Here is a 63,822-nt window from a genome sequence, read left to right as displayed (position 1 = left end):
CTCAGCCTTCCAAGTAGCCGGAACTACAGGCGCGTGCTACCACGCCCGGCTGATTTTTTTATTTATTGTAGAGATGAGGTCTCGCCTGCCCAGGCAGGTCTCCAACCCACAGGCTCAGGCAATCCATTCACCTCAGCCTCCCAAAGGCACGGGATTACAGGCTGAGCCACCGAGTCCAGCAATTTTTTTTCTTAGATTAGGAAATATAGTTTATTTAGAAAGCAAGTTTGAGACAGAGAGAGAGAGACACACACACACACACACACACACAGAGAGAGAGAGAGAGAGAGAGAGAGAGAGAGAGGAAATTGACCTCCCCAAGGTAGGGGAGAGGCCCCAAACAAGGAAACATGGCCTGGCCATAGCTCAAAGAGCACATGGTCACACCATAGCTTAGCAAGTCAATGGTCCTCTCAGTAATTTTTAGGAAATAAAATTAACATGCACTGTAGGAATGCTATCCAAAATGTAAAAATGTTAATCAATCACATTTTATTTACAATTTAGAAAAATTAAGAGCAATTTTCAGAACAGTAACAATTTAGAACAAGGTTAATGTTTAAAATGTTACTATAATTATAAACTCAGCTGCTATTAAATGTAAATTATCGGTCATCGCCTTGCTAGACCCTGGTGTGGCCATGTGCTCTTTGAGCTATGGTTGTCGCCATGTTTCCTGGCTTTGGCCCCCTCTCTCATCTCAGCGAGGTGAATCTTCTCTTTCTCTCTCTCTCTAATTTACTTTAAAATAAACTATATTTTCTAATCTAAAAACAAAATGTAAATTAACGGTTTCCTGTTATTTCATGACATAGTTAGTGATTCTAAATATATTAAAATAATGATGTTTATAATAAACTGATAGAAAAGGAATCTGTTGTAATAATAAAATTATATACTTTTTAATAATTTTATGCAATTTTCAACTTTATTACAACAAACATATTGCATTTTTTTAACAAGAAAGGGAAATACCACAAAATAGCACATTTTAATTTTCTAGAAACAGGCTTTAAAATGAGAACAACTTCTGGTTTACTTATACTATGGATGATTTGCAGAAAAATCAACTGACAAAAGGCAGATTAATAAGAAAAAAGACATAAACATTTTAATGTGCATGGGGGAAAATCATAGAGCAATTACCCCAAAACCCAGTGCTTTACAGAAGCTTATATACCCTTTTCTATAGGGGATATGGGAAGATGGGGAACTTAGGCAATTCTTTTGAGAGATAATAAATCATTAGGAAGAATGAATGGATCAAGAAGACAGAAATTGACTTGCAAATGACGCCCTTTGAAATTTAAATGAGTTCAAGAGACCCCCATTGTCTTCTGAAAAGGTCTGTGCAGGTGTGGAATGCTTTAGTCTTCTATTCTATCACAGCTGATAAGATTTCAGGGAAGGCATAGCAAGCAATTTTTCTCCTTGTTGGGTCCAGTTATTATGTAAATAAAGGAAAAGCCTCTTTAATTCAAAATATTTTAATTCAAGAGATTTTATTTTGGCTCTTTAATTCAAAATACTCAATATACCACAGTGCCATGTACTGGAAAGGAATTCCTTGAACACTTTCAGTGTTTTTGTGTACTACATAGGTTTTTTTTTTTTTTTTTTTTTGATAAACATTTTTAATCCTGTAAAATTCACTTTTATTTTCCAGATTTGTTTTTTATTTTTTTTGAGTCAGAGTCTCACTCTTTTGCCCAGACTGGAGTATAGCGGCATGCTCATGGCCACTGCAGCCTTGATATGCAGGGCTCAGGTGATCCTTCTGCCTCAGCCTTCCAAGTAGCTGGAATCACAGGTGTGCGCCACCATGTGCAGCAAAGTTTTTGATTTATTATAAAGATGAGGTCTCACCAAGTTGCCTAGGCTGGTCTCACACCTGTGGGCTCAGGCAATCCTCTCACTTCAGTTTCCCAAAGTGCTGAGATTATAGGCATGAGCCACTACACCCAGCCTTCAAATTTGTTTTTAAATACCAACCAACCTTGCAGGAATTAAGTAAGAATTAGGTGTCTAGCAATTAATACACATGACATAACATATTCTTAACTAACATTAATTATTTTCTAGCTTATTTGTTCTGTTCCACTCAATGTGTGAAAGGTATCATAAGTTGCATCAATAATCTATACCTTCTAAACAAATCACTCTAAATTTAATATATTTGCTCAAAATTTGTTGGTTAAGTCAATTAAGGTAGTTCTCAGCTAAGTTGTCTTTTTTCTGCTCCACATGGGGTCAGTAGGGCTCACTCAAGCAGATACAGGTCTACAGGGTGATATCTGATCTCACATCACCCCCTTCATTACCCTGACAGTTGTGTTGTGCTGTGTATGGGAACACCTAGTGAGAGGACAGTAATAAAGTGTACCATAGACTTAGGTTAAGAGCATGCTATAACCCAATAAATATGCAATTGGCTTGTGGACAACAGCACAGCCATTTTTAGTTTTTAGTTTTCTGTCTTAAAACATAACCTGTAACTGTATAAAGTTCCAGTTATGGGAAAAACTGCAAAGCTCCAGTTATTCTTCCCTTATCTCACTTTCCCCTTAGCAACAACCAATCAGGTGCCAGGGGTAATCACCTAAGTTTCCAGATGTCTCTGCAACTTCCCTAGCTAGTGGGCCAAGGTCAGCCCGAGTCAGGCTAGCCAATCCTCCATGATTAAGCTGACCACCAGAGGAACTACCCAATTAAATGGTAACAAACCTGGAAAGCTCCCTAAACCTCCCTTTGTGTAAAAGCATAAAAGGCATCTGCTTAAGGAAATCAGAACCTCTGAATGTACTCCGCTGTTTTGGTTGTCGACAGAGGTCCAGGCTCGAGCTTGTAAATAAAGACCCTCTTGAACTTTCATCGGAATTGGCTCTTGGTGGTCTCTCGGATTGAACATTCGGCCACCACACTAGGTGTCCTTCTCCAACCTATTCACATGCATGAATCTGACTATCTCATATGGCAGCTGGGTTTCAAGAGACAGCAAAATCTACAAAGTCACTTGAAGGCTTGACTTGGAGATATCACTTCTACCATATTGCAATATTCACAACAAATCACAAAAATAACCTAGACACAAGGAGTAGGGAAATTAACTCTCCCTTTTAATGAAAGAAACAGCAGATCATATTGTAAAACAATGTGTATATGCAAGGTTTTAGTCATTGCTGGCCATATTCCTAACAAGCTACTCTAGTAGACTGAGTATTTTGGCAGCTTTCAGGGTAATTACAGATTGGGAAAAATTGTGAAAATCCGATTTGTGGGCAGAAAAGGGAGACAGGTTAATACATGGAAGAAAGGAAATATTCCCAGAGTGGGGACTGCTGTGTTGTATGGAAAGTTGACTTTTAGGTCTTTAAGGTATCACCACACTGATTTCCACAGAGATTGTACTAGTTTACAATCCCTCCAACCGTGTAGAAGTGTTCCCTTTTCCCCACATCCTCTCCAGCATCTGTTGTTTTAGTGATCTGTTTTAGTGATCTATTGAGTTAGTGATTATGGCCATCCTGACTGGAGTTAGGTAGTATTTCAGTGTGGTTTTAGTTTGCATTTCTTTGATGATTACTGAGACTGAGCATTTTTTCATGTGTCTGTTTTCTTTTGAGAAGTGCCTCTTCATATCTTTTGCCCTCTTTTTAACAGGGTGTTTGGCCAAGATGCATATATAATGAATGCCATACTATAAATAGGAGATTTAATTTCACCATTGGGAAGAGCAGATTTCTTTTCTCTTGTCGCCAGTAAACTGTGTGCTTTCCCTACTTTGTAGGGGTCAGGAAGAAGGAGCCTTCAATTTGGAAAGGCAATCAGTTTTTTTATCTGCTGGCCAGAAAATGGAGAAGGAGCACTCTTGCCCTGAAAAGCCCTTGTACCTGAGCAGTGGGAGATACAGAAGTCTTGAGAGTTGGATGCAGAGTGGGGAAAGTATGTCAGCATGAACACGGTGGAGTTCCAGAAACTCAGTCATAGTTCACAAACATCTTTCTCAATACAGAGCATGCACACAAAATGACAGAGATTTTCCTGTAGGGGAGAGATTTTAGCATTATAATGACATGTTAATAAGCTAAAGTTAACTGGGGTCACAGGCACTGACCCTGTGCTGGCCTGTTCCTGTCTAAACCGGGTTTCAGAGGGTCTGGAATTCCTTTGCTCTCTGATGGAGTAGGGGACACTGGACCATTCAAGCAGCAGCATCTATAGAGAAGGATGATTTGATACGTTTGCTTAAGAGAGAAGAAAGAAGGAGGAAGGGGATGGAGAGAAAAGGAAGAATGAAAAGAAGAAAGAAGAAAATTGTAAAGTTTCTACACTATCTGAGCAGGGCTGTCTGGTAATACTCTAATTTCACTGCCTTCAAGTCAGAACCCCAAAGAGGCTTGACAAGTCTCTTAAAGGACCACTGACCACTTCATTTAGAAAGACAGAATCTTCAGTATTAGGATGAGGCAATAATCAATCAAAGCCTAGAATGGAATCAGCAAGGCTACCAGGTCTCCAAGGCACCCAGCAAGAATGGGCTAAAAACCAGGGATAGGGACTGTTAAAATGGCGGCCATCTCTGAGGGTGCTGTTCAACGTGATGGGGAGCGCAGAAGCAAAGAAAGTTTTTTAACAGGAAAATATACAGTGACTTTAAGTAAAATTAGAGTAGTTCCTTTTCAGCCCAGAAGAGATGTATAAAAGGCAAGTAGATACATGGAGCAAAATACCCAATAAGACTTTGGAGATATTATTTAAAGAGTCATTTACATTATGCTCAAATCTCCACACAAATTGCATCTAGAAAAAAATGTTTATCAAAATGCTATTATGCTAATTATAAAATGATATAATGCAACATTCTGAGCAGGCAAACGTTTTCTCAATATTACATTTTCTGAGAAATATGGATTGCATTCTTTCAATTTCTATACTGATTATCAGCTGTGTTTTTAAAACTGTTTCTGTGTTAGTTACTAAATAACTCCCCTAAATAATCTCATTTCAATAAAGAAATTCAACATTTTCATTAACTACTATTTCACCACAGAGGAAAACCCCCGCACACACGTACACCTCTACATTTGAAACTGCCCCAGTTTTCCCATAGAACTGATATGTGTGGGGTTTTGTTAATAAACAGAAATTAACCCTCCCCATCTTTTTTTTTAATTGGAGTCTCATTCCATTGCCCAGGTTGGAGTGCCAGTGGCATGCACATGGCCACCACAGCCTCGACCTGCTGGGCTCCAGTGATCCTTCCGCCTCAGCCTCCCAAGTAGCTGGAACCACGCACCATTAATTTTTTGATTTATTGTAGAGACAAGGTCTCGTCAAGTTGCCCGGGCAGCTCTCAAACCTGTGGGCTCAGGCCATCCAATAGCCTCAGCCTCCCAAAGTGCTGGGATTACGGGCTGAGCCACTGAGCCCTGCCAACCCTCCCTATATTAAAAGGTAAAACATATTTGCCTTATCTGAGTTCCTTTCTCAGGAAACTAATTCTCAGACAAGGGCTAAAATTTACCCTAGGGCTGAATCCAGACCATGAGACACCAAGACTCCTCTCTCATGATTTCTTTCTTACCCTTCCTTAATTCCCGTCTTCCCCCACAAGTTACATTCCTTCCCCACTGCCTAAGCCTCCGATTTCAATTGGTCAGAGAGACAGATTTGAGGCAATCTCCCATTCTCATTGCCTGATAGCACCTAATTAAAAAGTATTCTTACATAGTCATTATCTCAGCAACTGCCTTTCTGTGCAATGTGCAACAGGACCTGGACCGAATCCCTGGCATTTCAGTAATATGTTCACACATGCACACATACACATACATGGGAAAGAACATAATGGAAGTTATCTAAGTCACTGACTAGATAATGGTTTGCTTTTTTTGATATCATCAACATCTTTAACGAAGCCAAGATATAAATATACTTGTAGCTATCAGAGACAGTTCAAAAAGTTTGAAGGAATTTGGAGCTATGCCATGTAAAAAGTCCTGTAAATATTCCAAGAATACCTTATTCAATCCAGATGTACAGATTTTGACCTGGCCTCTTCAACCAAGATGTCAGAAGTTCAGGCTTGCTATGTTAGATACTGCTGTATCTAGAAAGTAGCACACATGTAGTGATTGCACAATGGCGACAGTGCAGTGACTTTTATCTGTAAAACGTCAGTCTGTATAAAAACAACATTCAGTTGCCAATACTTTAGCATTTATCTTTCTTAATGTAAAATCAATATTTCAATGTAAACTAATTACTCTGGGCATGAACAAACAACAACATCTTGTCTTTTCAAGTGACTTGGAAATAAAAGGTTGTTCAAGAACAACTCTGCTATGAGTAAATGCTAATTGGCCGGATGGCAATTTATTAAATTGTTACAAGAAATGGGTGATTTAATTGATAAAATAATTTTATATTCTGCTGCTCCATTTCAAGAAGCATCCTTACATTTAGTTACTGTAATTAGTGAATAGAGAATATTAGAGGTGCATCTAACTCTGAAAAATGAAGGTGAGGGAATAAGAATACGCATACTTCCTTAAGACAGGAGAAGGTAGTATATCCATCATCGATGATGGAATTATTTTGATTCAAGTGGAATGGATCAAAATAAAAGAAAGACACTGATTGTTTTCTGCTGGACTTTTCTTTTATGAGAATTTGCCCCAACCCCCTATCCACCCCACCCATCCACATACTTGGGCACATTGACAAAAATGGGAAGATTACCAAACATGAAAACCATCCAAATTGAAGAACATCCACTAAAATCTGAATGCAGGCTAGCGCTTATGCACAGCTAAATATTCAAACAACCATATGCAATTTTCTAACTCCATATATACATATATATTCCATGTATGCATTTCTACCTAGGATATGGGAAATGACCTCTATTATCACCTTATTGTTACTTGGAACAAATTACCACCAATGTGGTGGTATATAAATGCAAATTTGTTGTTTTATACTCCCTGTGATTCAAGACAAGTGACAGAAGTTCAAGACAAGTGTCTCCAGGCTAAGATGTCAGCAGGGCTACATTCCTTTCTGGAGGCTCTAAAAGAGAGTCCATGTTCTTGTATTTTCCAGTCGCTGGAGCCTTCCTACACATCTTGGCTGGTGATCCCCGTCTGATGCCTTCGAATCTAGCAATGTTGCAGAACCTGGAAAGGCTCTCCACTTTTAAGGGCATGCGATTAGAAAATGCAGGGTTATCTCCCATCTCAATGTCCTTAATCTTAAAAGCATCAGCAGAGTTCCTTTTGCCATGTCAGATAAAATATTTACAGGTTCCCGAAATTAGGGTGTGAACATTTTTTCTTATGAGTGGGGGAGTCATGTTTCTGCCTACAAAAAATATTTCCTTCCCACCTCCAATCTAAATTTCTTGAATCGATTTTTTGTTGCTTATAAATCAGGACCGTTCAGGAGACTTTCTACATACTCACAAACTGTCTTTCACTCTAAGGTGAGTACATGGCAAAGGAAAAAGGACACTTTAAAACATGACCCTGAGAAACCTACTTATCTGATGGAGAAGAAAATGCTTCTGGTAGTCTTCTAAATCTTAAACTAATGTTGCTTAAGAACATAACACAGATTACATATAGAAATAGAGGTGAATGTGACACTCTGGGAAATGTCCTGAAACGTCTAACCGTTGCTAAAAAAAAAAAAAAAACGAGAGAAAGAAAAGAAGAATATAGAGATAACTTCTTACACTGGCTGTTATGAGAAAGCAGATACTTAACTGTTGACTTAAATTAAATTACTAATGTGGGGTATAAGTCAAGTCTCAAAATATAAAAGTTTTATAAAAGATATTTATTTTAGTTACATTTGCAATGAAAATTGTTTTAGGTGTTCAGTAGTTAATATGCCCAAATTTTTAAAATATTAATTTACATCTGTATGTGCTTGTCAGTTTCTTTCAAGTAACCCTTGCTTGTGAAACTATTTTTGAGAACTATACTTCTCAGAGAGACTGTTTGGCACAATTTACCAAACCATTTCATTTTCTTGGGCATAGAGCTAAGCTGTATTTTTGAGCCATCTTATATCTTGGTGGACTCATGTCTTTAATTCTGAATATGAGAAGGCAAACAAAATACATTACTTCTTGTCTGAATTATATTTAGTATGTGAAAGTGACTTTTCCATTTTTTCCCCAGCTTTCATGACAAGTTGGGGATTTATTTGTTCAAAATAGGACAGCTTCAAAAGGGAGAAAGGCTTAAACTGCTGCTTAAAAACTTGAATTTGACTTTAAGTGAAGGAATATTAAAAACTTGTATTGTTAAACTATTTGATTTTTCAGCAATAAAGAGTACAGGAATATGCTGATTAATAATAGCAAATATATCTAGCACTTGTCATTTCATATGCTTTCTACTTGTTTACCTTTATTTCCTGTTTTGTGCATGGCAGTGTGTTAAACAGAATGTCCCATATTAGAAACTGACCTTCAGCAGAAATTATGCATTTTGGTAAGTACCTAATAAAACTCTGCCCTAGCACTTTGGCACATATGTCATTAAGTAAGATATTTATTGTGGGAGCCTCAAATAATTTCAAAAAAAGTGATTTACTAATTCCTCTGGTATAAGTATTGGAGTGATACAATTATCATATCCATTTCATAGAACGTTATACAGAAGCACAGAGAAGTTAAAAGTTTAGTCTAAAAATGAAGATCGAAGAGAACCCACGTCCCTGTTTTTGATCCTTACACACTTTCTATTTGTCAGCTTGTATTTGTTCTTTCTCTGGGTTATATTTGACATCTGGGAAATGAGAGAAAATCATCTCTCCTGGGAGTAAAATGACATTGATAAACTTGGCAGAGGTTTGACTGCCATTTCTTTAATTTGAAAGACTTTTCTGGCACAGACTATGAAGTAGCTATCAATGAAAAAAAAACTTAAAAGAATATTTCTTCAAGGTAAAAAATTGTTTTATATTAAAAAATAAGAATCACAGGAAAAATGAGACCATCAAAATTACTCAGAGAAAAGGAAGGTTTTCTTTTTTTATATATAAACAAATATGAATCGTCTCTGAAGGTACAATTAACTGAGATGGAAAAGGGAACACTGAACAGAACTAAAGGTAGGTCAGCTCATTTGGGGTTCTTGGCTGTACCAGCTCTGACAGCTGGCTGCATATTTCTGTATATATAGAGAAGATATACAGGTTCTAGTGATTTATTGGTCTTCTTTCCCTTATGCTTGTTATATAAAAACATAGAAAAGAAAACTCATGGTTTTTCATTCTTGCTTAGGAAAAACCTACATTGGGGACTTGAGTGTAATTATGAAATGGAGTTAGCTGTGCCCAAGTGCACAAAACACACTGCTAATTACTTTCAAACGCAGAAGAACTATGATTGATGCAAAAAATTTGTAGTACTTTCTGGCCCTACAAGTACGTTATGTAAATTTTACTTTATAGTTATCTATCAATTAATTTTTAATATTTTAATAATTAAATACATACTTTCTCCTCACCACATACCCATAAACAAACAGATTTACACCCTTTCTTTTTAATATAATACAAAATCCTTTTTAAATTTTTCAAGTAACTGGGCACGTGACTCTCGCCTGTAATCCCAACACTTTGGGAGGCGGAGGAGAGAGGATTGCCTGAGCCCACGGGTTTGAGAACAGCCTGGGCAACTTGGCAAGACCTCGTCTCTACAATAAATCAAAAATTGGGCTTGGTGGTGCACGCCTATAGATCCTGCTACTTGGAAAGCTGAAGATGAAACATCGCCTGGGCCCAGCAGATCAAGGCTGCGGTGGCCATGAGTGTGCCACTGCACTCCAGGCTGGGTGACAGAATGAGACTCCGAATCAAAAAATAAACATACATAAATTTTAAAAGTAATACAATTCTAGAAGAGTCAAAAGAACCCTCTTTCAGGCATAAGCAAAGTCCTCCGTGCTTGATTCAGGAGACACATTTGTCCCATCTCAAGGATGACCCATTATGTGCAATTCTGTCTGTTCGAGAAAGCATGCTGGATTTTATCCTCCACTCTGGCAAACTGAATCCTGTATCCTAAATATATTGGGAATCTTTTTTTTTCTCTGAACCTTGGCTTATAAATTTTGAGTATTCCGCACTGGCCTGCTAGCCTATTCTCAAGTCCTTCTTCTTCGAAGAATCTTTTCCATCCACTTCTGCTCAGCAGCGCCCCTTCGTTTTCTCCAGTCAAATCAGTCTTCACAAAGCCTGTTCATGTGACACTGCTACTTCTTCAATCCTCTCTCTACCTCAAATTCTGCAAATGGGTTTCTAGTCCTACCACCATATCATAAATTTATAATATCAATGAATTTATTTGCTAATTCCAAAACAAAAATTGGCCCATATATAACTTAAACTTAGCCAGAAGCGAGACTGCTCTCCTCATTCTCACTCATTGTTCTTTCTCCTTACATGGTTTCCAATAAATTGCATTTTTGTCTGTTCTTATTTGCCTTATTTACATAGCTCTTATTCCCCAACCAGTATATCCAAAGAAGCTGCAAAATAGTCATCTCTTCACATTTACTTATTTTTCCTGAAAGTAATGTAAAAACTATAGATTGATGACTATTCAATTTATACATTCAAGTATACACTCACACACACACACTTTTATTAGTTCTTAAACCATCGTTGTTGCCTACACAAATCAAACTCAGCATGTTTACATTGAATTCGTATTTAAAAGGCATCTATAAGAGACAAATACCTGTTAAGTAAAACAAAAAGTTTGCATACTGACGTATTTAAAAGTGTGAATTTCATAGTCAAACTAGATTAAATTCTAACTTTGCCACTAACGAGTATAATCCCATAATACCTGCTTCATGCTGTTGTGATTTTTATGAAGATTAAACAAAATAATGAACTTACACTGGGCAGCATACAGAAAATGCAGAAGTATGTTGTCAATAGAGTTTTAGACAAATTATGTCCTGTTTCATTTTCCCCTGGATATCTTTGAAATCTATCCCATTTTATCACTCCAACATTGCTTTTGTCCAAGCCCTTATAATTTCTCACTGTTATTGCTGAAATCGCCTTCTCATAGGTTCCTAACCTTTCTAATTCAAATTAGAAAATATCAAAATATTCATTAAAATGTTCTTCTAAAAAACTCAAACTCGTCGTAATATTTCTGCATTTAAAATCATTCGTGATTCTGCATATCTTCACTGAATCCTTTTGAACTGCTGAGTAAATGCGCCAAGAACTTTATCAGTGACTTGAGGCTTGCCACATTCATTTCAGAATCGCTGATGCTCACTGTCATGTTTCAGTCTTTTGACATGAAGTTCTTTCCATCCTGCCTCAAGTTTATCTTGGTTTACATAACACTTTTTTTTCTTTCCCAATTTAGACAAGGCAAGGGATCAGGCTTTCCCCAATCCTCAGACTAATTTTTTTGTCCCATTTTCTGTATTTCCAAAGTATTCTGAGCATTTCTCTATTGTAATCTATAATAGTCTGGAACATCACAGGGTAATAAGAGTTATGACAGTGTAAGTAAAGTGATATAGAACCCAAGAGTCATCAACTGTAATCTAAAATTTTTAAGGGTAAGAATGATACTTTAGACTTTCTTATATTCGTTGTGGCATGTAACTAGCAATAATTTATTAATCTTTGTGGCTGGCTGCTTTAATATCATTCATTATCTTCTTTATGAAAAAAATGAAGTCTAGCAGGTAGCAACGGTGATATGGACTTGTGATGATATCATCCTTAGAAGGTACATTCAAGGCAGGATTCGAGGTGGAAAGGGAAGTCCTTCCATTTCTCTCAAGAATTGTCCTACAGCGTTTGACATTGATTCTCCCCAACCACAAACACTACCACATTGAAGATACTTTTTTTAGAGTTGCAGAATAGAATGCTGCCTTGATGAACTAAAGAAATAGGTCAACGAGAATATTCATAAACTCAAATACCATATACATTTTATTAGACTCTTCATAAAACTTGTTCTGATATCCTACCAAATTGACATGTCAGTTTTTAATTCAGGACTTAGAAAGACTTAAGTGGTATTGAAGAAAAAAATCCAAGATATTATTCAAAAGTTGTCATAAATTTTAAAAGTAGGTTCACCCTTAACAAATTACTTGTCAGAGATATCCCAAACCTTATCTATATATGCCAGAAAAATATAGTTGAAGGAGAACAAATAAGAGAAAACTATATAGGGCTGTTTTAGCAGTAGTATCACACAGGATATGCTTGGAGAAACAAGAGATTTCCCCAAAACTAATTTAAAATTGTCAAGTGGCCTTTGTTCTGTAAAGAAACCAATTCCCTTATCATTGTCCAAAGGTCCCGGATATTGCATTAGTATGGCCCCAAATTTGACACTTTTCCTGCCCTCACTCTAGAAAATAAAATTATTTTGAAGGACATTTTAAGAAAACATTCCCTATGTGTTACATTCATTTAAACTTCCAAAATATTCAAGATCCAAAAAGACTATAAAAGTTGTTTTGTCCGGTGTAAATATTCAAAATATGCTTAAACTCAGTTGTCAGCAAACTACAACCTACAGGCCAAACATGGTCCATCACTTGATTTTATAAATAAATTCTACTGGATAAAAGTCATGGCCATTTCTTTGTATTGTCTATGGCTGCTTTTGTACTATGAATGAAGAGTTGAGTGGTTGCTCCCAGAGATGATCATGACCCCTTATGACTTGAAAGATATTTCAGTCCTAATCATATCTTGGCACTTACCAGGAACAAATGTGCTGGCCCCTCCTAAAATTCTTATAATAATTTATACCTAATCAAATTATGAAAAAAGTCTTTCCAAATCACAACATTCAACTAATATTGATGTACAATTTAAAGTGGATACCCAAATTATGTATATATGTACACATACGTATATATAGTATTTTAAAAACCTGACCACATCCAACAATTTTTCTTACAAAATAAGAAACCTTTAGGATCCTTTGTACAACACACACACAAAAAGAAGCCACATGAAATATTCATGGACTGATCTCCTTTGGAATAGGTGATATATCAGGTTGCCTTAGCTTGTGAAATTAAGATGTTCATATTTATTTGGCGCATGAAAGAAAAGTATTAGATCATTTCACCCAAGAGTATTTTTTTTCTTCAAAAATGGATAGGGAATAGGTTAACATAGGAGACTAGGAAAAAAGAAAATGAAGTTGGAGAGAGTATCAGACTCATATGGAGTAACAGAGACTAAAACTGAATGGTAACTGTACTCTTAAGCCTGTAAAACTTTAAATAATGGATATTGTGTGTCATAATAGGTTTCAATAATATCAGAGAAGAAAGAACCATGATCCTCAAGAGATAAAACCCAGAGAGATAAGGCCAGCAATTTTTCTGTAGCTTACTGCCTGTCTAGAGTTTTTCGATTATTCCATGGAAGAACAAACTCAGGCGGGGCTCAGCAGTTTCCGTGAGTTGTGAAATGGGACTGAGGATTTGTGGAGACTAAGGCAACTAGAGTCATGATAGAGGAACGGAGGAGAGAGCTATGCAGGAGAGAACTCTTGAGAAATTCAGAAATTCTCTGAGTATTTAGCTGAATAGTGATTCATTCGTATTTCTGAGGCAACTAGCCAAGACAGATGGAAAGAAACTCCCAAGAAAATGACAGAAAAAAACTCCTTGGACTCATAAAAGGCAGCAATGATTCCTGTTCTCACTAGCCAGAGCAGAATACTCATAATTTCTTAATATGGAGTAAAATATTCAGAAGGGTTCAGTCTGGTAGTAGAGAAAAATTAGACCTAGACTGAAAGTTACTCTGGTACCATCTAAAAGTGCTTAATAGCAAAAATATAAAGAATCAGAATATTTTCAAATAATTCGAATGTATCCCAGAACAAAGCTTAAAAAATATTTGCACAAGTACAGTAATACCTGAATTTCAGCAAAGTAAAATATAAAAAATAAAAAGGCATTAGAAAAAACAAGAATATCAAGCCATAAGAAGAAAACTAATCATTTGAAAATGCCCAGAAAATAACCGTAAGAAAATTAGTCAGCACAGACACTAAGCAGTAATTAAAACACTTTTCCATGTAAAACATTAAGAAGAATGGTGGTATCTGTTAAATAGAGGCATAGAACATATGCATAAAGGCTCAAATCAAACCTTCAGTAATGAAATTTATAATTTCCGAGATGAAAAGTACTGTCAGTGAAACTAATGCTGATTAGATATTGCAGAAGAAAATGCTAATGAACCTGAAGACACTGAAATAGAAACTCTCCAAAATAAAACACCGGGAGAAAAAGACTGATAAATAAGAGTAGCAGAAAGAGAAAAAGACTGATAAATAACAGCATCAGAAGCCAGGATGGTGTAGAAAATATTTAAATACATAGTGCTAAGACATTTCTCAAATTTCATAGAATGTTTAAACTTACAGACCCCAAAAGATAAATAAAATGCAAGCCCAATAAAAATGAAGAAAAGTAAATAAAGTAACGTATTAATTCAATATCTTAAAATGAGTGATTTAGAGATAATCATAAAAGAAGCCCAAGTAACAAAGACAGATTACATATAGAGAAGTTGTATTAAGAAATACTATAGGCCAGGTGTGATGGCTCAAGCCTGTCATCCCAGCACTTTGGGAGGCCGAGGAAACAGGATTGCCTGAGTTCAGGGGTTTGGGACCAGGCTGGCCAACTTGGTGAGACCTCGACTCTACAATAAATCGAAAAATACGCTGGGTATGGGGGCACACGCCTGTAGTTCCAGCTACTTGGAAGGCTGAGGTGGAAGGATGACCTGAGCCCAGAAGTTCAAGGCTGCAGTAGCCATGAGTGTGCCACTGCACTCCAGTCTGGGCAACAGACTGAGACCCCCAACTCCAAAAAAAAAAAAAAAAAGGAAGAAATACAATAGGTTTCTGATTAGAAGAAAGCACTGAAAAATATGTTTACCTGAGGGTATTTATCAAGCAAGAACACAGAAGGAAAATATAAAAGGCAAAGAAAAAGAATGCCTAGACACAAAAAAGCAGAAAGTATTCATCTTTGGACATACTGCATTAAAAAATGATAAAGCATGTAAGAAGAAAGAAAATGACATCAAATCGAAATCTGGAGCTACATAAAGAAATGAAGACTATCACAAATTGTAAACGTGTGTGTAATGTAAAGACCTCCTCCATATTATTTAAATTTATTTAAATGATAATGATTTAAAGAAAAAAGACAATGTACTAAATGACTTATTACAGATATAGAGGTACAAAAACTGAAGCCAGGCGCAGTGGTTCATGCACATAATCCCAGCACTTTGGGAGGCAGAGGCAAGAGGATAGCCTACAACCATGGATTCGAAATCAGCCTGGGAAACATAGCAAGACCCCGTCTCTCCAATATATCAAAAACTTAGCCAGGCATGGTGGCCCATGCCTGTAGTTCCAGCTACTTGGAAGGCTGAGGCAGAAGGATCACCTGAGCCCAGCAGGCCAAGGGTGCGGTGACTGTGAGTGTGCCACTGCCCTCCAACCTGGGCAACATAGTGAGGCTCCAACTCAAAAAAAAAAAAAAAAAGTATAAGTGACTATAATTTATTGTAAGATTCTTATACTATGTACATATTGGTATAATATATGAAGTCAGTCTGTAATAAATTTAAAATACATGACACAGAGCAATCAACAAATTATCACAAAGAAAATTTAGAGATATAAGCTAAGATTTCAAAATAGGAAACCAAACAGAAACACAAATTAGGCAATTTATGCAAAAGAGGTCGGAAAAAGAGGGAAAAGGAAACAAAGAACAGATGGGACAAATGAAAAACAAATAAATAAATCTAAATCCAATAGTTTCAATAATGACATTAAGTGTAAAAAATTGGAATACCCCATTTTAAAAGCAAAGGTTTTGACAACGAATATAAATGCAAGACAAAAATCAAGTCTTTAACCGAAATCAACATTAAATATAAACTCATAGGCAGCTTTCAAATTCTAAAAATGGAAGAGTGTTTGCTATGGTGTTACTGAGTTAAACCCTAGGATGGCTTTATTAATATCAGACAAAGTAAATTTTAGAGCAAATAGTATTACCAACGAATAAGAGTAGAGATATTTACATATCAATATAGGTGACATTTTATCAAGAGGGTATATAAATTCAAATAATAATGCAACTTCAAAATAAATGAAGCAGAATTGATATATTTGCAAAAAGAAGAAGACAATTCCACAAGTATATTCAAAGATTTTAAGAACTTTTCTCAATAATTAGTAGAACAAATAGAACAAAATCAGTGGGGCATAAAAGACTTGAACGACAGTCTTAACCAAATTCATGCAACTAATTTTTATTGAACACGCCACCCAAACCCAACAATAGCCAAAAATGAGTCTCAATAAATACAAAAAAGATTAAAATTATACAAATTCTGTTTTGCCACAACAAAATTAAATTTTAAAAATAAATATAGAAAAACATCCGGAAAATCTTCAAATATAGGAAAACATAGTAACACATTAGTAAGTAACATATATTTGAAGAAAAATTTAAAGAAAAACTAATAAAAGATTTTAAAGAATGACCTTAATTTCCACCTTGACAAATTAAATGAAGAAACAAATAAAAAGAACATAAGCAGAAAAAAAAGGTCAATGTAGAAATTAAAGAATGAGAAAACACACAAAAATGGAAAAGTTAATAATACCAATAGTTAATTTCTTCGCAAGATAAACTAAATTGATAATCTAGAAAAAGAGATGACATAAATTAGAATATTAGGAATGAGACAGGTAACATCACTACGGAATCTTTAAATTTAATTTTTAATTAAAATAAATTATTAATTTTAAAACATGGTAATAGTTATGCAAATAGATTTTACAACCAAGATAGATTTCTTGAAAAACGCAAAACACCAAAGTTCATTCTAGAAGACATAGATATTGTTGAATAACACTGAATAAGCTGAATTCTTTTTTAAAAAACAGATGAGCAAACTTCCAGGCCTAGATGGTTTCACTGAAGAATTCTACCAAACATTCAAGGGAGAAACACTAATAAATTTGCTTAACAACACCTTGAATCTTAAAGATAAGTTAATCATGTCCAACTCATTCTTTGACACTAGCATTACTCTTATACCAAGAACAGAAAGACATTACAAGAGTGGAAAACTATAGACAAACATACCACATTACCATGAGCATACAGGTACATCCATAGCAAAATAATACCAAATTGAATCCAACAACGCATCCGAAGTTCTATTTCTCTTAGAAATAGAAGGTTGAATCTACCTTCCAACACTGCTCAATGCATTTCACCATATTGGCTAACTTTTTTTTTTTAAAGCATGAGATCAACTCAATGGATGCAAGAAAGACATTTGGTAGAATTTAACATCCCTTTTTTTTTCTTCCGGGTGTACTGGAGTTTATTGGAGGCCAGGAGGCCCCAGAAGAAGGTGTTGGGCCTCCTGTTGTGAAGCCTGGCTTTTGCTGGCCACGCAGGACGTGATGCGGTAGCGGGAACTTGATCTTGGAGTCGTGGCCCCATTTGACCACCGACAGGCGACACTGGCTGCAATCTCCTCCACCTTCATGACTTGGATGGAGTGGGCACAGGCACTGTCGGGTGCCCATGTCTCGGTGGCACCGGCAGACCGTGCCCAAGGAGGCCAGGTTGCGGTGGGTGCGGTACAGGTTGTGGGTGCTACTGCACGAGTCCTAGCGCAACCAGATGCGGGAGGATTCTTCACGCGCAGGGGACTTCTTGAACACCTTCCCACAGTAGACGATCTCCCCCCAGGACGTCTTCATCTTCTTCAGCTGGGACACAAAACACCAGAAGCAGGACTTGGCAACCACACGGTTGAGGGCATGTGGCACATGGGGGTGGGCAGGCAGCGCTTCACCCCCTTGTGCTCCCGCAGTGTGCCGGGGGCCTTCTTGGCACCATCTCTGCGCTCACCGCCACGTGGAAAAGGAAGCTTTTAACACCCAGTTTCTAGCATTTCAGAAACTGGGCCTGGAAAGGGAATCCCATTAACTTCCTAAAAGTTCGTTTGCCAAAAAAACTGCAACAAGCATCCTATTTGACAGTGAAATATTGAAGGCATTTTCCCTGAAATCAGATGCAAGATAATTATGTCTGTATTCCTTCAACACTGCCTTGGAGGTGTGATTTATTTCAAGGGGGCAAGTAAAATAAAGAAAAAGAAACTCAGAAAGTAAGAAGTAAAAATGTTATTCACAGGTAACACGATCATCTGTGTAGAAAGTGCAATCGATTTTACAAAAATTCTACAGAAATAACCAAAGTTTATTAAGTTCCAGGATACAAAACCAATATATAACCATCGACTATTTTTCTATATCCTAAAAGCGAGCAATTAAAAATTGAAATCAAACATAACATCAGATAAAATGGCATCAAAGCCCAGATTAATATATAGATTCAATGAAATCCCAACTTCAATCTCGGCAGGTTTATTTTTTGTATAAATTGACCAGATGATTATTAAATTCATATATTTTGTGTGTGTGTGTGTGTGTGTGTGTGTGTGTGTGTGTGTGTGTGTAAGGACCTAGAATACTCAAATCAACTTGGTAAAAGAACAAAGTTGAAAGACTTATGCCAGTTGACTTCATGCTATATTATACAGATCCACAATCAAGATAATTTGGCATTGGTATCGAAATAGGTAAATGTATCAATAGAAAAAAATATAAAGTTTAGAGGTATAGCACCCCCTCCCCATTTTTGTTAATTTTTACATGGTATAAAGAAATTTGCTGGAAAAAAGAATATTTTTTATTCAAAAAAAAAGGCCAAAACAATTGTATGTCCATATAAAATAGATGAATATAATGTGCAACCCACAACATATGCTAAATACAAAACATAAATCAAAATGGATTGCAGGATTAATATAAAAACTAAATATAAATGTTGTAGAAAAAATCGTAGAAAGTCTTTGTGATGTTGAGTGGGACAGAGATTTCTTAGACAAAATAATAAAATATTATCTATAAAGAAAGTAATATCAGTAAGTTTTAATTTATCAAATGCAACGTTTTTAGTTTTAGAAAGGCACTATTAAGAGAATGACAATACTAGTACAGACTTAGATAAAAATAGTTGCAAATTGCATATGCCATAAAAGACTTAATAAAAAACTCAAAATTCAAGAAGAAAGCAAATACATCAAATAAATGAGCAAGTATGAGTGAGCAAAAGACATAAACACACACTTCATCAAAGAGGATATACAGATATCTAATAAGCACATGAAAAGATGTTCAGCATCATTAACCATTAAAGAAACGCAAATCAGAGGCACAATTGGATACCACTAAATATCTATTAAAATGGCAAAACTTTGCAAAAAATGGCAATAACTGGGTCCTGATGAGAATATAAAGCAACTGAGCTTCTCACATATTTCTGATGTAAATATCACATTGTACAACCACACTGAAAATCAGTTTGATATTTTCTTATACACTTACCATGCAACCTAAAAATCATTTGCTTGGGTATTTCTCCTAGAAAAATAAAATATTGCGGGGCACGGTGGCTCACGTCTGTAGTCCCAGTACTTTGGGAGGCTGAGGCAGGAGTATTACTTGAGTCCAGGAGTTTGAAACCAGCCTGATCTCATTTCGACAAAAAAAATCAAAACATAGCCAGACACCTGTAGTCTCAGCTACTTGGGAAGCTGAAGCAGAAGGATCACCTGAGCCCAGGAGGTTGAGGCTACGCTCAATAGTGAGCCATAATGGTGCCATTGCACTCCAGCTTGGGTGGCCGAGTGAGATCCTAACTCATAGGAAAAAAATAACTGTATAAGAATGTTCCATAGCAGCTTTATTTTAATAGGCAAAAACTGAAAAAAAATTAAATAAATAGATAGTGGCACATACAATAAAATATTATTCAGTAATAAAATTTAAAAAAACAATTGATAACATGCAACAATTTTGGATGAATTTTGACAGTATTGTGCTATGTGAAAAAAGCTAATCTCAGAAGGTTACACACTATATTATTTCATTTTTAAAACATTCTTTTTTTTTAAAGATGTAGGGTACAATTCAGGGTTAGGTATATAAATGTTCATTTTGCAGGTACCCTTGGAAACATTCTTAAAATGACAAAATTTTAGTGATGGAGAAAGATCACTCTTTGCCAAGATTTAAGGTTGAGAGGAAAGTGTGTTTACGAAAGGAACTTAAACAAGTTTCTCTGTAGTGACAGAAAAATGCTGCATCCTGACTTTAGTGGTGGCTACCTGTGATATAATTTCACAGTACTATAAACTGAATTTTTATAAAATGAGTGTATTAAAAATGTGACAACTGAATAATGTATGCAGTTTTTAAAATAGTAATGTATCAATATCGATGTCCTGGTTTTAATAAATGTGTGTATTATAGTGATATAAGTTATCCTTAGGGAAAGTTAGCTGAAGTATACGGGGAACTGAATTATTTTTCAGGGCACGTAACACACTCAGCTAAAGCCTTGTTTTAGCATATTACACAATTTATTTTTCTTCCAAACAAGGAGTTTAAGATTTCCCTGAGTTGTTACTACATTTTTGTCATTCATGGTTAAATTTGAACATTCCTGACATTTCTACTCTTTTAAAGTCATATTGATTTAATCTCGGAGGGACATAACCATAGGATTACATAACACCTTTAGACTTTAAAATTCACCATTCTTTATTTACATTGACTCACTACAGCTTAGTAGATTCCCTTGCTGGAAGTCTGGATCTAAGATGTCTTTTGCAGTAATTGATTCCAGACTCAAGTGCCGGATTTATACTTATTATTACCATGAAGCCATTCATGATCATTGTGACTCCTGTAACATGGTGTTTAATTTTGTATGGCATATCATGCTAACCCAAAATAATGAGAAGTGACAGCCTGTTAGCTGAAAGTGATTGCTTTATCTCCCAATAAAGTGAAAAATAACAGTTGTCACTACTGTAACAAATTCGGTGCAGAACCAAGGAGTTCGGGTTAAGCCATGGCTATAGGTCAAAGGTAGAAATTGCTGGGAGAATTGTACTTTGTATATCATGTCTGATTAAATTAATTTGTAGCTGAAATGCCATTTAACCAATAACTGTTTATAATTAATATCAGAAAAATTACAGACATTGCTATTTTTTAATGTTGTTTCTGGACTGTATTAAACAATTTCCTGGTGGTTGAAATGGTGATTATCAAACTAGATATTTGCATTTATATGCAACAGGAATGATGTGCACCTTTAGATGTAGGATAATATCTTTTTAGTAAAGATTAATAACATTAGGCATAAAAAAAAAACCAATGGCTTACACCCAAAGAAATGTGACTTTGCAGTTTAGATGTTAATTATGGCATAAATTAAAATTTATTTAAAGTCGAATACTCTAACACTGGAGAGATACTAGCATCGCTGATCTTGAACATAAATGCTTCGGTGTGGAGTTCCCTTGGGTCCTCAAGCAAAAATAGGACTCTTGACTCTGCTTCCATGCTACTCTTTGAGAACAAGTTAAATTGTTTTGGATCTGTTTAATTTTCTATCTACCATACTTATCTGAGATTTCTTTGAGAAAAAAGACTGTGAACTTGTTTGTTAAATGTACACAACATTTAACACAATCTCTGGGACAAAATGAGCACTGAAAATAAATGAATTCTCTGTAATAAATAAATGAATATCCAGAGCCTGACAAGGGGGAGGAAAAGTGAAAGAATCTGAAAGGTGCAAGTAGAAAGATGACACTAAAATAATCATTCTATAATTAATTGAGGACAGTCAGAAGGGTGCAGGAAGGGTACTTTCTAACTGATAAATGTACTCAGAGTGGTCAAACTGATTATGTCAGTTCACACAATACTTTTGGGTATGGTTATGTTTAGAAACAAGAAAACTAAACACAAATAAGAAGTGAAAATATGGACACATGCACATATTCAATATGAAGTAAGGAATGCTTATTTGTCTCAGGTATAAAAAAGCTGTACAGTGTTTTCCACTTTAGTAATGAGAGCAAGCCATATAATCCACAAAATCTTAAGTTTTCGGTCCAGCAGACATCTGAAACCCCTGCCTAACCATACGTACTGAATTACACAGTTTGATAAAGTTCTCCATTGAAGAAACTGGACACGATTTTCATGTTTGTTAAAATATGGTTGGAAGAAGAATCCACCATAAAAGATGATAAGAAAAAAATGTTGATTTCTTTTTCTGAATCTTAAAGTGAAATAGCTTGTCATTTATGAATCACTGGAAACCCTAATACAAATCAAGCCTGCGTTCTTTCATTTTTTTTTTCTCAAGCCTTCCAAGAAGTGCTCATGAAAGACACTTGGTACAGGACTGGAGACTTGGTAGAGAACCTGCCTTCTACCCTCGGCACAAGCATTCAGGCCTGTCTAGATTGGAGAACAAAAAAAAAACAGAAGACACCTAGAAACATCCTAGACCCTCCATGAGTTCAAGGCTCTTGTCTGGTACCAGGCAGGAAATTGATCAGTTGCCTGGCCCTTCTCTGATGTAAAGCAAAGGACGCATTCTGGGATAACAAGGATGGGGAGAAACACGGACTTTCTGAACATTCACGGACAGGCAGATGTAAATTGCTACTGTGGAAGGGACAGGAAATCTACCAGCACTTGTCCTGGCAACATACGGGAGGAACATAGATGATGTGACATCGTGGGAAAGACAATGCTGAGAAAGTCCTGTTCCTGAGGTAGAAGCGTACAGAGCCCAGCTAAGAATAAATAGGGAGAAAGTTTTGATTCCCCTGTTTCCACTAGAAAACTTAAGGGAGGGGACAAGCAATTGTTATTGTTAGAGCAGTACAAGAAGGCAGACTGAGTCATCTCTGGGATTCAAGTAGGCTGAAATCTGTGGAGCAGGAATATTGAAATAAACCGTCTGGTCCTCCCGGCTTTGCAGTGAGCCCAAAGCAGTGGTTGTCCATCATTATGAATATTTGATGCTTGTTGTGCCCTAAAAGTAACCATAGCAAGAAAAATACCCAAACACAAATCAAATCTCGTTTGAGTCTAGTTTGATTCAAACCTCGCAGTAATAGCCTTAAAAACATGGGGTATGCCGATTTATGGGCATAAATATTATTTCTGTCGGAGTCCACTGCTATTTAATAGTAATTTAAAAAATACAACAGACCTCTGCTTTCAGCTCCAACAAGTGGGATTTGGATGTTGTCACTCCTGTTTTTGCAAGAAACTAGAGCTAAACTGACTAAAAATAAAGAACTCTCCTTTTACCCACTGGAAAACTTTGTTCATGGGACAAACCATTGCCCCCAAGCTGGAAAAAACAGGTAAATTCAGTGTCACAAGCAGTATCTTAGAGCAGAAGATGCTGGAACCAGTAACTGGCTGTAGGTTGAGAATGAAACAGCATGAGAGAAAAGTTCCTGGTAGTTTCAGTCATGAGGAAGGGTCTGCACATTTTCATGGGTTTTACCTCCAGGAGCCACAGTGAGTTCATATGGTGAAAAGCCCGGAAAGGTACCTTCATGGCTCTGCTACAGGATAGGGAAGATTAACATTTGTGAAATACCCTCAGAGCCTTCTTCAAACAAAAGACTTCTCTCAGGGGGAAAAGATTGTGCCTAAGCCTTACCCCACCTGGGGGAAAAGCATTTCTCCAGTTCTAGCTCACACTCACCTTCCTATCTTAACTATGTGCTGGGGAAACTAAGAAACAGTTGTGAAGCAGGCTTGGGACATAGGTTCATTAAAGACTGAGATTTAATCAAACACTTATAGAATGCTTCTCTGTCCCCACTTATCACCAAACCAACACGACTCATTATAATACAGTGCACTAAAAATAAAAGAGCTGCAAAACAGACCCATTTGGAGGAAAACTACTTAGGAAAACCCAGAGTCAACACAGAAGACAAAAATGGTGAAACTAGAAGAATCTGAAGCCTCTGGCACCTACAGCTATAGAAAGCATTTTTTACAACCATCCAAATCTTAGCCATATGTAGATAAAACCTCACGCTAGGCTGGGCTCGGTGGCTCAACCTATAATCCCAGCACTTTGGGAGGCTGAGGAGAGAGGATCGCCTGAGCCCAGCCCGAGCAACTTGGTGAGACCTCATCTCTACAATAAATCAGAAGTAGCCAGGCATGGTGGCGCATGTCTGTAGTTCCACCTACTTGGAAGGCTGAGGTGGGAGTGCCTAAACCCAGCAGGTCGAGGATGTGGTGGCCGTGAGCATGCCACTGCACTCCAGCCCGGACAACAAGAGTGAAACTCCAACTCAAAACAACAACAACAGCAACAAAAAACTTCACACTAAAGAGCTTATCAGTTTCTATCACTCGATAGGTACATCATGTCCAGATTAACAAAACAAAAAAAATTTCAAGCCATTCTAAAAGTTGAGTAAAACACAGTCTGAAAAAAACAAAACATTACAAACAGACTATGATATGAAAGAGATGTCAGAATTATCATAAATATCATTAAAACCCCAATTCTCTGTTAAAGGTTTTAATAAAAACTTACAACATGTAAGAATAAATTGGTAATAAGAAAGATGAGAGCTCACAAAAATCAAAAGAGAATACTAAAATTTTGTTAAAACCTGTAACAGAAATGAAGACTGTCATTGATAGAGTCATAAATAAGATTGATATGGCCAAGGAAACAATTTATACGTTTGAATATAGGTCGAGAAAAAAACATTTCAAATTGAAATACAAAGAGTAAAAATAATTTTTTAAAAAGCTTAACAGAAAATTCCAAATCTGAGAAACAATTTCAAAAGCTGGATTGTGAACCTGATTCAAATAATAGAAGGAGAGGAGAGACAATGTGGCATAAGAAATGCTGAAAATGATGATGGTCAAAGATTTTCCAAAATTAATGACAGACATCAACCACAGACCTACATAGCTCAAAGAACATCAAGAAGGATAAGAAAAAAAAGAAAATCTCCAACTAAGCATACAACAATCAAACTGAGAAAACCAAAGGCAAAAAGGGTAAGAACCACAGCGAGCTTCTTGTCAAGAATGATACAAGCAAGAAGAGAGTAAAGTAAAATTTTAAATGTGTTAAAAGATAAGGCCCTATCAACTTAGAATTCCATATCTAGAAAAAATATTATGATTATTTAAATATTCAAATATGAAAGATAAGTAAAGACTTTTCTGGGCAAACAAAACCATGTTATTGAAGGACAAAAGACCTTTCATGAGATAAGTACTAAAAACTATTTATTCATAAAGAAGGAAAATTATATAAATCAGATAATTGCATCAGAACAAAGAAAAATATCAGAGAAAAAAATAAATGAAGTTAAATAAAATATTTTATTTCCTGGGAGTGGTGGCTCACACCTGTAATCCCAGAATTTTTGGAAGTGGAGGCAAGAGGATTACCTGAATCCAGGGGTTCGAGACTAGCCTGGGCAAATTGGCAATACCTAGTCTCTACAATAAATAAATAAAAAATTAGCAAGGTGTGGTGGCACGCACCTGTAGTTCCAGTTACTTGGAAGGCTAAGGTGAAAGAATGGCCTGAGCCCAGCAGGTCGAGGCTGCGGTGGCCAGGAGCCGCCACTGCACTCCAGTCTGGGCAACAGAGTGAGACTCCAACTCAAAATAAATAAATAAATAAATAAATAAATAAATAAATAAATGATAATGTCACAAGGAACATAGGAATAACATTGAGAATACTGTGCTCGAGAGTACTTAAACTACATGTGAATTAGTATCACGTTATTTGAATGTGAATTTAAAGCATATATTGCAAAATCTATAGCAATAACTAAAGATTAAATAGGTACAATTAATATGCTAAAAGAGATCAAATAGAATCATACAAAAAGTTCAATTAAAATCAGAGAAAGCAGGAAAAAAGGAGGAGACAAAATAAATCTGGAAGAAACACAGCAAAGATAAAGTAGTTATGAACATGGTAGATATAAATTGAACTGCAGTAATTACCACTTTAAATATGAATGATCATGATACACCAATAGGATACAGACTTTGTAAGAGAGGATAAAAATCGAGACCCAATTGTATATATTGTTTCAAGGAAACTCAATTTAATGATAAAGACTCAGATATACTAAAGGTAATGGGATGGAGAAAGACATATTATGCTAATGTTAATCCAAGAAAAGCTGAAGTAGTTATATTAATTTCAGACAATGCTGATTTTAGAACAAGAAAATTATAGCAATAAATGGGAAAAAAAAGTCACATAATGATAGAGGATTAACTTTCCAAGAAGTCATATCTACTCTAAATGAGTATGTATCCAAATAGAGCTTCAAAATTCTTGAAGCAAAACTGATACAACTGCAGGGAGAACCAGACAAATCTGCTATCATAGCTGAAGATATTGATGCCTTTTTTCAGTAACTTATAAGTCAAATAGTCAGAAAATTATTAAAAGTAGAGTTGACCTGAACACTACTATTAATCAAATTGATCTAATTGATATTTATGGACTATTTTATCAAATGACAGTAGAATGCACATTCTTCTAAAGCTCATATTTAAGCAACAGTCTTCAAGATCCACATGACACAACTTAATACATATAAAAGAATAAAAATTATACAGAAATTTTCCTAGGTTATAATCAAATCTGGCCATAAACAATAATATAAAGAGAGTTAGGAAATCATCAAATACTAAGAAATTAGACAAATAATCCCTGGAACACATGGATTAAAGGAGAAATCTTAAGAGAAAACAAAATGAATAAAAATGTGTAGAATGCAGCAAAGGAATGCATAGAAAAGAATTATAGCATTGAATGCATATATTAGAAAATACAAAGATCTAAAATCAAAAATTAAGCCTTTACATTCAGAAACTAATGAAAGACAAACAATTGAAGTAGAAGAAAATAAGTAATAAAAATTGGACCAGAAATTTGTAAAATTACAAGTAGGAAACAAAAAGAAAAATCAACAAAACCAAAAAACTTTATTCTTTGAAAAAATTGATAAAATTTTCCAGCCTAACTAGTAAAAAAAAAAGTAGAAACAAATTGACAATATTGAAAATAAAAAAGCAGTCATCAGTAGTGTTCCAATGAACAGTAAAAGAATAATTGAAAAATACCATGGAAAACTCTATGCTCACATATTTGATAACAGATGATTAGATTTGCTTAAAAGACACAAACTACCAATACTCACAAAAAGATAACTAGATGATTTGAATAAAGATTTATCTGCTAAGTTAATTAGGTCAATTATTAATAAACTTCAAAAGATAAAACCATTAAACTTTCAGAAAATAGAAGAGAGAACAATTCTCACTTTCTTATTCATTTTATGAAGACAACATCACTCCAGTATCAGAGCCAGAGAAAGACATTGCAAGAAAGAAAGACTGAAATATCTTATAAATATATATGCAAAAGTCTCAACAAAATATTAGCAAATTGAAACTAACAATGTGTAAAAATAATTATTGAATGAAATAAGATGTATTCCAGGCATATAAGACTCGTCCAATATTTGAAAGTTAATATAATTCACTACATTGCCTGAATGAGAAAGAAATATCATGTGATTATATTAAATCGGGCATTTGACAAAATTTATCATTTATTTATGATAAAAACCCTCCTTAAGATAGGACTAAAGAGAAATTTTCTCAATTTGCCAAAGAATATCAGCAAAAACCTACAGCTAACATTATACTTACTAGTGAGAAACTGAACAGTTTTCTTCTCAAATCAGAAAAAGTTCAGGGATATTATTTCCTATAATCCTATTCAATATACTTATACTAGTAGTCATAGCTATTGCAACAAATCAAGAAAATAAAATATAACATATAAAGAAATGAAAAGAAGAAATAAAACATGATTTGCACATGATATACATAATTGTAGAAAATCACAAATATGTTGTGATGTTGGTAGAAAAAAAGATATAAATTAAATGAAATAGAATAGGGTGGACAGAAGAAGACCCACATAAACTAAGTCAACTGATGTTTGACAAAGAAACAAGCAACTCAATGAAGAAAACATGTATTTTGATAAATGATGATGGAACAGTTAGATGTTCAAATGCAAAGAAAAGAAAGAAAAGAAAAAGACTAAAAAAAATTTACCTAGACATTGATGTTGCATATTTCATAAAAATGAACTCAAAATGGATCATACCTGGATTTAAAACACAAACAAAACAAGCAGAAAAATATCTGGAAGAAATAGAAGAAACTGAGCATAGTGGCATGTGTCTGTAGTCTCAGTTACTTGAGAGGTGAGAGCATTGCTTGAACCCGGGAGTTTAAGGCTGCAGGGAGCTATGATTGCACCACTGCACTCTAGTTTAGGTAAGACATCATGTCTAAAAAAAAAAAAAAAAAAGGAAAAGAAAAGAAACAAAATCAAAATTTCTGTGACCTTGAGCTTAATAATGAGTTTTTAGGCACAACATAAAAGCACAATATTTGAAAGAAAATAAAAGTAATTTGTTCTTGATTAAAATGAAAAACATCTGCTCTACAAAAGATACTATTGAAAGCCTCAAACGACAAGCCACACACTGGGAAAAAATATTTACAAAACATAAAATAACCAGATATTTCACCAACAGATGCAAATTAACATAACAATGCTCAACATAACATTATATAGAAATTGAAAATTAAAAAAACAAGATATCATTTGCAATCGTATTAGAGTAGCAAAAATCTAAAACACTGACAAAGCCAGCTGCTAGTTGGAATGAGGCATTTTAAATATAAAATTGGTTGCTGCTAGGCATGTAAAATAGTACAGACCCACTGTGGAAAACAGGGTGGCAGTTTCTTACTAAAAATAGCCTTACCATATAATAAAACAATTGTACTCCTAGGTATTTACCTAATTTGTATGAAAAATTAAGTTAGCACAAAAAGCAGAAACAAATGTTTCAGCAACTTTGCAATCACACACACACACACACACACACACACACACACACACACACACACACCTGACAGCAGCTAAAATGCTCTTCAGTTGGTGAGTGGATAAAAATCTGTAGAATATTTGTTCAGTAGAATACTATTAATCTGTAAAAAGGAATGTGCTATAAAGCCATGAAGATACATGGATAAATCTTAAATCTATATCAATAAATAAAAGAAGCCATTCTGATAAAACCATCTACTGAATGAGTCCAACTATATGAATATTCTGGATAAGGCACACCTACGGAGACAGTGGTTTTCGGGCATTTCAGGGGTAAAAGTGGAATGTAGGATAGATGATATAAATGGGAACTTTTTAGGTGGTGAACTATGTGTGTGTTAGTGCAGTGGTGCATATACTACTCTATTAAGTTGCTGAAACTCATAGAATTTACAAAACACAGAGTAAAATTTCGTACAAATAAAAAAAAAATTAGGATATTGGGAAATCCCATAATTGTATATTACAAAGCACCTTAACTAAAATTGCAATTTAACTAGAATTCAACCAGAATTGTATTCTCGTCGATAAATTTTCTTCTCCACAGAGCCATGGATTACGGGTATGCCACTTTTGGAATGGCAGTTTACAGACAAGCAATGTGAAGAGTCTAGAATCATCTACATAGTAATGGATTCAGATTAAATATATCAGTGTGAATTTTTTGTGTAGCTCAGTATATTATAAATGGTTCTATCTATATCTATCTATCTAGCAATCACCTATTATACATGCATATATTTCCTTTTACTAACAGTTGAGACAGTGTAAAAACAATACCTCAGAAACAGCAAGCACACTTAGCACTCAGATGTTGGTTTATAATACCATTTTCCAATAAAAGGAAGCAGAACTCTTTGGAAAAATGGCCAATTATAACACAAGACAAGAAATCTGGAAGATGAGCCCGGAGCATCTTATAGTGCCAGAAAGAGAGTATTCAAAAAACAAAGAGGCCGTAATCCCAGTACTTTGGAAAGCCTAGGTGAGTGAATGGCCTGAACCCGTGGGTTCGAGACCAGCCCGGGCAACTTGGTGAGATCTCATCTCTACAATAAATCAAAAATTAGCCGGCCGTGGTAGTGCATGCCTGTAGTTCTGGCTCCTTGGAAGGCTGAGGCAGAAGGATTGCCAGAGCCCAAGAGGTCGAGGCTGGGGTGGCCAGGAGCATGCTACAGCCCTACAGCCTGGGTTACGGAGTGAGACTCCGACTCAAAAAAACCCAAAAAACAAAAACCAGAAAACAAATAAAAGACAAAAAACCTACAAGGATGGAATTAATGATGGGAGTAACCAAAAGGGATTTACCATCCAACTGAAAGTGTACCACATGCGATTTTTTTTTTAATTGTAAAGATTTATTATGGAAGTGTTTTAAATTGAAAGAAAAAGGGACACATTTTAATTAGAATGATACTATTCTAAGATTCTTACATAATAAATAAAATGAAGATTGTTGATTCAAGTTAGATAGTAATAAATTAAAATTAAATATTTCATTTCCTTAAGCTTCTAAAATTGACCAAAATATATATACTTGAAATGTCAACAAAAGAGGAATAATTGCATGACAACAACAGCAACAACATTTCTTGATTTTTAAACAGACAGAAAAGAAGAAATATTAGAAAAAAGAATAGAGGTAAAAATGGAAAGCATGTAGCATGATGGCAAGCACGAAAGCAACCATATTAAAAATTATGTAAAATGTAAGTTGAATAAAACCTTCAATTAAAAACAGAGATTGTCTAACAGAATAGAAACAGCAAGATGAAGTTATCAGTTGTTTAGAAGAGTTGTATTTTGAATATAATAACACTAGCAGATTAGAGGGAGCATATAATTAAATATTGATTCTGTCTGTTTTTAAATTTATTCACCTAGTCTATGTCTTATGACTGGGGAGTCTAATTTATTTACACTTAAAGTTAACTATTGATAAAGAAAGATTTACAATGTTAAATATTTTCTCTTATATCTCTTTTGTATTTCTTTACTTCTCTTACTATCTTCCTTTATGTTTCATTATTTTTTTTTCTGTTGACATACATTAGTTACTTTATCATTTTATTTTGTGTTTTCTCTATGAGTAAGTTTCTTTGTAGTTATTACGGGGCTTGCATAAAACATAATATATTTTAAGCTGATATCAAATTAACTTTAATCATATATATCCTTTTACTTCCCCAACTTACTTTATGTTATTAGTATCACAAGATGTAACTTTTAAAGGTTTATTAATTAACACATTTTTATAGTTCAGTTATTTTTATAATTTTGTTTGTAAATTCTATCATTGAATTAAAACTTATTTAAACACTATCATTACAATATTATATTCTTATTCATCTATATATTTACATTTACCAGCGTGTCTATATTTAAATATTATTTTGTGTTGCTGTCCAGCATCTTTGCATTTCAACTTAAAGAACTTCTTTTAACATTTTTATAAAACAGTTCTAGTAGTGAGGAACACTTGTTCCTCACTACTTGTTTATATGCTGAAAATGTTTTTTTTCCTCTCTCTCTCATTTACTTTTGACATTTTAAATATACATCTCACTTCTCTCCTACCTTTCAAGATTTCTGCTGAGAAATTCTCTGTTAGTCTCAGGATATTTCTCTTGTGTGTGACAAGTACCATTTTTTTCTTCTTTCGAGATTCTCTCTTTGTCTTTGACTTTTGACAATTTAATGACAAAGTCTTCTAGTGTTTTACAACACACATAAGCTGACGGTGAAGTATGCATAAAGAAATGCCGCACAAACAGTACAAATAGAACAGGGTAGTCATATTTGTATCAGGCAAAATAGACTTTATGTCAAAAATTGTTACCAGAGTCAAAAAATTGATATTATAATAATAATATGGTCACTTCACAAGAAAGATAAATATATATGCACCCAACATTGAAGCAACTGAATATATAAAGCAAATATTGATGGAACTCAAGTGATAAATAGACAGCAACACAATAATAGTATGGAATTTCTTTTACTTATTTAATTTTTTTTTGCAATTGGAGTCTTCCTCTGTTGCCCAAGCTGAAAGGCAGTGGCACGCTCCTAGTCACTGCACCTTCGATCTGCTGGGCTCAGGCAATCCTTTTACTTCAGCCTCGCAAGTAGCTGAACTATAGGTGCATGCCACCACCCCTGGCTAATTTTTTGGTTTATTGTAGAGACAAGGTCTTGTCAAGTTGCCCAGACTGGTTTCGGACACTTGGGCTCAAACAATCCTCTCGCCTCAGCCTCTCAAAGTGCTGGGATTACAGACGTGAGCCCCTGTGCCTGGTTTAATATGGAATTTCAGTACTTCTCTTTCAATAATAGATACAGCATCTAGATAGAAGATAAATAAGGTAACAGAGGACTTAAACAAAACTATAGACCAAATGAGTCTAATAGATGCAAATATTCATAAATAAAATATGTCACTAATCAGCAGCAGAATACTCATTTTTTGCAAGCACATGTAGAATAGTACCTTCTCCAACGAAAGTGAACAAAAAACCAGGTATGGTGGCATGAGCTTATAGTCCCAGCTACTTGAGAGGCTGAGACAAGAAGATTGCTTCAGCCCTGTTTGTGTCTAAGCGCACTGTGATTGCCCCTGTGAATAGCCACTACACCCCGACTTGGGCAACATAGTATAACATGGTTCCTGTTTCTAAAAAGATAAAATAAAATAAAAAGCCAAAAGTCAGATGTGAACAAAACCTGGAAAATTCACAAACATGGAAATTAGACAGCATACCCTTAAACAAGCAAGGAGTACAAGAAGAAAACAAAAGGGGAAATTAGAAACTATATTGTGTCAAACCAAAGAAAAAGCACAACATACTAAGACTTATGGAATGCAGGGAAAAAATGACTAAGAGGGAAATTCATAGCAATAAATGCCTACATCAAAAAAACAGGAAAGACTTCAAATAAACAACCTAACACAACTCAAATAACTATAAAAAGAAAAACAAACTGCATTCTTAGTTAGCAGAGGAGGAAGATAGTAAAAATTAGAGCAAAAATATAGAAAAGAAAAAATATATTAAAAATTAAAACTAATTGATTTTCTGAAAAGATCAACACAATTGACAAACTTAAAGGTAAACTAAGAAAAATAGAGGCAATCTCCAAATAAATAAAATCAGAAGTTAAACAGATATTAAACAGACACCACAAAATTAAAAAGAATTATAAGAGACTACTGTGAAAATTACATATAAATTAAAACTGAATAACCTAGAAGAAATGGATACATTTCTAGAAACATACAATCTACACAACTGAATCAAATGAAATGGAAAATTTGAACAGACCTATAACTAGAATGTATATTAAAATCAGTAATCAGGGCGGGCTCGGTGGTTCAGCTTGTAATCCCAGCACTTTGGGAGGCTGAGGCGAGTGAATTGCCTGAGCCTGCGGGTTCGAGACATGCCCGGGCAACTTGACGAGACCTCGTCTCTACAATAAATCAAAAATTAGCTGGGCATGGTGGCGGGTGCTTCTAGTTCCCGCTACTTGGAAAGCTGAGGCAGAAAGATTGCTGGAGCCCAGCAGGCTGAGGCTGCGATGGTGGGGAGCATGCCATTGCCCTCTAGTACGGGTAACGGAGTGGGACTCCAACTCAAAAAACAAAAAAAGTAATCAATAATATTTTGCATCTGACAAAATTCAGCATCCTTTCTTAATAAAAACATTCACCAACTATGAATAGAAAAAATTAACTCAAACTAATAAAGGTTATATTGTGCAAGTTATAAAGCTAACATCATGTTCAATTGTAAAGAATGAAACATTTTTCTTTAAAATCAGGAACAAGGCTAAGGTTTCCACTCCCATTACTTTTATTCCACATAGTACTGAGAGTCCTAACCTGGGCAATTAAGCAAGAGAAACAAATAATTATCGCCTAAAATGGAAATGAAGAACATAAATTATATCTGTTTGTGACAGATATATACAGAAACACACATATACAAGTAAGGAGTGCAGGAAGAAAAAAAGGGAAATTAGAAACTATATTGTGTCAAACAAAAGAAAAAGCACAACATACTAAGACTTATGAATGGAGGAAAAAAATAAAACTCTAAGGATTACACACATATATACATGCATACACTGTTAGAACTAATAAGCAAATTCAGTAAACTTTCAGGCCACAAAAGCAATATAAAAATTAGTTGTGTGTATATATGCTAACAATGAAATATATGAAAAGGAAATAAGAAAAACCTTCCATTTAGCATCAAAATGATAAAATACATAGAAACACACTTAAGTAAGGAGATTAAAGACTTATAAACTGCAAAATACAAACATTGGTGGCAGTAATTATAGAAGAATCAAATAAATGGGAAGACATCATAGATTGAAATAGTTTGTATTGTTCAAATGTCCATACCAGAAAAAGCAATCTACAGATTCAGGGCTATCTTTATTAAAATGTTATTGCCATTTTACAAAAAAATTTTTTAAAAATTCTAAAATGTTTATAAAACCCAAAGGACTCAAAGAGCCAAAATCATCTTTAGAAGGGAGTACAGAGCTGGAGGCCTCACATTTCTCTATTTTAAAACTTATTGCAAAGCTACGGTAATCAAAACAGTTTGTTACAGGTGTAAAGGCGGATATAGACCAATGAAAGAGAGTAAAGAGGACAGAAATAAACTCATGCATACACAATTAACTGATCTTCAACAAAGATTCTAAGAGCATGCAATAGAGAAAGGATCATATCTTCAACAGATCGGGTGAAGATAGCTATATATTCACATGCAAAATAATGCAATTGAACTCTTTTATTACTCCTTATACACAAATCAACTCAAAATAAATTAAAGCTCTACGTGTAAGACTAGAAACTGTAAAACTCATAAAAGAAAAGTTAGAAAAAAGATATTCTTGATTTTGATCTTGGTTCTGATTTCTTGAGCATGACACCAGAAGCACAGGCAATAAAAGGAAAAATAAACTAAGGGGTTACATCAAGCTTTACCTCTCTCACAGCAAATACAATAGTCAAAAAATGGAAGAGACAGTTTATGGAATGGAATAGAGTATTTGCAAACTTTACATATGATAAAGGGTTAGCATTCCAAAATACATAAGAAACCTCTATAACTCAGCAAAAATTAAAAATATATCAAATAACTTGATTAAAAAATGGGCAAAGGACTTCAATAGATATTTCTCCAAATAAAACATATAATGACCCCAAGTATATGAAAAGATAATCAATATTACTAATCATCAGAGAAATACAGATCAAATCTCAATAAGGTATGATCTTATACCTATTAGGATGGCCATTATAAAACAAAAATAGAAGACAAGTGTTAGTGAGAATTGGAGACACTGGAACCTTTGTGAACTGTTGCTACAGTCATTATGGATAACAGTATGGATATTCCTCAAAAAGTTAACAATGAAATCACTCTGTGATTCAGCAATCTCACTTCTGGGTATTTATGCAAAATAATTAAAATAAAGCTCTAAAATAAATATTTAAACTCCCTTGCTCATTGCATCATTTTTTATAATAGCCAAGATAGGAAAACAACCTAGTGTCTATTGAGGGGTGAATAAATAGAGAAAATGTAGTAATATACATACTGTAATATTCTTCAAACTTCAAAAAGAAGGAAATCCTGTCATATGGTAGCATATATGAACCCTGATGATGTTATGCTAAGTAAAATTAACCGATCACTGAATACAAAAATACTACATGATCTTTCCTATAAAGTATAAAGTAGTCAAACTCATGGAAGCAGAAAGTAAAATGGTGGTTACCAAAGACAGGTTTGGGAGGCATACAAGAAATGAATGAGGATTTGCTGTTTGATGTATATAAAGTTTCGGTCATGCAAGATGAGAATTTCTAGAGATTTACCATATAGCATTGCACTTATAGCTAACAATACCGTATTGCTCTCTTCAAATTTTGTTAAGAGCGTAGATCTCAGGTCATATGGTTATTTTTCCTACAATTAACAAACGGTAAAAGAGTGGAGAAAAAAAGGTATAACCTCGCTACCTGTATTAAGTACAAAATAGCTGGTAAAACCATATTAATTACAAACAAACTAGAATTTCAAAGAAGAAACAATAGCAGACATAAAAAGGGTAATTTCATAATGATAAAAGAATCAATCCATGGAGAATATTCAATAATTCTAAATGTAAATGTATCCGATTAATATTACTTCAAAATACATCTAGTCAATTCCCTCACCCAGAAGAAATCACTTTGTATCCTCTATGTCCTTAATTATACCTGATATTAAGAGTCATATAAATGATATCATGAAGTTATTTTATAATTAAAGTTTGTTTTCATATTAAACAAAATCAAGTATAATTTATTATATTAATCTAATTAAATTATTCTCATTGAGCCATAATTTACATAGCCATTCACTAATTTTACATTTAAATTTAATTTACTGTTGTTTAAGAGTATATTGTTTAATTTCCATGTTTGTGAATTTTCCAGGGTTTTTTCACATCTGATTTTTAGCTTTTTATTTTATCTTTTTAGAAACAGGACCTTGTTTTGTTGCCCAAGTCGGAATACAGTGGCCATTCACAGGGGCAATCACAGGGCGCGTCGCCTCAAACAAGCCTCGAGCAATCTTCCTGCTTCAGTCTCTTGAGTAACTGGAACTATAAGCCCATGCCACCATACCTGGTGCTTCGTTCCTTTCATTGGAAAAGGTACTTGGTATTTTAGTCTTCTTAAATTTGTTAGCACTTGTTTTGTCATCTAGCATGGTCTATTCTTGAAAATGTTCTATGTGTGCTTGCAAAAAATGAGTACTCTGCTGCTGTTTAGTGAAACATTTTATTTATTAATATTTATGTCTATTAGTATTTACTTTGTGTCTGTTACTTTGTTTAAGTCCTCTGTTACCTTATAATAGTGGATGAATTTTGACAAACTTATAATTTACATAATCAGCATAAATGCACAACTCAGTGATAACTGTTCTAAAATTGTTTTTCATATCCTCTCGATCTTTTGGAATTATATATGCATATTAACTATTCTACTAATAATTCATATTTCTTCATTAATTCATTAGACATTTAATATTATAAGAGTATGTGAGATAGAATATAAGTATTCCTATATTCTATTCTCTTTTAACTCACCAGTTATCACTTAAAAACTATTGAAATGTTTCAAGATCAGTGGTATTTAATGTGCATATTCTGATTAAACATTTGATATCATCCATTATACATACAAATAAGTATAGATGCCTATATAGAGAGATGGACAGATCGATGGATTGATGGATGGATGAATGGATAGATATGTAGGTGATAGATTTAGTTTGCTCTAGGTACACAGACTGTATGGAGTTTTCTGAAGAGCTACACTGGATCTCTCATGTCTTTTTTATGTTCCTATAGCCTAGCAGCCTATTTTCTCCTAGTTTTTGGTCTAAAACAAAACCTAATTTATTTTAGTTTATTTCTATATTTTAAGGGAGTGCACTGCGTTTTAAGTATATAATAGTATTTAATAACATTTTGTCTTTTTACTTTTTATTACTTCCCTATAATCTTTTTTATCCATTGAATATTTTATTATTCTTTATATTCCCCAAGTTTAGAACTGTTTTCAAAATAAACTCTTGCTAAATGAATGTTAACTAACATGTCAGTATGCTCCGGTCATTTTTTTCCCTATAAAAATAGATATAGCCTCATATTGAAGAATACCTAAAATCATGACAGATTTATCATTCTTTGATTTCTAAAAAAAAAAAAAATCTGAACAAATTGATTCATACGTTATTTCCACAAATGCATTTTTTAGAATACATCCAAGGATTTCAAACATGAAAAGTACAATAGAAGACATACAGTCTCACAAAAAGGGGCTAATTTTAGTGGTGAAAAAATATTAGTATATTGTAAAATAAGACAATGTATTCCAGAGAAGTTACATTTAAGTGAAAAATATTATTATTAAAAGTGTCAAGAAGGCCTTTAGAGATGAGAAAGAATGAGTTGGACGGGGTATAAACAGAAAGACAGCAGTCAAAAAATATTCCAAAATCTGCACAGAGAAGGGAGAAAGTGCTTGTTCTCAAAGAGTAATGGGTAACTGTTATGTGACACCAAGAAGAATAGTCCTTAAAAAAACATTTTGGATACTTACTTGGCAAGGGAGAGTCCGTGATCATGGAGATGGTCTTCCTGGGGCGAGGCTTACTCATTGCACTCCAAATGTGCTGACCCCTGCGATTTCTCCAAATGTGGAAAACTCGACTGCATAATTTGTGGTAGTTGGAGACTGTGTTCGAGCTCTTTCCTGGTGAACAAACAAACAAACAAAATAAATAAATAGAAAAACATTTTGGAAATAGTGCAAATAATAAGAAGCCTATAGAATGGGGAGAGTGTGAAAGTTGATTCTTGGGACTACAATAATTCTTGACTTGATATTAGAGGAATTTTTTGATATTTTTGAAGATAAGTGATTTCACCAAAATGAAACATTAAAAGTGCTAAGACACTGGAGAAATGATTCACTTTTGGCCATGACTTTTAGATATTGTACATTCCCTTATATTAAAATTATTCTTTGTTTCTATGAATGGCCTATTGCAGATATATACAAATTTTGACCCTGGGTACTAAAACTCAGGTAAAGGCTAAACTCTATTAAATAGACCGAGCGGGCTCATTATTATTCTATGTAGTTGCAACTGGGTGGAAAAGATGACCTACTTGGAGTGAAAGAAGCAAGAATTAAACCTGTAAACAATCTAAACAGAGTCGAGCACCAAATGGACAGGAACAATAATAAATCTTTTTTAACATCATTTCTCTTCTTTAGCTGTAGGCATGTAGAATGAGTTTACAGTGCACGCTCTAGTTATATCAGTGAAAACAAGGTATGAGACAAGAAGAAAAATTTGATTTACACAATTTTGTTGAAAGTACAGCTTTCCTTCCACCTTGCATTTGGATAGTCCATTAAGTTTGAATGTTGAGCATATTCCAGATTTAAATGTAAGCATTACTTCATCGTCTTTTAAAATTATATCATATATCACATTTAAAATGTTTTCAATTTGACTGTAATTGGCTTACTTAAACATATCTGAGCATATAAGGCTGTAAGTTCTTTTTCAATTACTTGATGAAGCTTCTGTCCCCATTCCCTCATTTGCTACAGTTGGATTGCAGTTGGACTTGAATTCTTAAACTTTACATGTACAAAAGATAATTAAACATGAACAAGAGAAATTCTGCTCTGATTATACCAATTTAATCAGATGCTTAGGCTTTCTTGCAATTTGGTATTAGAGTACCTAGAAGTAAGAATGCTTCCTTTGGTGGCAAAATATAATTAGTTTGTAAAATATAAAGTAAAAACTTTTCCCTTGGACTCCATGTATAAGTAAATGTCAAATAAGGGATTCTTATTTGGGGAATATGAGTAGGTTCTCAGGGATATTACATGCACATTTTAGAAAACAGAGAATTTGGACTTTTGTTTGAATTTTCCGTTTTCCTAAAGTAATAACTTTCTCTCCTTTTAAGCTAAGTATCAGTTAAAATTTGAAAATGAGAGCCGTTGCTGCCTTTGCAACCTGTAACCTCTCACAGGTACAGTTAAATAACATTCATTTAGAACTTCACTGTTTCTAAAATGTATATTCCATTATATTATGGATTAATAATTATAATAACAATTAATAAGGATAAGCAATTATAGTGACGGCTGAAAAAATTTTGTAAACAAAAGTAATGTATTTAAAAATACAATAATAATAAATAATAAATACTTCAAATTAGTCATTTCAAGTAAACATAAAAATAAAAACTTTTAAAAATTTTTTGTTCTTAATTACCAACTCTAAACTTAAAAAAACATTATTTATAATATATCTTAGTTGCTGTTATCATTTTTCACAATTGTTTTGTCCATTAATATTTTGAAATAAAAGTCTGTCAATTACATTTACAAAAAATAAATGTCACCATATGAGGGGACCCAAAAAACCCTGAAATAATCTTTCGGAGAGCAGGCCCCTTTTAGTACCCTCAGAATTTACTCCTTAGGCTCAAATGATCAACCAACATTTGTATTTGATAGCTTTGAGAGGATTGTGTCATGGTTTACAGAAGTAACATCCTAAGTTGTGGCAAACAGGTGACTGATTCTTCTACCATGACAATGCACCTGCCCGCACAGCAATGAACGTTCAGTAGTTTTTGATGAAGAAACGGCATGACCCCAATGTCCACCCTCTGTATGCACCCAATCTCACTCCAAGAAACTTTTTTCATTTCTCTGGATGAAAAGAGTTCTCAAAGGGAAATGTTTGTCAATAGACAAGAGGTGAAACAAAAAATGGCAGAAGCATGAAAATATCAAAACAGACGAGTTCAAAAACTGTTTGGGGCAGTGGAAAAAGGGTTTCGATAGGTGTATTACATCATATGGAGAGTACTTTGAAGGTGACTGAAGTTTAAACATGTCAGAATAAATACACAACTTTTAATAACTAAATTCCATTTTGGGGGGGTCCCCCCTGTCTTGCCAGTTAAGAAAATGAACAGAAATTATTTATACTATTACAGATGTGTGGGGGGAAAAAAAATTCCAGGATGCCTGTGCTTAACTCTGATTTATAAGTTTACTTCTTCCATATGCTACATTTAATCCCAAATATGTTTATAAAAATTGTAACACTCCTATCCTAGTGCATCTAGTTTAACACACAATGACTGTGTTACATTTCCCCCATCATAGGAAACTCTGCATTAGTGGATCAAACCATTTTTTTGATGAGGCTCTAATTTTTTTTTTCTGTTTAGGATTTTATCGTTGCAAAATTTTTAAATGTTGCTGTAGAATCATGAGCTGAAGCAATTGTGAATGTATTTTTTCAAAATTGACCTCATCGAACTGAAAATCTTCCGCAAAACAAAAGAAACCCTCATGAGAGTGGGGAGACAGCCCACCATATGGGAAAAAATATTTGCCAGCTATATATCTGACAAAGGTCTAACATCTCGGATCTACAAGGAACCAAATGTGCTGAAAATTAAAAAAAACAGCCTTATTAAAAAGCGGGCAAAATATATGAATAGACACTTCTCAAAAGAAGAAATACGAGCCGCCAATAGATACCTGAAAAAAATGCTCAGTCTCACTAATCGTCAAAACAAATTAATATCACACTGAGATACCACCTAATTCCAGTCACTCAAAAACAGCAGATGCTGGAGAGGATGCTGGGAAAAGGGAACACTTCTACACTGTTGGTGGGATTGTAAACTAGTTCAACCTCTGTGGACAACAGTTTGGCAATCCCTTAAAGTTCTAAAAATCAGCCTTCCATGTGACCCAGCAATCCTCTTTCTGGGAATATACCTGAAAGAATTCAAAATCACTCTATAAAAAAGACCTGCACATGCATGTTTATTGCAGCATTAGTCACAATAGCAAAAACAGGGAACCATCTGCACTGCCCATCAAAAGTGGACTGGATAAAAAAAAAAGGTAGAACATATGCACGATGGAATATTTTACAGCTATAAAGAAGAACAAAATTATGAACTTTGCAGTGACTTGGATAGATTTGAGTCCATAACTCTCAGTGATTTATCACAGAAACCAAGAACTGAGTACTGCATGTTCTCATGCATAAGCGGACCCTGAGCAATTATCATAATACTACAAGAAAGGAATTGACAGTAGTGGGAAACTGCCAGGGGAAGGACTGGAGGCACGCTTCATCAATAAGCATACCTGATCTCATACTAGGTGAAGTGGGGACCAAGGGGAGGCCCAAACTTTACCTGTACAATGACCATTTGTTTGCATAACCCTGAATTGTACCCCTCATTTTTAAAATAAAATTGAAAGATCAATTTTAGAGGTGGAAAAAAATTATAATTCTGAAAATCAGTATGCTGATATTCCATTTTTATCTTTTGAATCCATCAATGTCTCAAATTCTTCACTAAATAAATAATTCTACCACTTATATTAATACCCATAATTTTGCTCTCCAGAATATCGATTTATTACATTTCTCCAATTCTCATCTGCCTTGTATACGCATTTAAATTTGAATGTGGAACACGTGTTTACCAGCTCATGACAAATGTCCAGCATCGTGTGGACACTGCCTTATCACAACTGGTAGCTTAATGTTAAAGTTTGTATTCAAGGTGAACTCCTGTCTTAACCTCTTTACCCTTGCTTTCGTGAGTGGAAGAAGATCAAACCTTAGCAGGGAAAGTGGAAAGATGGTCAAAAATGATTCCCATAGTGTTTGACATTTATAGTGAGATGTGTTATTGAAACATGGAGGGAGACATTTTCATACACCTGTGCTCATAATCCATCGGATTTCTTAATTATAAATTTCAGGGTAAAGCTTGCTAAATAAAATATTGTTTTATACTTTTTCATAACATGTGATTAGCTAAATTCTTTCCTAAATTATAATATAACAATATTTATCTTGTTATAAAATGGCATAAGGATGAAAGAGCAAAATGAAATATGCTTTTCACCATGGGTAGTTTTCTTTTTTGGAAAGTATACGATCAAAATTTTAAGTATAAATTTTATTGGAAATAACCTGATGCTGGAGTCCAGCTCCAGGAGAGAGTCAAGGCTTGAGACGGGAGAATCGGGAAGTGGCGAAAAAGAAAAGATGAAAACAACAGGAATCCTCTTCCTGGGGAGAGCTCAAGACTCTGCCAATTTTTATTTATTTTTCACAAACTTATATAGGTTTTCCACTCAGCCCTGTACCCACAAATGTATCTTATGTTGCTAACCAAACAACCACGTACATCCTTTTTGCACTCACAATAAGGTTGACCTTTAACAATTTTAACCACAGATGGTGTTTTCCTTAAGTCAAACATCTATGAACGTCCTGGTTTTCCTCCAAACTTTCTCATATACTATTTACTATTTACAGGCCTATAATATCCTTACCCTATAAAGCTAAACCTTAACCCTAAATCTTATTTAATTTACTTACTACTATATATTTATTTCTATTAATCTTATTTCTATCCTTATATCCCTATATTTTCTTAACTATCACTTATACTATTATATATCTCTTATCTTACTAGTTTATCTTATCTTACTTTCTTATTATTAATATTCTAAATTCTATCTTCATTAAACTACTTATTTAATCCTAAAATATCTTAACCTATTCTGTATCTCAAACGTTTGTTTTCCACCAGCTCTCAGCTGGGGTCTGTTGTTTATGAGGAAGTGGCCGACTCATTCTTCTTGGCCTCCTGCTGTTAACTGAAAAACAACCTTCCACACCCTAAGGGGCACCCTTTTTGCTGCAATCTCACCTCCATTATGCCTGTGTATAATTGTTGCTGTCAAACGCCATCATCCATTTGCGCATCTATTATCTCAATTAAAGAGGGAACATTCTCAAGCCTATGCATGCAATCCTTCAAAGTTAGGGAAGGTCTGTCAACAGGATCCATGGGGCTTTGCCTCTGTCATGGCCGCATTTTACTGGGGCCTTGCTCCCAGCCGGCGTTTTTCCTGTTTTCAGGTCCCTTTTACCTTACTTTCACTAGTGATTGCGGCTCCCGACAACCTGATTTCATCAAAAACCGATTAAATAATTTCTGTGCTTACATACAATAAAATACAATAAAGTTATTTTAAAAGCATGAGTTAAATATAATTATTTTCAAATGGAAAATAATATTATTAGGTGATGGTGTTAATAGAAGCATGAGAACGTGTTTAAAGGATGAATACAAGAAACTTAGACTTAACTTTGAGGAGAGAGTTTTGAGACTGGAGAAAAAATAATTTTGTTTTTCTTCATTTTATGCATGATTATTCTGCATAACCATGAATTAAAAACATGCTGTAATCCCAGCACTTTGGGAGGCCGAGGAGAGTGGATTGCCTGAACCCCTGGGTTCAAGACCAACCTAAGAAACTTAGTGGATCTCGACTCTACAATAAAAAAGAAAAAAAAAATGCATATATTACTTTGTATACTGAGAAACACAGTAGATTTTGTCTAATCTTTGTATTCATAGGCATACTTATTTTTACATTTAAGATTTTCTAATTTAAAAATCAGTACATCCTAAATATTATATAGTGTATAAAAATTCAAAAATGTAATCTCATTCCTGTATCTATTTTATCAAACCAAACTTAAATTTTATACTATAACACTGTCACCAGCAAAAATGACCAACAGAAAAGATGAGATATTTACCTTTAAAATGACATATTATTGTTGGATTTGTTAGTTTAACTTAGTTTACTGAAAATGGCTTTGGTATAAGGCAGTCTGCTTCTAGGGAAAAAAATTATAATGTTGAGTTATTTACTGTAAAAGATGTTATAGATATAAAAATAACATAAAGTCTTAATAGAACTGTAGATTTTTTCTTTATAGTTTTCTCTATAAATGAAAGGAGACTCTTTTATTATTAACATTATTATAAAAAAGGAGTTTTTAAATACAAAGGTTATCAAAATAATGTATTGATTTTGTTGCGAACATTAATTTTAAAGAAACAATATTGAAAACAAAACTTAAAATTTAATTTTTTCTATTGCATTAGTTTTTTAATGATTTTTAGTGGACACATAATTGCTCCTATTTGGGGAGAGCAGTGTGAAAGGACTACTATTCAGCCAGAAGAAAAAAATGAAATCTTGTTATTTGGAGCTCATGGATAAGCCTGGAAGACATTATAGTAAATGAAGTAAGCCAGGCACAGAAAGGTAAACACTGCATGTTCTCACTCATATGTGGAAGTGGAAAAAGTGGATCTTATAGAAGGAGAGTAGAATAGTGGTTCTGAGAGACTGAGAAGGGAAACGAAGAGGAAGAGAGAGAGAGAAATTGGTTAGTGGGTACAAAATGGCAGTTAGATGGGAGGAATGAGTTCCAATGCACCATAGCACTGCAGGGTGACTATAATTAGCAACTTATGGTATCTTTTCAAATATCTAAAAAAAAAAGGATTTTGAATGTTCCCATAAAAAATAAATAATACATGTTTCAGGTGATACATTTTCTCATCATCCTGATTTGATCATTGTACCTTGTATACAGGCATTCAAATATCATACATAAAATAGTAATTATTAAATAATAAAGTTTTGGTGACTGTGACAGAGAATATGCTCAAAGTCCTTCCTATCAAAACAAGTAAACCTAGGCTACAGTGAGACCGCTCTTAACCCCTCATTGCAACTTTCCAGTGAAATGTCCTTCATGTCATGCTTTAACTTCAATCTAAAGTATTTTTTCTAATCACTTCTATAAATATACAGACTTTGTTTAAAGGACATTTCATTATCTATCCAGATCAAAGTAAATGGTTAGACTACATCCAAGCATATCTTTCAGTCACTAAGCATTGTTTTGGGATGGTCATGGTTATTCTGTGGTTGATTTGATTTATTTTATGAGTGACTAGACACACTTATTGTAATGAGCACTATTCTGTAAAAAGTTCAGATCATGATATACATAGATGGGTACTTGCTCTCAGCATGTGTTCCATAAATGGTTCTTTTGCAGATAAATGAATATGGGGAAACCTCCAATTGCAATTTGCTTTTGCATCTATTCTGACAGTGCCACAGGATATACTTGGAGACCAAGTTACAATACTAAATGTCTTTGGAAATTTAGCTCCAGAGTTTAAGAATTTTTTATAAACATTCTGCCTTTGATAAGACTGGGAGGTAATAAGCAATGTTTATTTACTACTTCTATAAATTTTTAAATAAAACAATAGTAGTAATTATAGACTGGTGAGAAAACAGAGAAGCAGAAATATTTTATTTCTTTCTTGTAACTGATTTCATTTCCTAAGAATAATAGACAATTCAGTCATATTAGTATGCTGTGGCTTCTACTGAGGGGGATTTAGGAATAAATAATTCCATTGAATTTTGTTCACGCTTATAAAACCCTTTAGGAAAATGAAGAACAAGTCTATGTCTGATTATAAAATCTATGAAAAGAAAATTGAGCCCAGAATATTATGGCATGCAATCTGCTTACTAAAACATTATACTTAGCTTTTAGACTTGGTAGCCATCAAATAGCTATCAGAGAAGAAACACATCATCTCCAATTTCATCCAACCCAAGACAGAACTCCTGTATATTGAATCTTATGCATGTAATGTGGTAAAGAAGCTTAGGAATAAGAGTGCGTAGTAACACTGCTCACTTTTTATAAAATGCACCAACACTGATGTCTTATTTTTTATAAGATCTTGATGTCAACTGCTCAAATCGGTGGACTACATTGGTGTGTTATGTAAGATGTATATAAATGTATTTTCTCTAACATTTTCTTTACCAATTCAGATAAACTGAGAGAATAAAAAGAAAATATTATCTACTTCATTCAATAACAATAACAGGGATCATAATAATATTTACTTCCGGGGCAAATATTTACTTAATCATCACAAACTCAAGGTGACTCTAGGGGTTGGCATTTTTGATCACTCTCCCCCCCTTAACTATAGTTCCCTATGTTGAAAAATTAGCATGTAAAGAAACTAAGCCCTAGGTGTTAAAATGTTTTCCAAAGTAACAACTATAAATTGCAATCATCATTTGAATAAAGGTTGTATGGTTTGAAAATCCATATACTTAATCAAATTTTGTTCTAGAAATATGAACAACATAAGGCATGGTGTTTTCTGGCATTGTTCTCCAGAACTTTAAATATATTATTCTATTCTCACTCGACTTTGTAAGGGTTCTGCTAAGAAACATGCTGTCAGTCTAATGAAGATTTTCTTATATGGGACTTCCTTGCTTTTTCATGTTTCTATGTCTTTGTGCATCTGGTGGGGGAAAAATTGCTTCTTCCTGACTTTCTGGACTGACTTTCTTAGAGATAGACTTTCACCGACATTTGGGGTTTATGTGTTGGTTGGGAAGGGTGTGATGACTCTGCTTCTGAACAGTGGTATTGTCTTTGTACAGCTTCATCTGTGTTCAATGTCAACAATAAGTATGGCGGCAATGGTGGCCCTAGGCTCTAGAAGGATGTGAGTCCAATGGAGATGATGGTGTAGGCTGTTAATATCCTCAGTGTGAAGACAGTTTAGGGTTCCTGTGATGAAGAGACTTAGCCAAGGGATCCCTCTTGATGTTATTTCAGACACAGCCTACAAGCTTCTACTGGCTTCCAGGTGCAGGTGCCTGAGACGGCTTTGGGGCCAGAGTCCTAGTCTCAGTGTCTCACAAACCTATCTGGATCTTGGGGTGCAAGTTCAGTCTGCATGCCAGGGGTGGATGTAGGTTGCCACGAAAGTCAGGATTTGTGACTCTTAAGCAGTTTGGGTCAGGGATCAAGGCTGTAGCTTTTTTTTTACAACCTCTGGAGGTATAGAGCCTTGCACTGGCCCAGCTCTGGGGATAAAGGGGAACTCGGGTGGTTTAAGCACAGTGAACAGAATATGACGACCATTTAGGAAGCCAATAAAGCTGAGTGAAAACTCACATCCCAGGTGATGGGGCACTCTAGTAGTGATCCTAGAGCCTGGACTTATAGGGTTTACACAGGATCCCAGACTCTGTGAGGCCAGACGCAATGTCAGCAAGTACCTCAGTGTGGCAGAGTCCAGCTGTTATTTGGGTCCTTGGGACCAGGGAACAACATTAAGATGACTCTACTCTTCAAAGAGAGAGTGTCTCAGCAACTTGGGCTCTAGGGGTCTTGTCCAGCTCCAGAGAAGCTCAGTGCTAGGGATGCTTGTCTTGTCATATGTGGTGTCTCAGCTGTTACGGATCCATTTCCCTGGGATATGGATAATAGGCCAACTCAGTTCTGGGAGATGTAGTTCTCAGCTCAGCCTGCGTACGAAGTCCCTAGAGGATGACATGCCACTTTAACTTAGGACTTGGAATCCGATTGCTCTGAGCACCATCTCCCTGGGATGCAGGGTGTTGTTTCAACTTAGGCACCAGAGAGGCATGACAGCTCTGAGGGGCCAAGGGACTGCCCAAGAGGCAGGTTACCACTGGAAAGGACAACAAATGATTCATTTCCAGAAGATGGAGAAAGGTTTGCTGACGTAACCAAAAGACAAAATAGAGGGAGGCCGGTAACAGAAACGTCATTGAAGGACAATGAATGATTCATTGCTGATGTGACTAAAAGACAAAACAAAGGTGTTAGGATTAGGGTCTGGAGGGGGCACAGCTCTGCTGGAGCCAGCGTGCCAGAGGTGCACACTGGTAACCGGAGATCCAAGTAACACAAAGATTTGCAACACACCAAGAGACGAAGAAAGAAACGTTTTGTGTAAGGAAAGATGACTTCCCACAGATGGGAAGAGGGCCGGATGTCTAGATGAGTGTGACATTGGTGGCTGGGGAACTGAGTATATTTAAAGCTCTCGGGGAAGAGTTTGGGTCAAGGAGAATGTTTAAAGTTGCACTTTTTGATGTAGGTAACAGAAATCACAAGTCTTGTGTCTTGAGATCACCAGACCCAGGAATCTCATGACTCCAGGTGGTGGACTGGTCACAGTAAACTATTAACAATACATCAAGGCCAGAAGCACAGACACCTCAACACCTCGCAGGGTAGATGATTTGTAGACCTTAAGGAAGAGAGGAGTCTGCTTGATGATTACAATGGGCAGATACTGATCATGTTTGAGGCATCTGGGTTTCTGAAAAGACAAAAGTCAGCAAAGTTTATCTTGATCTAAATTACACATTCCTCCAGGACACAGCGTTTATTTTCTCATTAGTGTGTTAAGATCTAGGAACATTCCTTTTTCTCCACATCCTCGCCAGCATCTGTTGTTATTTGTTTTATTAATGATGGCCATTCTTACAGGAGTTAGGAGAAAAAAGAACGCTTCTACACTGCTGATGGGAATGCAAACTTGTACAACCTCTTTGGAAGACGGTGTGGCAATCTCTGAAAGAACTAGAAATTGACCTTCCACATGACCCAGCAATTCCCTTATTGGAAATATGCCCGATGAAACTCAAATCATTTTACAAAAAAGATACCTGCACACATTTGTTTATTGCAGCTCTATTCACAATAGTAAAAACAGGGAACCAACCATGTTGCCCATCGAAGCTGGACTGGATTAAAAAAAATGTGGTACAGATACACAATGGAATATCATGCAGCCATAAAGAAGGATAAATATATGGACTTTGCAGCAACCTGGGTGGATTTGGAGTCGATCATACTCAGTGATTTATCACAGAATCAAAGAACAGAGTTCCATGTGTTCTCACTCATAAGAGGGCCTTGAACAATTATAATGCTATAAGAAAGCGATTGGAAGTAATGGGAAACTGTCGGGGGTGAGGGTGGGATTGGCAGTTGCAGGAAACTGCCAGGGGAGGGAGGGGCACACCTCATCAATAAGGGTACCTGCATGATCAATGTTGATATGCCTAACCCTGAATTGTACCCCACATCTTTATAATAAAAAAAATGTAAAGATCTAGGAACTTTTAAAGATCTAGGGACAAATCAAAGTGGTTTCTCACTTTCAGTCCATCCTTTCAAAAGGAAAATGTAGCAATCGTCACATCTTGGGGAAATAAAACTTACTTAGAAATAAGAAAGCTGAAACCCTCCAACCAAATGCAACAAATGCTTATTTTAACCTTATTAGGACCAAAAACTGCTTAGGTGACGTCTGGGGAAAACGGTGACCTTTGTATTACTCAGTCAATTAGGAAGCAGGGGAGAGAATCGCCCACTGGGAAATAAAAAGCTTGTGGCAACCACCTCGGGTGTGACTGCCCACCAGACACCTGATCTTGCAAGACTGTCATTAAAGTCTTGTTTCTGTTGCATTCTGGGTCTCTGGGTCCATCCTTGGATTTTTGAACGAGTGAGTTCGTGTCTCAGGCCACGGCAACTCCAGCCCAAGGGTGCACAGGAAGAAGGAGGCAAAGCAGCGGGTTGAACCTCCACTTGACCCCACAGGGAAGGGAGACACCGCTGCTCACTGCTCAGCTTGGGAACTTGGGGCCACCAGGAGTGTACCGTGCTCTGGTGGAAGGGGGCAGTTGTCACAACTGCTGACGGTTTCTGAGGTCAGACCACCCCAGCCTAATGGACCAACATCCTCAAGCTGAACACTAGGTAGCTACTACACCTTTTCCTTTCTTTTCTTTTCTTTTTTTCTTTTTGAGTCAGAGTCTCACTCTGTCACCCAGGCTGGAGTGCAGTGGCACACTCACGGCCACCACAACCTCGACCTGCTGGGCTCAGGCTATCCTTCCACCTCAGTCTTCCAAGGAGCTGGAACTACAGACGTGCACTTCCACCCCCGGCTAATTTTTAAAAATTTATTGTAGAGACGAGGTCTCACCAAGTTGCCCAGGCTGGTCTCGGGCCCCTGGGCTCAGGCAATTCTCTTGTCTCTGACTCCCAAAGTGTTGGAATGACAGGTGTGAACCACCGTGCCCGGCCTAATTTTATCTTATATAGTCAACTAATTTGTATCCTTTGGGGGGGGTCAGAGTCTCACTCTGTGACTCAGACTGCAGGGCAGTGGCATGCTCATGGCCACCGCAGCCTCGACCTGCTTGCTCAGGCCATCCTTCCCTTTCCAAGTAGCTGGAGCCACAGGTGTGCACCACCATGCCCAGCTAATCTTTTGATTGACTGTCTAGATGAGGTCTCACCAAGTTTCCCAGGCTGGTCTCGAACCCCCGGACTCAGGCAATCCTCTTGCCTCTGCCTCCCAAAGTGCTGGGATGACAGGCGTGATCCACCACTCCTGGCAACACCCTTTCCTGTGGGGCCAAGTGCAGGTGCAGCCGATTTATCAACCCTTTGCTGTGCCCCCTTAGGTTGCAGCTATAGTGGTAACCTGCCTTCTGGGAAAACGGTACCTTGACCCCTTAGAGCAGTCATGCCTCCCTAGTGCCTACATTAAATCAATACCCTGCATCTCAGGGAAACAGTGCTTGGTTTGCCCAGAACAGTCACACACCCCTAGGCCTCTGCTGAAGGGGCACGTCACCCTCTGGAGAATCAGTACCCAGGCCGGGCTGAGCAGCTGCACATTCAGGGATGAGGGGACACAGTTCCCTGCATGCCAGGGAAATGGAGCCATAGCTGAGCCAAGCCAATCCGTGCAGCAGTTCTGATTTCCAGACAGCAGGGTGCAGGGTTCACTTAGTCCACAGAAAGCAGACATGGTGCTGGCTCCTTCTCTGGGGGAAGCACAGCTTTGTGGAGTCCGTAGGAAGCTTTCTCAGACTGGCTTTGTGCAGGCTGGCAGAGTCTTCAGGGAAACCGAGTGGCGAGGTCTGTAGGTACCCAAGGCGTTGATGGAGGGTGCTGGAATCCTCTTGGTTACCTTTTCGCAGTGGAGAGGAATTCCTCCTATTTCCCGGCTGAGCCCAGTTGGGAGACGAGCAGTTGGAGGCCCAGTGTTTGCCTCCCTTCTTTATGTGGCTGTTCTGAGTTTCTGGACTCACCAGGGATTTTGTTATTGCTTTGATATACTCAGTACTTTTCCTTTAGTTCTTCTGATTATGATGCAGTTGGTTACTCATTGTTTCGCTGTCTTGGTGAGGGGGGGAGAATGCTAGAGCCTTCCAGCAGCCATCTTCCTGACATCACTCAATATTATGTATATCAAACAATGAACATCTAATTGATTTTGCCAGCCATGTTATACCCTGTGTTAGCATTATAGACACAACAGAGTTGCTATTTTCTGTTGTCTATTCATATGTCATGAAAGAGAAACTGGAAGGATTCTCACTAAATTAAAACACATATTTTGAATAGACTCATGTTTTTCTTTTTTTGAGTTGGAGTCTCACTCTTGTCGCCCAGACTGGCGTGCCACCGCAGTCTCCACCTGCTGGGCTCAGTCGATTTTTTCTGCCTTAGTCTCCAAGTAACTGGAGCCACAGATGCATGTCACCACACCTGGCTAGCTCTGGGGTGTGTGTGTGTGATTTATTGTAGAGATGAGGTCTCACCAAGTTGCCCAGGCTGGTCTCAAACCCCCAGGCTCAGGCAAAGTACTGGGATTACAGGCTGAGTCACCATGCCCAGACTAATGGACTTATCTTTAAAAAGAGGTAGGAGAATGTAGTTATAGAAGGAAAAGTGACCTGGGGGAAGTTTCAAATAGCTAGGAAGTCATATGTCAAAGTAGCCAATGTTAAAATATTAGAGACAACTGACCTCAACCAACAAAAGTAAATAGATTGGGGTTTTAAGTAAAACACAAATAAAAGACACAACATTGCATATTGAGCTAATTTTTTTAATAGGCAACTCTATGAAGTATGTTCTAAGGCAAGTAGTATTAAAATATGCATAGGCGATGGCTAAAAATTGTCATATAGTTTATATGACCATGTGAGCTATATAAGTAAATTCTGACTTTTTAACAATATTTAGAGAGAACCGTGATGTAATGGCTTAACATTGTGCTCGTCATATATTTATTTTTTTGCGCAGTTATGTCTTAAGTCTATAACTCATTTTTAAGACATATTTTGCTACAGAAACATATAAAATGATACAAGTATCTGATGACATTTCTACAGTTGGAAAAAATACTGGCGGTGATTTTACCAAATCACCAAATAAATCCAGTAGATGAATTATTTGAATTTCTAAGTGTTCCCTTATTTGCATGGCCAAGATGAAGCAGAGAGATAGGTATATAGATAAATAGACTGTTCAATCGTTTTCTTAAGTTGCAATGTACAACTATAATGTATGAACTCAAATTTGAAACAACGTGTTAAAATGTTTATTGGGCGGGGAAGTGGGATTGGCAGTAGTGGGAATCTGCCTGGGGAAGGGAGGCATACCTCTTCCACAAAGGTACCTGCATAATGGACATTTCTATGCCTAACCCTGAATTGTACCCCACATCTTTAAAACAAAAAAATTAAAAGTTAAAAATGTTTATTGATGAGTTCAACATTAGAATCTCAAGTATAGCATTCATAAATATAATTTTTCTGGTGAGGGTTTACTTCAGTGTAAATCTGTTGCAAGAAATGTAAATCAGCATAATGTTTTAGTAATCAGTTATCTATATTTGAGACTAAACAATCTGCAAAATGCCAAAATCTACCCTGTAGAATTAGTCACGATGTTTATTTAGAGATGCTATATACAGCTATGTATATTAGAATGGGCAAATGGAATAAAGTAATTTTTCTTTACAAGTTAAAATGTTTAAATTATTTAAACTTTGTGTATTAAATACAAGGTTTGTGTTGTAAACATTATGAATGAAAAATGAAGTTTAATATATGTGGATAAGCTGTTTAAAATAAGTAAAGGTTAAGAGAAAAGAAATTAAAAACAAAATGGGAAGCAAGCATTTTAAAAATCTTTGATTTTAACTTTCTTAAAATAACTTTTTTCAACTTCAAATTCTCAGACCAATTAGTTATATAGAAACAAAGGAAAACAATCTTTACATATCCTATCTATCCACTATTGCATATCCTATCCACTATTCTCAACTCTAGAAAACTTTCAACTTCAATTTTGAATTTATCTAAATTCTCAAAAGTGAACCCTGTCATATCCAATTTTTTCAGAACCCAATTACTCTAGACTCTGATAGTATAGTAAATACTTATTTAACATATTCAAAATGCAAGAAAATCTATTTATAACCTTACCTTCAATATCTTGATCTTTGCTCTCCTAAGAACAGGAAAAAAGTTTCCAGAGCTTTCCAAGTTGTCTGTAATGCTTATATTCCTTTTTTTCCAAAATCTACAAACCCACATAAGGTTGCTGTAGCCGTGCTATTTTCTGGTATTCATACATCCATGTGGCTGTGAAGGTATTTGAAATACTGTCCTTGCTAAATTTTTGTCAACCATCTTTCTCTAAGAGAAGGGATATGGCAGCCTAAGTTTCATAGGTGGGGATATATAAGTATTAGAAGACTTTGTAAGTGATCTTCTGTATCCCCTTTTATTTTTGTAGGGTCAAATTTCAAATGACAGCGTCTGCACATTTTTTGTTCTGATGTCTCTCTGGCTTCCAACGTCCATTGTGCTTGCCTGCAAATTTGGCTGAATAGTGGTCCTTATCCCCCATTGAATGATGGGAGCTGACAAACAAATAAACCAGCTCCTGCACCACTCAGGTGAGGTAACTGTGAGTCACATCTTAACTCATTACTCTAAATTCTCCAGAGAGATGAAGCTCTAGTTTCCCATGAGGTGACTTGCTTTATCGGCTTTTCTTTTCCTTTCTCGTCTTCCCTCTCTCTTACCATTGTTTCTTGGACTAACCTTTCTGATAAATGGGAGAACTTCCATCTCTGAGTCTGTTTCTGAAGAAACTTAATGAGAAAAACATATCTCTAGGCCAGACTGACATTTTTCTCAAGGATAGGATGAGAGGGATCAAAGAAGAAAATATAATTCAGGACAAAAATGAAGATGTTATTTAAATAAATTGAAAAAGTAAAACAAAAGCCCAGCAAAGGATCGTCTCTGAAAAGATTTTGAATTCCAAGATCGAATAATGAGAAGGTTATTATAAATATGAAGGAGTGACTGACACTAGAAATACACTGCCTTGGATCTTCTGCTCCCTGATCCCAGTGCAGTTTGGGCAACTTTATGCACCTTGCTAGCTTCCCACATTAAACACCTTCCTTTTGTCTCTCTGTAATGAGAACTCAGGGTTTTCTTCAAAGCTTCAGGAGATCATTCCCTCAATCAATGGAGTCAATGACCCAGTAGGATTTCCTCAGTTAAAGAGTGTCAGATTTCCATGGGCAAATTATTCCCCTAACTGCCGCTGGGATGATGCTAGACGGTTCCTTGCTTGGTTCTCAGCAGGACTGGGCTCCAGTTGTCCAGTGTTGGTTAGCCAATAATCCATTCTCTCTTCCCATCTGATCTTCCTGTTTCCTTACTCAGGTATCAGTTCCCTGATAAACTACCAGAGGTCAAGTTCTTTTTCTGACTCTAATTTGGAAAAAAACAAAATTAAGGCAATGGGCAAAAGCAGTAAAACAAAAATGAACAAAAAATCCATTTCCAATAAAAATCGATACAAAAACATCTCAATAGTGTAGAAATGAGCAAGTAAAATATTAGAAATCAGCCGGGCTCAGTGACTCTGCCTGTCATCCCGCGCCTTTGGGAGGCTGAGGTGAGTGGATTGCCTGAGCCCGAGGGTTCGAGACCCGCCTGGGCATGCGAGACCTCATCTCTACAATAAATCAAAAAATCAGCCGGGCGTGGTAGCGTTTGCCTGTAATTCCGGCTACTTGGAAGGCTGAGGCGGAAGGATCGCCAGAGCCCAGCAGGTCGAGGCTGCGGTGGCCGGGAGCGGCCACTGCACTCCAGTCTGGGCGACAGAGTGAGACTCCAACTCAAAAAGAAAAAAAAAAAAAAAAAATTAGAAATCAGTGGGATATGAGTTGAAAGTGGATTAATTCAACTTTACACTTTTTAGGTTCCATGTATTAATTAGAAGTAGGAGAAATATATAAATTAATTGTAATAACTCTGATATTTGGTTTAGACTGATAAAAAGTGAATTAATATAGTATATAATTTCCATGTAAGTAGAGTGGCAATATGAAATGAGAGAACAATACATTTTAAAAACTCAATTAAAAAGACACACACAAAAGAAATAGATAAAATGATTTCTGAAGGAAAAATATAGAAAATAAACACAAAATGAAAATAAGTCAAAATACTTTAAGAATCATAATAAATATGAAATGACAATTCATGGGTTTAAAAACTAGTTATTATATTAGATCATTGTTTCATTGTTTTCATGGCATTTATACGAGATATACCTAAAACATAGAAATCCCAGAAAGATAGACTAGAAAATTATGATATATACCAGGCAAAAACTAATCAATATAAATCTGAGGGTTATACTACTATCAGTCAAATAGATTTTAGGGCAAAGAAACTTCCAAAGAGATTATGAAGATTATCACTACATTATGATAAAAGTTCATGAAATGGAGAGATACAGCAATTTCAAACTAGTATGCCATTAATATCATAGTCTTAACTGTAATAAAAAATTCATAGAACTATGGAGAAAAATTGACATACCACTACATTAATAGATTAAGCAAAAACATGACAAGAACATAGAAGAAATTAGCAGCAAATTAGGAATACATGTTATATAAGTAATTTATGGAGAAATTATAAAATAAAATTAAAATTTTTTTTAAATCTAAAAAGACTATCATATTCTTGAATTAAGAGACTCAACATCATAGACATATAAACTCTGCAAACTATGCATTCGTTTTCAATAAAAATCTTGACTTATTTTTAGTTTTTATACGTTTGTCGAAAATAAGCTGACTTAACCTACCTTTTAGATATGATGACAGACTAAAAACTATGACAGTGAAAATGCTACATAATACATCTAGGGAATATGACTCAGAACAGGCAAAACAGGAATAGACATTGCTTTCATGTAAACCAAGTAGATTAAAAACACTTACATGTAAAATCAGTCCTATAAAGTCATTAGAATACATTATAATAAATTATGTTTGTGATTCCAAGACAGTCCTATGCTTTGAAGAAAAGATAGCAAATCTACCTCTATTCATTGAGTTACTCTACTGATAAAAAATAAAAAAGAAACAAGACCATAAGCCACACACTGGGATATTTCCAACAATATGACACGTAAAATATTAATAACTAGAATATGTAATGATAAGCAACAAAGCATTAAAATGAGTTCCAATAGAAAGAAGAGCAAAATTCATAACGGTGTATTTAACAAAATACAAGAAGCAAGAGTGTTCTGTAGTCTCTAAAAAATTATCAAACTCATTAATAGGCCAGGAAAAAAATGCAAATTAACCACACAATAATAAATATTTATTGTGTTATAGATCAGCAGAATTTTAACAGATGAGGGGGACACCAAAAAAATGAATTTTATTGATTTAAAAAATGATGCATTTGTTCCGACATGTTTTAACCTGCCACCTTCAAAGTACTTTCTGTTTGCTGCAATACCCCTATCAAGACTGTTCAGGACTGTTTCTGGACTTGCTGCTTTTGATGGCTTTTAGTTCTTCTGCCATTTTTCTTTTCTCTCTTCCACTGGCAGAATGTTTCCCTTTGAAGACTTCCCTCATCCAGGAAAACAAAAAAGAATCACTCAGGGAGAGAAACAGTGACTAGGGAGGGTGGAGCCAGGGAGCCACGCTGTTTTTGGTTCAAAACTGCAGAACGTTCAGCACCAGTGTGGGCAGGTGTTGTCGTGGGAGAAGAACCAGTCGCTTGCTTGCCACCACTTGGGACATCTCTTCTGCAAATCATGACGGCAGTCTTCTCAAAACTATCGGATAAAAACCTCGACTGACGGTTTAATCCAGAGAAACACATTCTGAGTGTGCTACAAGGGGCCTGCCTTCCAAAAGGTGACTTGGGGTTTTTATTTGGGTCCCCCTTTGCATGCAAAGTGTTGGAGAGACTGTGAGACAATCAAAGCTCATCCAGTGCTGGTGAATTTATTAACGGCCACAGTCAGTTTAAAAAACCAGTTGATGTTGCTTGCTGCAGTTTCTCCTATTCATATTTTAGGGCTTCGTCACATCTTTCAGGATTGCTTGTAATAATTAGAAGCTGAGAATAACCCAAACATTTATTATGGGTAAAAAGCATACATAATCATGGTATATACATTGTAAAGAACACTATACAGCTATCGACATTAAAATAAATGAACTACTTACCAGCTTGAATAAATCTCAAAAGATACAAGCAAAAGAGAAAAATTAAAGCCTGCAGTTGCATTTCTTATGTGTAAAGTTCATAAAATGGTAACTATTAAATGACAGTTTAATATAATATAAACACGGTAATAAGAACGCCAAGCTTCTACAATTTATGTTATTTAAAATAAAACAAAATTATGGAAAATATCTGAAAATATACCCTGCTGGTACAGTAATCTTACTCATTGAAAAATGAGTTTGACATACAGGATAGGTATTTTCAGTTTGGCTCTCTTATGTTGTACTTAATTTTCTTCAAGATTTTCTTAGGAGCTTATAGATAATTTCTAGGTATCAGAATACGATGTGAGTGACAGGAAAATTTATTTTATAGTGCAAAAATAAATGTCATTAAAAAGAGATTAATATTTCACATATGCTAAGGAGAAGATAATTGTTACTTAGGATGTTATTTATATACAGCCAAACAATCACTCATGAGTAAAGATGAATTTTCATTTTCTAATATTATCACTATACTTATTGAATTTTTTTTAATCCTTTGATTTCACAATTGAATTCAGTCAAACAGCTTAAGAGCAACAAAAATCTTATTGAGCCTGAAAATTAGATGCCTGGATTAAGATTGTGCAATGGCTTTAAGTTTCTATAATTGCATCTACTTCCAATATATAGCAACGATAACTACCAATTTAAAATAAAAATAAAATGTATGACTTGCTTTACATAAAATAGCCAGGCTTGGTGGCTCATCCTGTAATCCCGCGCTTTGGGAGGCTGAGGTGAGTGGATTGCCTGAGCCTGCGGGTTCGAGACCCACCTGGGCAACTTGGCGAGACCTCATCTCTACACTCAATCCAAAAATCTGCTGGGCATGGAAAGCGCGCGCCTGCAGTTCCGGCTCCTGGGAAGGCTGAGGCGGAAGGATCGCCGGAGCCCAGCGGGTCGAGGCTGTGGGGGCCGGGAGTGGCCACTGCATTCCAGTCTGGGCGACAGAGTGACACTCTGACTCAAAGAAAATAAATAAAATAAAATAAAATAAACATGAAATAATATGAGCTACTTGTAACGTTTGGAGATACCAAAAGAGGCACAGGACAAAGGGCCAGTATAAACCAAGCGTTTATTGGGGGAGAAGCTCCCGGGCGAGGTCCCGTGGTCCAGAAGGATGGGCCAGGGGAGATGCGCCCAAGGAGGGGCAGGCTTGGGTTTTTAAGGGTGCTGTAATTGGGCAGGGTGTTGGGGGCGGCAGTGAAGCAGGGAGACAAAGTGTTGCATCCAGTGTGGGCTGGAAAGCTTCTGTCTGGCCCTTTTCAGCAGCTGCTGGCAGGTTCTAGTAAGCTGGTATGTGGTTTGTGGGTTTAGGGTGGAGGGGCAGATGGGGGAAGGCGAGTGCTGCTTCTCTCCGGGCCTAACACTACTGATAGCGTGAACGTGCCAGTTGCTTGTTTCATATAGAGGAAGCAAGAGCCAAGACTTAGGTTCTTGCAAGACATGGAGGACTGTGAGTCCTCCATAAAAGGCAAATACTGTAATTCCCATCTCCCTCACAGACTATAAACAGAGGCCAAACAAAACCCAGGAATAAAGTAAGTTGTAGGCTTGGAGAGATGGAGACATGCATACATCTTGACAAGTAACCCAGCCACACAGCTGGCCCCATGACAACTTTTTTCTGTCCCCCAAACATCAGGAGAGCAATAAATGTAAATAGGAATTATGTGCTTTGAATGTAGACTGAGAACTCAGAGGCCTGGGTAGACACAACTGTAAAGACAGTAGACAGAAAAGAGTTAAAATGGAAGGAAAGAAAGACAGATGGGGGGAAGGTCATCTTTGAAAGCAAAATGACTGTAAACTGAAATACTGAAACTACGAATATCAAATGGTAAGACAAATGATTAAAATATTGAACATAAATACAGTCATGATAAAATTAAGTTTCTAAGACGCTTTGATGAGGACTTTAAAATAACTGTGCTTGGAGTATTGAAATAAAAGAAGGTAAATAATTAAAAGTTGGAATTTATTTGAATGTTTAAATAAAATATGCAACAAATGGAATAGACTTTAAATTTAATTTATTTGAGGAGAGAGGACATCAGTAAACTATATATAAGACAAAAGAAGAAACCTAAAAGGTTGCATAAAGAGATAAAATTATAAAAGAACAGTAAAGGATACAGATGCAACGTAGAAACTTCTAGCATTCTGAGAAGTATACTAGAAAAAAAAGAATGGTGAGTAGAATAGAAAGCAATTCAGCAAACATCATTTTTGAAAACTTTCCTAAATTGGAGGAAAATATTGGTTTGCAGAACTTCGAGTACAAAACAAGATAAATGTGTAAATTAAATAAGATACATTACAATATGATTGAGGATCAAGAAAGCTGAAGTTGAAAAATTCTATAGGGGAACGCATGCGGTAGATTACCTCCAAATGGATAATTAGACAAGAAAGAGTTATTTCACTGGAAAATAAATCCCCTACAATATTGGAGTAATACATTATATATATATATGCTGAGGGAAATTGACTGTCAACTAGGATTATACACAGCCAAATTATCATACATGAATGAAGACAGATGAATAAACTTTTATACATAAAGGCTGAAAGAGATTACCACTCATTACTCTCATTTAAAATTGGGTTATGCAACATACTTCATCATGAAGTCAACAGAAGAAAGAAAGAAGAAAGGCTGGGAGGTAAAAAAAAAAAGAAAAAAAAAGACATAGGAATTTACAAAAACAATTATAAAAAGTATTTGTTTACTCTATTGTACTAAAATTCACATTTTTATGTTAAATAGGTACACTATGAAAATCTAAAAAAATAAATTTGAAGAAGCGTCTAACTTCCAAAATTCTGGTCAAAATAAGGATATCAATGCTCACTAATTCAAGATTTTGTTAGAAAATATACTATAGCTTCAAAAAGTTAAAGAGAAGCACTAAAACCCGGAAATGGTAACCATATCTACAATTTACAAATCAAGAAAAAGGAGAAAGAGGAATTGAAGCGTAATCTATAGAAGGCGGAGATGACATAGGAAGGATGCACTATAAGGGAACTAAAGAAACACATACACCATTTAAAAAGAAAACATGGATCAAAATTAATTTAGTAATTAGGGAAGTTATATTGTGCTTACGAATGCCATGCCAGACTAAAATCACATGAAAATATGTACATCGTAAGTTATAAGTCATTGCTAAGTAAAATTTAGAAACACCTAAAAAATCGAGAAGCATTTGATATTCATACATTGGAAAACCAAAGAATCTAAAATTGCAAAATATACTCAAAGTATTTCAGATGCATTCAATACAATTCCAATCAAAACCACAGCACTGTGTGGTGTATATGAGTATGCGTATGTGTGTTTGCACATTTGTTAAAGTTTAGAAGGGAGTTGAAAATTGACTCTAAATTTACTTGAAATGTAACGTGTATAAATTGCTATGGGAATTTGAAGAAGCAGCACAAAGGTGGAAAATTTACACTACAAGATAAAAGAAACCATTATAAAATAAATTAATAAGGAGAATGTTAGTATTTGCACTGCACTGGGATAGGTAACTCATCAAATTACTATTTTCAAAATCAACCTATCCTTGAATGTTCTTCTAATTATGAAAATGAGACACTGCAGTGCAGAAGGAAAAGAATGTATATTTCACAAATGGTATTGAATTAACTGGAAAATAAATGTATCTTGATTCCCAATCCTATTATAAACAAAAATAAATTCTAGAGAAATCTACAATTTCAATGGCTTCCAGTTTTCTCTTACCACATTTTGCAGTTTATATCAATGAGAGTACACAGTATATACACTTTTGTGTTTGGTTTTTGTTGTATGTTTTTGATATGCGTTCATATCATGGACTGAATGTTTGTATGCCTCTGCTTGTCTTTAAGTCATCTGACCAGATGAGATAAACTGGTGAGATTCAAAATGGCAACCCACTTAACCTCTGAGGAACCTCTAATCTGGTCATCCATGTTAAAGCCCTAATCCACAATACACTTGTATTTGAAAACATTTGGTGTTTCTTCTTATAAGGACACTAATCCTATGTCATCAGGCCCCATCTTTATGGCCGCATTTAACCTTAAGTACCTCTAAAGGCTACATTTTCCAATATAAACTGTAAAATATGGCAAGATAAATTTTTGCCTGTAGAAGTTATGATAGTGAATGTCCTTAAAGAAAGGGCTGGTATTAACTGGAAGGGTACATGAGCTATTTCTGCAACTGCTAATACCCAGTGTCCTATCTGGGAGCTGGTTACACAGCTACATTTTTATAATGAAAATTAATCAAAGTCCACATTATAATGTATGCATTCGTTATACTGTATATGCTTTCTGTAATTCTGCAAAGGAGCTGTGGATATCAATAAAATTGCCCTCTCTGTGACTTAAGGGCTTTTCATTTCTTTTGATATAGAGGGCAAATGCTTTTTTAAATTTTTTTTTGAGATAGAGTCTCACTCTGTCGCCCAGGCTGGAGTGCAGTGGCACACTCATGGTCACTGAAGTCTCAACCTTCTGGGCTCAGGCAATCCTTCCGCCTCAGCCTTCCAAGTAGCTAGAACCATAGGCATGCACCACCACAACCAGCTGATTTTTTGATTTATTGTAGAGATGAGGTCTTGCTATGTTGCCCAGACTGGTCTCGAACCCCTGGACTCAGGCAATCCTCTTGCCTCCACCTCCCAAAGTGCTGGGATTATAGGCATGAGACACCGCATCCAGCTACCAATTTTAATATTAGAATAGAATCAAATGTCACAGTATAAGTAAATAAAGTTAACCATAAAAACCACAGTAATAAAGCAAAATATATAACAAACTAGCTCTTTTAAATTGTCAATGATAATCTTCAAATATGATAAAAATCAAGAAGTAGCAAATCATAAGAAACTGGCATATCCACATGCATAGTGGGAGGTGTTAAAATGTTTATACCAGAACATCAGATAAACTACTGATTGAAAATTAAATGATGTCAATATATTAAAGATTTGAATTTGAAAATTATTTAGCTTTTCTACAAAGTTATTTAATGGAGATTTTTTTTACAAAGAGCTTTGCCAAAAAAAAAGCATCATTTTCAAATGAACATAGAATATTTACAACATCTGTTACATAGTATTTCTCAAAGAAAGTCACAAATATAAGGAGCAAATTGTATATAAATTATATTCTGTGAAGGAGAGAAAATAGTTAAAAACAAACAAAGAAAATGAATTGGAATGTGCAGGAAACCAGTGCCATGGAAAAAATGTTAGTTAATAAATTGTCCACTTTGCTTTAAAGTGATTGTTTAAAAAGAGGAATGGCATAAAGAAAAAAAAAACAGGAATACTTTTATTGGGGTCCGTGCTGAAGTATCCAGTGTGGTACCTACATGACTTAGCTGAATTTCTATCCCAGCCTAACTCTGCTTTTCTTAAGCCTTCTGACCAGACCAGATAAACCGGTGAGATTCAAGATGGCAGCAGACTTAACCTCTGAAGAACCTCTAATCTGGTCATAACGTGCTTTCCATAGTAAATGACACACTTCTCAGCAACCATATCAGGAAGCGTTAGACAAAAAAAGGAGAGAAAAAAAGATATGATCAAAATTCTGAGAAATGTCTGCACATTCCCAGAAAAGTCATGAATATTCCTCTCTTTGGCTTTTAATGACCAACCCTTTTATTCAAACAAACAAACAAGCACAACACTAAATTTTTAACTCCCTTATCCCGCACCCCGTGAGAAGTTGGTTTCTGAACCAAGCTCCTGCTTCTTCATTTTATGACCATAGAATTAAGTCCTGCCCTGTTTGACCTCACTTTTGGTCTCATATATTGGCTTCACAACACCAGACAGGAAAGAACTCCATTTGGGGGGCAAAACTGACTTCTTTGGCTGTGAAGACTTTGGCAGAGTGTTGGACTACATAGTTCACCTCTCTGGGAAGCACCCTTATCTCT

The 63,822-nt window shown here is 35.6% G+C and overlaps 1 pseudogene; it reads right to left on the bottom strand.

Annotated features, from left to right (window-relative positions):
* Nucleotides 1-7,668: 7,668 nt before the first annotated feature.
* LOC103267734 lies at nt 7,669-20,895 on the bottom strand (annotated as a pseudogene).
* Between the last annotated feature and the right edge of the window lie 42,927 nt (nt 20,896-63,822).

This window comes from Carlito syrichta, unplaced genomic scaffold (assembly GCF_000164805.1).
Source record: "Carlito syrichta isolate Samal-C Ts95f unplaced genomic scaffold, Tarsius_syrichta-2.0.1 Scaffold308226, whole genome shotgun sequence".
In the NCBI taxonomy this organism is placed as follows: Eukaryota; Metazoa; Chordata; class Mammalia; order Primates; family Tarsiidae; genus Carlito; species Carlito syrichta.
The sequence above is the reverse complement of the archived record's forward strand: the minus strand, read 5'-3'. Positions and strand labels throughout refer to the sequence as shown.